The following is a 72,089-nucleotide window of genomic DNA, read 5'->3' on the forward strand; positions in this document are numbered from 1 at the left end:
TTACAGTCAGTTTGGAAGCTGTGGTTGCGAAATCATCCTAAAACTTTATTAATGTAAAAACTCACTGATAATGTTTCTGCTGATCTTGTACTTCTGGAATATCAAAGCAAACCTGTAGCCACGTACGTGTTTTGCATATTCATGCTGTTACTTTGGACATTTCATTGGATCATGTTCTGAGAGAATTCTCACTCTCTCGAGTTCACAGACAAGACTCACTGTTTGCCAATGCCTATTATATCGCTCTGACCGCACCATTCAACACAAAAATCCAGTGAGAGCATCACGCCTCCTTATAGTGCCTCCATCTACTCTTTATGCATTTGTTCTATTCCTGAATAAAAAAATAAAAAAGTAACCTTCATGACCCAACAAATCTTATGTAATATAAACATTTCAGAGGGAAAAATGGTGTACTTATGCCTGGAGTTCAGACTGTTCAATACACACTTCATATTGAACTGAATCCATTATTCACTACATCTACATCCTTCAAAAAATCACAAGCAAGGCCATTTGGTCTGGTTTGGAAGTGTTTCACAATCACTATTCCAGTTTTATGATCTACAGCAGCAAAATAAAGACAGCTTGAGAAAGAGAGAGATGTTTCGTAGCTGTGAATAATTCCATTTCCAAAAGTCAGTCAGAAAGCAACAAACACGTGTGTAAAGCAAACGCAGACCCGTTAATCTATAAACCGAAATTCTGGCTTTGCCTCTGGCAACCTACACATCCTCATTGTCAAAAAATCTGTTACCTAGGCAACAGGATCACGACAATAAGGCCATGCTAGGGAAGAAACAAACGTAGCGATAGCAGAGAGTGGAGGTTGGATCGGTGAGACACATTTACGTAATCACAAACGCTTCTACTGTACTGATCCTCAGTGCCATCTCCACGGAAACACTCTGAAAAGCACAGCTGCAGCTCCTTCTGTCCACGGCAAGAAATCACATATGGAACATTTGGAATTTTCTATTGTCCCTGAACATGAAACCAGACAGATTTTGTAGTTCTCTAAATAGATGTTGTTATGAATCGTACGTCAACTGCTATTTCTGGAAATCATCGAGAGATCTAATGCAGTAAACAACATTTTTGCATGCTTTCAACTTGGGGTTATTGTCGTTAACTGAAACCATACATGACGTTTCATTACATTTTGTTACTTGAAACAAAATAAACATAAGAAAATACACTTATTTTATTTCAGCTAGTTGCCTAGGCAACATTTCTCATTTTGGAGTAAAATTACTCAAAGTATAATAAACTAAAACTAATAAATTATAATGAATACAAATTATACAGACATACAGTATTAAAAATGATAAAAAATGACAAAAACACTCAAACTTACTAAAGCTTTAAATAAAATTAAAGTATGAGAAAAAATATTTCAAAATATCAACATTAACTGAAATATCAATAATACTAAAATATCATTGCTATCATATTCGCCTCTAAACTGTAGGAAAATTAAATGAAAGCCATTAAAACTGCACAAATGCAATTTTAATCATATTCCTTCATTTATTTATTTGTTTACTCATACACAATTTAAGTATTTTTGGCATGATCTTTTATTATTATTATATCTTAGAAAAATTATAAATGATAAAGCTTTTTTCTGACTTTTGTCCACCAAATCAAAGTCAATATTTTTCTGTTATATATATTTTAATTTAAAAAAGATATTTTATCCTAGACATAAGTGAGATTTTGCACACACACACACACACACACACACAAAAGACTGCCATCAAAAGTCAGAAATCAGTCATTTCTCTTCAAATGATCAAATTATATGAGCTATGTTCAATATGATTACTTTATGTTAACAATATTATCTATTTTATTTCATCTAAAGGGATTTTAGGAGAATCATCTGAGACAAATTTGATACTTAAATGATGCGTAACTGAGAACTCCATTAAGTCTGCCGAGCTGTGAGCCTGTGAGTAATAAAAATCTTCCTCTGGGTATAACAATGTCATTCTAATGCAACTGTAGAACTGTGTAGAAGTGTTTGAGATATGTTTATGTAAGTAGTAATGGTCAGAGGGGTTTTATAATCTTGTCTCTTATTAGCTTTGCATTCTCAACACAGTCAAGCCAGAGAGAAGGTGTAAACAGAACCGGTTCAAATCCTGTCAGCACCCAGAATCGCTCCATTAGCTCACCTCTCCTCAACAGGGTGAGACTTTTATGCTCGACCTACATTTCTCATGCCTAGAGGACAGCTTCCATCCAAAATCCAATTACAAGCAAACACTCCGATCATCAAGAGAGGAAGGACACTGTGTCGCATACATAGATTTCCTGGATCTCAGTCTATCATGGATATCATATGTGGACTATCAGTTTAAACTCAAAATGTGGCAGGATTTGACTGAACTGGTCACGAACTGAATCTCTTTCAGGTAAGTCAGTTCACTCGGCGGCCATCTTGATAACGCCACATGGGCAGCTACACAATATAGATGATACCAAAGGTCAAGGTTTAGCTGGTTAGCATGATCCAAAAAAGCCAGATTTCTTATCAGTTGGGTGCGTCTCAATCAGCTCCCTAGGTTATTAATCAGTATATCATTAACATTTCATTTGTAAATTATGCCTAATTATAAATTTTAGCTAGATTATGTTCAATACCTGTCTAGCAATGCATTTTTATGCTGAAATATAATTAAATAACAGTTTGTATTTTTAAACATCTATCTCATGTCATGGTGTGTATTGAGTTGGCTTTTGCAACTTGTGTTTTGTGCTTCAGAACTTCAGTTAAGGAAACATTGTGAGCACTTGGTTTTTATGGTGCATTGTGGGACTTTTTAGGGAGCGAACGTTTCAGTGCACTGCAAGGATTTTGAAATTGAGACGGTGCTTAAAATGGCCGACTCCCTGATCAGTGCTCGTACTACTGAACAAGGGAGCTGATTGAGAGTGTATACTATGCTATGTATAAGCTACACTACACATAGGTACACATTCTAAGTTTCACAGCTATGATGCAGCATTTCATTTACACCAAAAATGTACGCCAAAAGCTAAGCTTACTCAACACTATAGGCTACATTTGTTCCACTGCTGTTTCCTTCTGGAAATGCAAATCTAACATAAATGAAAGTGTCAGAAATATCGAATATCGCAATTTGTGCAGAAATTGTTTTCTCAGAAGTAAACACCAGAACAACAACAAAACTTCCTCTAAAGTGCTTTGGGCTCTTGCTGTGGTGAGTGGGGTCAAGGCACAGTGTCAAGAGTAAGCACTTCGTTGGGTTATTTTGGTGTTTACAGTGTTTGTAATTATACTGTGGGCGGTCTGAGTTACACATTTAGCTGTTAGCTTCCAGGTGCCACTGTTGTTTTAGTGACCTTTTTTGTCTAACTTCACTCTGTCTTCCTCTAGCCCTTGTTCGCTTTCACTCGGCTCCTCTCCAGATCACTCATCGAGTAAAAACTTTTACATCACAAACTTTCCGTCTCAGAGCCAGCTGAAGTTTCCAGCATTAGACGGCTTCGCCACAGTGTGAAACTCAATATTGGATTGAACATTCAGCTCTGAGAAGCAGACCATATAGCTCAAAAGTAATGATCACCATTTCATTTTTAATAGTTCTTTGACGGGTGAGAAGACTCCATCATCGATTTAAACAAGCACTCTGTCTCTGTATGGGTGTGGATAGCTGTAGCTAAGTATAAAATGGCTGTCTGCACTGCAGGCTAATGGCTTTACAAGCCTCAAATTTTGGGCCATATTTCAAATGGAGAGAAATTTCTGATGTTATTCTGTGTAATTGGGAAAGGTGGTGGCAGCAATACATTTGTTCCATCAATAGAAGCATCATGTTGCTGACAGTGAAATCTTCACTTTTACAAAAGTTTCTAAACAAGAAACCAGACAAGACACTTTACCTTTATGTGTACAACAGCTTCTCACTATGGCACTGCTGTTAAAGGGACTAATTTATACTGTATTTACCCCTAAAAGGTCCATATTAGTACCTTCAAATAGTGGTAGTATGTAGCTGAACTGAACTTGTTTCATAATTGATGAACGTTGCAACATTAACAGTAATTTAACTCAGTTTAAACTACATTGAACTAAATTGAGCTGAGTAATGACACTATTATCTTCAGTAGAGCTTCTTTACATTATACTGAATTTGCATAATAACTGATCTTTTTACAACATGAAGTGTTATTTTTCTGTTTATTAAAGTGAAGCTGCTTTGAAACAAAAAATCAGTATTGTATAAAGCACTATATATATATATATATATATATATGGGCAGTACAATATATATATATATACACATTATACACATATACATGAGATATATACATATATATATCCTGAGAGTGTCTCTTAAATTCCAATGTAAAGTTCACTCTTGGAGGTCAAAAACTACAAGTTTGGTTTAATTTGTTGCACCATTTGTCCTAAGCTAGTAGATCAAGAAAGGAGTTTAACCCTTTCAGGTCCAATACAGCAGTTGTGTAATATTTTCAATTACCACAGAAAATAATTTGTAAACAGCAACAGCTGTGCATTTCAAATTTAACTGGTTACATCATCTTTGTGTCTTATCTGGTTATTGGTTTCTATGAAAATAACTGCACACTGATACATGATCAGATTCCTTCTTAGACATACAGTACAATTTCACTGACCATGTGTAAAACTGTAACAATGCTACAACCTCGAAATTACCGCATAATTCCAGTTCTGGGAGGTGTGCAATCAAATATATAGAGACAGAAAAGAAAGAGAAAAATACAGCATGATGGTGTCTATCTAGAAGACATGATGGGTTACAGCAGCTCTCCATGTGAATGTCACACTGGATTTCTTATGAGTCCATGACTGCCTCATGGATTTCGACAACAACACCCTCCATTCTGCATAAATTCCGATTCCTATCAGTCGCAGCAGGAGTATGGCTTCAGTTCATCATAAAATGTGAATAAGAAGTGTTTCATACATAATGCTCATGAACCTTGTGTGAAACTGGGTCAGATGTGATGAAGACAATGTATTCTGCTGTGTGGCCCTGTATGGCATGTGTTTGTGTCATTGTGTTGTATGAATCTACATACTGTGTTGGCACTTTGAGTGCCTCTGGGCTCGTTCTATCCGATTATGCGGATTACACAGGTAGCACACACATGAGTGTTGACGTCTGCTGGAGGTGCATCTCTTCAGTGGCACAGCATGATCACTGAGTTTTCAATATCTCTATGACAAGCTGCTGCAAAATACAACAAAATATATGACTTCAAATATAGTAGTCAACAATTAACCTTGGTGTGCAATTATTCTATTAAAAAATACTGAACAATAAACTATAATTATTGAATTATCAGGTTTTTTGGAATAAGCAACATATTGTAAAATATAACATAAGACATATCTTTATTATGTCTGATGTAAAAATGTAAACATCCATCTAATGGATAACCTTTAAAAAATCTTTGTATAATGAAATATAAAATGTATAAAACACAAAGAATAATATAAAAAGTTACTTGCAAAAATAAATTTAATTAAATTTAAAAATGTTATGAATAAAATTATAATTTTTCCAATGAAAAAAACTGCATTCCTTGGATATGTAATTTAAATATAATGTAAAAAGTAGATATAAAAATATATATATACTGTATATATATATATATATATATATATATATATATATTATTTTTTTTTTACCTGTACCTCTGTCCTTTGATATAACAGATAGCAAAAGCCTTCATGTACAGATTTTACGATGAATTATTCATTCTTTTAAAAAATGCCAGTGTAAACACAGTAGATCATAGCAACAACAATACATTTTAATAGAAGCTTTCCTTACTAAAAGTACTACCCAAAATGCATTTTCATAGACTGACTTTGTTTATAGAGGATTCCTTTTAGTAAGTGCCACATTCCCACAAGCCAGGCTCTGAACTGGCAGCATAACAAACCAAATAAATCAGAGGGGGGCGACCAAGGGCATTTTGTAATGACTTCAACCAAAGCAAGAGGACTGAAGACAGTTAGTCACATTTCAAGGGTTTATATACGGGGAGGGTGACAGACACTAGAGGGGATTTTCAGAAGGGCGAAGGAATATTCAAGCTCAGATGAGATCTGGTGTCTTAATCTGATATGACAGTTAGAGACAGTGTGACAGCCAAGATATATTTTCAACTCACATCAGTTTATTTTCAGTGATGAAATCTGGATTTTGAAACATCCTTTTCCAAAAAAAACAAAAAAACATTGCAGTCTTCGACTGACCTTTTAAATATTCCATAAACACACACACATAGCTGCAGTTTCTAAAAGATTATCATTTACAATTACTGATAACTTTAGCACTGCTTTTAAAATTTTTTGCTTCTATTTTAAACTTGGCAGAGGAAAACCTGTAGGATCTGCCCTGAGGTGAACCCTGAATTCAGGCCAAAACTCAACACTTCTACAACAATTTCCTCTGATAATTAGTTTCATAACAATGCTGATATGAAGAGAATAAGTGTTAAAGGGAATGGCTTACAAATATGCTCTCCGTTAGGCAATTAATAGTGTTGATTTAATGAGTTCACAATTTAAAAAAGGCCAATTACCATCACTCACAAAAATCAAAGGATAGCATTCTGCAAATTCAATTCAGTTGCTGTTTGGAGTTTCATTTATTATCAATGTTAAAAGACTATTAAAGAAAAACACGTCAAAACTTGCCTTAAATGTTTCCTGAGTCGACTGCATCCTACAAACTAGCACTCAAAACTGCCCTGCAAATTAAATTGCTGGGGTGTTTGCGCCACTACATAATTTGCATAATACCTTTAGTGAATCATTTGCTAAAATAACGCTGACAGCACGAACAATTAACAACGCTATCATCAGCATCATTCATTCTTGATGAATTCCCCACTTTGTGTCTTGCACATTTTAGTATTTCGCTTTGTTAACACATTATATAACATAATTTTCCTCATGTCAGCAAGACGTAGAGAGATTATGAGCTACATTTCCAAGTTATTGTTCAACAAACCTACAGGGATTTGGGTTCAAGGCTGCGATATGAATGCGAGTGATTTTTCAGAATATATCATTATATGCATGACTCAGACTTCTAATGAGCGACCAGAGTAACTAGCGGAACAACAAGACTCATACTCGCACTGACAGTACTTTATCCTCTTGGCATTACTGTTAAACGAATAGAAGGGGAAGGTAATGTCAAAGCACAGGATGGCATATGAGAAAGCAGCACTTTTGTTTGCATGACATACGGCTAATCAGAACACCATGACATTTTCCTGCTGTCTGCATTCGTTTTTGCAGTTTGCCGAAGGAATGGTAAACTGCTCGCTTTCAGGAAGTAGATTATCTGAGATCCTGCTAGTGGTGTGCAAATATGCATATTTTTTCAAAATCAACTACATGAATGACTCGGATTGTCTTAAAAATTGTCTGTGCCTCCATTGCCAATCTATGCAACTACCACTTTGACACTTCAAAAAGCTCATAAAGAGATCGTAAAACTGTTAAATAAACCACACAAATATGTTTTAGTAGAGCTCAGGGAATTTTACACAATGGTAACAAAACATTATTATCAACAGCATGGAACCTAACAGAAAAAAGAGCTAAAGTTAATCAGTAATGGTCTGTCAACTAAGTTAATTTCTATTTTCTAAAATGTCTTTTGACATTTAGATACCTTATTTGAGTGAGACAAATCAATTAATAAAACAAAACACCATATATTGCTTTAAATCCATTGCTCATACTTACATACAGTATGTTTGTGCTGTTGTTTTCCCTCCAAAGTGATGTCACTTCCTGGATGATGAGGTCATCAAGGTCTTTTGTTAAAGGGATACTGAAAAGAAAAAAAAAGATGGATAGTGATTTTGAGGACACTTATAAAATGATTAGCAATAAAAACAATAGCCCTGAGAAATATTGGTTTTATTTAAAATATCTTGATTAGAGAGAGGAACGAAACAAAACACCAAAATAGACATTTTTAATGGAATATTGCAGTATTTTCATAAATGATTAATCTGCATTTTTCTTTTTTTATTCATGCGCCCTTATAATCGTAAATCAAAATAACTTGCAGCATCATCTCTTCTCTTCTCATCTCTTCTCTTCTCTTCTCTTCTCTTCTCTTCTCTTCTCTTCTCTTCTCTTCTCTGATGATGTGTTTACTGGTGTGAGGGAGGGGCAACCTGTCACTCACATGACATCACATCAATAGCAAACCACAACCATCCAATCAATTCTCCAATCAAAGCGGTTTCATTCGGATATGTCACAGTATAGGGAAGAAAAGTCTATCAAAACTTCTTTTTTACGCTGACTCTAAATTTGTTATATTGTGATAAAATATAAAAGATACTAATTTAATCTTTAAATATTTTATCCAGTATATTACTGTCAGCAAGGGGTTGAAGCAAAAATGGCTGAATCTATTCGCAAGCAGTTCTTTTAATGAAAACAAACTCAAAGTAACACTCCTCAGGATAACAGGAAACAAAAATGCGATAAACAGAACAACCACTATTTTTAAATGAGATTTGAAAAAGAAAGGAACAAACACAGGGACACTATAAATACACAGGCACACACCAGGGACAAAGCGAGATCATTAACTAGACACAGGTGTGACACATGAGGGCAAATCAAAAACCATGGCAACTGATGAACTAATGGTCATTTAGACGATACCGCTTTCAACTAAAAACTGAAAACTTTTTATGCGTTTTGGCCGTTCATGTACACGGCAATGGCATTTTGGGGGCTTGAAAATGCGAACATTTGAAAACGGGTTTCAAAGTGCAAGTTTTTAACGATACTGTTATCATCTCTGGTATCGTGTACACAAATTCAGGCACTGGTTAGGATAGTGTGGACACTGACTCACTACACATTAGGACACTGAAGACTATTTCCGGTGACATGACAACGTCCTCATTGTTGGTATTTTGAACCGCAGAACTGATTTCTGACATTATTTTTATAGTACATTAAAATAAATACTTGTTACATATACGTGCAACATTTTAGCCATAAATAAATTATAAATGTTAGCTAGATTATGTTACCTGTATGTTTTTGCTGAAATATTATTAATGGTTTGTAGTTGGCTCATGTGATATAGACCTATGTTTCGCGTTTCGGAACGTCCACTAAGGGAACATAGTATGCATCAATACTACCTTGTTTTTTTACGGTGAATTGTGTGAATTGTGACTTTTGAAGGAGCGAACGTTTCAGTGCACTGGAAGGATTTTGCGATTGAGACAGCCCTTAAAATGGCCGACTCCCTGATCAGTGCTCCGACTACTGAACTAGGAAGCTGATTGAGACGTGCCAAACACAAATCAAACAAGATCACAATTCAAACTAAATTCAAACCCAGAACAGACGTCACAATTACGACATGTATTATCAGAACATGAAAATGTGCTGCATAGTAGGAATGACTATACAGTTTTACAGAGCCTCGTTGAAAAGAGACCCTGCAGTGATCTTCCAACATGCTAGTCAATAACCATTGATTTACAAAGTGCTGTGTCTCTGAAGTTACTACCCGTCGATGTTAGACAGCTTCAGGCATTCAAATGCAAAATGTGTTGGATTATCTTTAGATTTAACAACCATGTTCGAGCTTGAATAATTAACAATTTTATATAAATCAGCAGCAAGATAATTTGAAAGCTGATGGTACCATGCATCACCAATGGCAGCTTAAACACTTAATGATGAGTATGATGAGGCTAGCTAATGATGCCTCATGTGCCTGTTTATTCTCTCATTTTATTCTTCAAATAAAGTGCAGACTGTTTCAAAAATGAATAGTACATCATGCAAACGTACCCTTAGTTGAATCGTGGCCTACGCTGAACTCATTTGGGAATAACAAAACAAGGGAATGAATTATTACAATGTGGCCAAAGTTTAGTAAAACAAGAGAGTGAATTATTGTATCGTGCGCACAATTTACTTAAAATGAGGTAACGAATTAGTAAAAGGTGCTGACGTATATGTTACTAATTGTTAATTTGTGGCCACAATAAACTTATTTTTCCCTGCATGTGATGTGCGGGGCTCCATACAAAACATCCAGTTTTTTAAGTGTTTTAAAAATGTTTTCTTCTTGGTTATGTGAACGTTAGAGAAAACATTAAGGGAACTGTCCATTTTATCATTTTGCAAACATTTTGCAAACATTATGCAAATGTTACTTTTGTAATGTTCTCTGAATGGTCTCAAACAAGTAGTGACGTTTAAAAAAATTAGACAAAAAGTATAACTAAAGCATCTATGAAAGATGTACTGTATAAATAACTTTTTTGTGCTGATCTTTTGAGAACATTATTAAAGACCAGCTAACTTTGAATGAATAAGAAAATTTGTTCATAATGTTGAGAGAATCTTGCCAGAATGTTCTGAGAATGTTCCCTGTTAGCAGGGATGAGGTTCAGTGTGTTGCATTAAGTGTGCAAAAGACACAATGCAGCAAAATATTGGTAAACTAAAACTCGTAGAGTTTATATTCTCTCTCTTTCCTCCACTGCTCATAAGAGACCTCTTCAATCAAAACATTTTCTCTCTAGCATCTGATATGTAATTGAATTTCGGAGCTAAAAGATAAACTATGTGAGATTGTGCTTTTGAAGGGGAACAGTTTTTTTTTTACCTACGTTATTAGAAATAGAGTATATTATCAAAAAGCATTGACGTCATTATTGAACTTATGCATAGAAGTATTTGTGCTCGTGAGAAGCACAGGTTTATATAATATAATTCTTGACTGATCCAGAACCAATAGTACCCATGCAACTCTTCCAGCTTCAGTTTGATGCCCACAAGAGCCCTTATCTCCCTTTGCAAACCCACAGGGGTCAGGTGTATGTGTGTGTGCGTGTGTGAGGGGTACTTGACAGGTGGTAGTGCAGCCAGCTCCCCATATTAAATATGGATGTGAATGTGAAGAGCGAACTTGTTGGTGTGATATTGCAGCAAACCCATCACATAGGCAAGAGTAGCGCTGCTGTTTTCCCAGCAGTCATAGGCTGTCAGTGGGGTCGAGAGAGAACATTGGTTATAAGGGCTTAAAAACAGCATGGTCTGTTTGAGTGAGGGAACAACACTGACTTATTTCAGGATGATTGGAGCACACAGTAAACATCACTCTACACATAATCACATGCGTAATGTGTTTTTATGAGATTGTGTAGCTTGGGAGGGGGTTGTTTAGATCTGTATGAACCTTTTTGGAAGAAAAAGCATTTTTGGATTTGATTTAGGTGTGTTTATTAAGTAAATAGTTCAAACAAAAAAATAACTTGTGATTATATAGTGTACAAGCTTTATTGAATAATTTTAAGATATTTTTATGGAGCAGTTGCATCTATTTTTTCTTATCCCCTGTTCTGTTCATTGTAATTCCATATGGAGTTTTAAAATTTTGTTCTGTGGAAGAAAATAAGTCATATACAGTATGTGGAAAAACGATTATTTTCAACCTTCCTTTTGACTCTCTGACAGAAATGATCCTTTTTTTAAGGCGCGGCTCCTTTAAGGCTTGTCAGTAAACGGCCACTGTTATGATTGGCTGTCATTGCATAAGAAACAGTATCAACTCCCACTCACTATTGCACGTGAGTGTTTTATAAGCATTATCCATATAAAACCGTCATTTACAGACAAAGCATTATGTAATAATTTACCAGTTTGTGATGCAACTGCTGTCAGAATCAGATACAGCTGACTGCTTCATCTGTCAACAAAAGTTTCTTTGTGAACTCTCCATTACACTGTGCCTCCTGCCATCAAATTCTCCGAACAAACATATAATCCTCTGACACGATGCATGACGACATTAAAAATAAACCATCCACTTGTTCCATGATGCTGGTTATCCTTCTGAAGTATCCAAAGAAATGAGCAAATGGGCTGTTTAAAAAGGACGCGTAAATTGCAAATATGCATTTACATTTACATTTACATTTAGTCATTTAGCAGACGCTTTTATCCAAAGCGACTTACAAATTAGGACTAAATTAAGCGAGTCATCATGAGGAGGCAAAAACAACGCAAGAAGTGCTCAAAATACAAAGTTCAGGCATTATTCAGAGTAGCATAAGCCCAATAAGTGAGGTTTTAAAGGGAAGGGGAAGGGTTTTTATTTTATTTTATTTTTTTATGAGGTTAAGTACTCACGGAAGAGATGGGTTTTCAGCTGTCTTTTGAATGTTGTCAGGGATTCTGCATTCCGGATGAGGGTGGGGAAATCATTCCACCAGCATGGAACTGTGAATGAGAATGTTCTGGGGAGTGATTTTGTGGCTCTCTGTGATGGAACCACGAGACGTCGCTCTTTGACCGATCGTAGGCTTCTGGTAGGGATGTAGACACGTAGGAGTGAGTGAAAGTAGGAGGGAGCTGAGCCTGTGATAGATCTGTAAGTGAGTGTCAATGCCTTGAACTTGATGCGAGCAGCGAGTGGTAGCCAGTGTAGAGAGATGAACAGAGGAGTGATGTGGGCCCTCTTGGGCTCGTTGAAGACGAGACGAGCTGCAGCGTTCTGGATCATTTGCAGAGGTTTAGTTGCACATGATGGAAGTCCAGCCAGAAGAGCATTGCAGTAATCAAGCCTAGAAATGACCAGGGCCTGGACGAGAAGTTGTGTTGCATGCTCAGTTAGGAAAGGCCTGATCTTCCTGATGTTGTGCAGTGCAAACCTGCATGATCGAGCTGTCTTTGAAATGTGATCTGTGAAGGTCAGCTGGTCATCAAACGTTACTCCAAGATTTCTGACCGACCTTGATGGGGTGATTGATGATGAATCTAGCTGGATAGTGAAGTCGTGCTGTAGAGACGGATTGGCGGGGAGGCATAGAAGCTCAGTCTTTGCCAGGTTGAGCTGCAGGTGATGTTCCTTCATCCATGTCGAGATGTCCGCCAGACAGCTTGAGATCCGTGCAGCTACTGTGGGATCATCTGGTTGAAATGAGAGGAAGAGCTGTGTGTCATCAGCATAGCAGTGGTAGGAGAAGCCATGTGCATGTATGATGTGTTCCAGTGATGTGGTGTAGATGGAGAAGAGCAAGGGTCCAAGAACTGAACCCTGGGGAACCCCTGTGGTCAGTTGATGTGCTCTGGATACCTCGCCTCTCCATGCGACCCTGAAGGACCTACGTGTGAGATAGGACTCGAACCAGTGGAGAGGAGTACCTATGATGCCCAGTGATGAGAGGGTGGACCGAAGGATCTGATGATTCACAGTGTCGAAGGCAGCAGACAGATCCAGGAGAATGAGAACTGAAGATTTGGAAGCAGCTTTTGCGATCCGTAGGGCTTCTGTGACCGACAGTAATGCAGTCTCAGTAGAATGCCCTTTCTTGAAGCCAGATTGGTTGACATCCAGCTGGTTGTTTAGAGACAAGAAGGATGTTACTTGGTTGAAAACAGCTCTTTCAAGTGTTTTCGCAATGAATGGTAGGAGAGAGATAGGTCTGTAATTCTCTACAGATGATGTGTTTAGTGTTGGTTTTTTAAGCAGTGGAGTTACCCGAGCCTGCTTGAATGCTGTAGGGAAAGTGCCAGTATGGAGGGATGAGTTGATGATGTGTGTGATATGCTTCAATTACTCTACCATTTGTCCTGTTGTTGGCACACTCAAGCACGTGGAGTCAGCAAACTGTATCCAGTGTAGACAGCGTCAGTGATTATAATGGGTTCAATTTGCTTTTGACGTGAGCAACGAGTCAGCCTGAACGCCAGTGGTCGGGGCTTATGATGTATATACCTTATGTAGCCCCGCCCCTTTTCAGCGCGGTCTATATTTTCACAGCGATTTTGTGTTTATTAATGAACGGCTCGTTTTAAAATCTTCCCGGTCGACTGACATTTGTTAAGTCGTCTGCTTTAAACATTACAGCCCTCATGATAACTTTCGTTAACTTTACATTAAGTAAATCCACTTCAAAAGCTAATTACTCATGGACAGCAATGCCATAGAAATATACAGAGCGACCGCAAAAACGGAAGTTAAAAGACAATATTCTAAACATGGCGACGCCCTCGTTTCTCTGGCGCATAAGGTCTATTTGTCGACGTCTTGCTTTGGAGGCAGACATTTGCAAATATATTTGCTCGTTTAATGTCACAGAAACCCACCATATTCAAACGAGCTGTTTTTTTTTAGCTTGATTAAATGTTTTGTTTATAATGAGTACTGAGGAGGGCATTTTAAGCTATGAAACTTGCAGGACGTTTAATTGGTACAAAGTTATGTCTAATGGTATAGGCTATGTCAAAAGATCAAGGCAAATTTGATTTCTCATGTCATGACCTCTTTCATTTCTGTATAGCACGTCTGAACTGTGATATACCATAAAGTAACATGGAATGCTTCTCTGTGGTTCTGATATTTTTGGATACAAGTATTAGGTATTTGTCTCATGCAAGGGTATTAGCTAACACTATTAAAAATATGAAATGCCTTTAAGTTAGAGAACATTTGCTTGTCAAATGTCATTAGCTAAATGATGTGTGCAAACAATGTTTTTGTGCTGCAAACAAAACCTTTAAAACTCCAGAAGTGTTGACGTTTGAAAGTTTTGTAATGGTCAGAAGAAGTTTATCAGTTTGCAGTTGCTTCTGCTGTCATTTACAAAGGGTGAAAACCCAATGCTTTTAACCTTTCTAAGTTGTTAAATATTGGGCAGATTGCATAAATCTCAAGCCAGAAAACCACTTTTCCATCAAGTGACTGGAGCCAGGTGGTTATGCTGTATGCCCTTGGCTTATGTCCATGTTTTAAAGCAGTCTTATTTCATTTTTTCTTTCTTTTATTGTTATCTATATAGGCTATGTAAGCTCAACCATAATACTTGGTTAATAACGCTTATTCTATAGCAGTTTGTTTTATTATTACTGATATTTTGAATGAGCTTTTTTTTAGTTTTAGTAGTTTTAGTACTTCACCAATAATATTTATTTCAGCCGATATGGATATGGTGGCCGATATATCGTGCATCCCTATTTTATTTCAGCTTTATTTCAAGTACCAAAATAATTTTATTTTCCAATAACTACACTCACTGTTCTTTAGGAAGGACAAAAATAACAAACTGAATTGTATGATTGTATGAGTGGAAAACAGTGAGTGTAATTCAAAGACTTTGGTGTATTGTTCACTTGCTATATAGCATCACAAAACAATTCTTTCCTTTTTATATTTGTTGAAGCCAACTGATCCTAACAGGTCTGAACTGAACAGAACTAAACTGCACCGATGATAGCGACAACAACTACAGTACCTGTGATATTTCACATTTCTATGTTATCAACACCCACACAAACACACATATAAATGAATTCTCCTATTCCAACACAACCCTCAGTAACCTCGAGAGACTCCATCCACTGACTCTCAGATTGAGCAGACTGGCCAAGACAATGATTTCCTGTCTTCAGCACACGCTAAGAGAGGTGCTAATGCCCTTCTAGATACTGATTAATCTGAGACGGTGATGAGTTCTAATGTCTTATTTCATCTAGCAATGAGAGCCAGCCAAAAGCTTACAGACGCAGGATTTACCATATTTAAACTGATGGAAGCAAGTGCCAGATCTACATAATGCTCCAAAGATATTTTAGGTTTTTCTAATGCCTCTGCATTAAGAATAATATACGGTATAGTACCCTTGTGAATAAATAACTTCACCACTTGCAACTAAATATTCATTGAGATTGATTTTGCCGATTAGATTGTGTTCCATGAATGTGTTCATGTAATATTCAGTGGTCATGACAAGCTTCATTAGTCATATTGCTGGTTGGTGGTTATCACCAAATGTAGGCTACATGTAATGTCCACAATGTTTGCCAGTTGTCTTCTCTATTTGGTTTTGGATGGAAGAAAGGCATGGTAAAATGATTATTTTAGGCTTGAGAATAACAAGTTTATTTCTGCAATTCAAATGCATGTATTCACATGAGATTCTCTGTAGACGTGCTTTGGGAGGTGATGCCAATCAACCTCACACAACAGGGCTTAACAATCAGATCGTTCGTTTCTTCATGCATTGCAAATACAAAAACTGCTATCAGTCTGTTTCTGAATCATCACTATGAATCCTAATTTGAGGACGCCATCACAAATATCAGTTTTAGATATCATTCAAGTGAATTCAATTTAACTTCCTTTTTGTCAGGCGAAATAAGTGAAAGAGCATGTGATTGGTTGATGCATTTGAGATTGTAATTGGAGATTGTAACCATCCCAGCTAACAGGGAATGTTCTCAGTTAACCTTTAGTTTGTCGAGTCTTGTCTAATACGTTGTGTTAAATATATAAATAAACCTATCAGACGTCCTGATACATATATTTCCTTCCTATCTCCTATATACGAAAAATAAACTAAATTATGGAAAGCTTCCATTAAACATGCAGGATGCATCTACTAGAGTTTTTTTTTTTTTTTTAGGCGCTGACAGAAGCTCCAGCAGAGTGAGTCTGGGTTTTTTCAGCCTTTACTTCTCCCAGCACCTATATAACTTTTGTTTTGGAGCTCAGTAATGAGTGATTCAGAGCAACACTGCTGGAAAAGATCCCTACGGATGATAACCCAAACCTGGACGTGTTTTCAAACTCACTCATGCCGGAACGTATTTGGTTCTCTTCTCCTGCCTCTCTGTCTTTCAGAGTTTGCTCTAGAGCCGTCTCTGTCTTGGACATTTCTTTTTGACTCACCAGCCTCATTGATCTTTCTTTCTAATACCAGCAGCATAAATCTATCACGCCAGCTGATCAGATTTGATTTCAATGTATTGTGCATCATCAAAGCCATGTGACATTAATGACTCAAACTATGAGCTATGTGTGAGCTGCCTTCTTAGAAAGCATTTTATGGAGCTCAACACTGCAAAAAATGACTTAATCAGTATGTTTGTGTTGTTTTTCAGTAAAAACTATAAAAAATCCTTAAAACAAGATATAACCAGCAGGGACTTTGACTAACATTCAAGGTTTTCTCAAAGTTATGAACATTCCAGTAACAGATTGTTTTAATATATTGTTTGGTCAAAGTTATCTGGTCTTTAATAATGTTCTCAAAACATTAACACACAAAAAAATCATTTATGCATCACTCATGTTTTTTAAACATTTTAGTTGGGCTAAATGTTTGTCTAACATTTTTTAAATGGTACTTCTTGTTTCAGAATGTTAAGAGAACATTCTAAAGTAACGTTCCCACAATGTTTGCACAATGATGAAACGGAATGTTCACATGACAAAAAAAAAAAGTTTTCAAAACTGACCTTTTGAACTTAATGAACTTTCATAAATTAATGGGAATGTTAGTAAAGACTCTTAGGACCATATGTATATGTTAGTAAAACATATTAGCTGGGAATTTACTAGAAGTAAAATTCTGTAATCTTTTAAAATATATTTATCAGCATATTCAGCAAATTTATTTTCACATATTATTAGCAATTATTAGAATAGCTTTCTCAGGCAATTTAAAAATCTTTTGTTCCAAAAAATAGGCAGCAACAAGCATGTGATTTGTACTGTATGCATCTCATAACTGTTTGTGTGTGTGTGTGTGGTCCTGGTATTCCCTACGTTATGGGGGCCAAATGTCCCCCATACCAGTTATTTCTAACCTTGTGGGGACATTTTTGTGGTCCTCATGAGGAAAACAGCTCATAAATCATAAATTGTTTTTTTTAAACAAAAGTTCTGTCAGTGATGGGTAGCTTTAGAGTTAGGGGATAGAATATATAGTTTGTACTATAAAAATTATGTCTATGGAAAATCCCCATAAAACATGGAAACCATATGTATGTGTGTGTGTGTGTGTGAGTGAGAGAGAGTGTGTTTCAGGTAAACCCTACATTATGGGGACTTTCCATGTCCCTGTGGGGACATTTCTGGTCCCCATATGCAAAACAGCTTATAAACCATATTAAGTGATGTATTTTTTTTTTTTTTTTGCAAATGTAAAAATGCAGAAGGTTGTCTGTGGTGGGGTTTAGGTTTAGGAGATATACAGTTTGTACACTATAAAAATCATTGTCTATGGAATGTCCCCATAAAGCATAAAAACACAACATGTGTGTGTGTGTGTGTGAGAGTGAGTGAGTGAGTGTGTGTGTGCGTGTGTGTGTGTGTGTGTGAGAGAGAGAGAGAGAGAGAGAGAGAGAGAGAGAGTGAGTGTGTGCTGATCTAAATCCGAGCTGTTAGAACATGATGAAAGGGTTCAAGGCTGCAGGTTGTGACTATGCGGCGAGAGCAGCCTGTGTCTACAGCTCACTATTCATCTCACCCAGTAGGAAATTTTCTTTCTCTCTCTCTCTCTCTCTCTCCCTCACACACACACACACACTTTTGACACTGGTGCAGATATGAGCTCACAATCAAAGGCTGCATCTTCTGGGAATTTACTTTGGTTCTTTTATCTTATAACAGAGGAAGTGAGCGAGGGACATGGGAGGGAAAAACAACGTTATGATGTTTGTTTCCCTCTCTGTTATTTGTATTGGCTTCTGTTGTTGGAATGAGACTCTGAACCTTGAGTTCTTTGTGGCTTTTGTCGACTTGGATCTCTCTTTTTATTCTCTTCATGCTTCTGTCTGACACTGTCGACCAACAAGTTTTGCAATTGTACAGTCAATTCAGTGTTGCAGGTTTTATAGTCTGTGCATTAAAAGTGAATAAATGATATGCATAACAGAATATAACACACAGTGACAAGGAATCATAATAGTAAAACTACCATACAGTGATATTGAAAGACACACACTCTTCTCTCAAAAAAAAAAACATTTCTTTGAAAATGATTATTGGACTTTAAACTGCATAATTATATGAGGGAATCATAATTTGTTTTTTGTTTTGTTCATTTTGCTGCAAACTGAGAAAAGCACATCCCATTTAATATTTGCTCCATCACGAAAAGGCTTTTACTGACCCCTAGTGTTCTCTTCTAGCACAAGCTCAAAGGTACAGTGTGTTCCCTTTTATGATTTTAAAATACTTTTTTCTACCCCACTTTAAAATGCAAAGACACATATAATGCCGGCGTCATAGTTTACTCCAAAAAAAAATATCCTGGCCAAACAAAAACTGTACAATGTATAGACCCCTTGTCATTACATCAGAACAAAACCTTTTTTAATACAATGTATAAAGCATTTTGGTTTTTGTTCATCATTTCCAGATGCTAATGATGCCAATAATTATTTAATAAGTTCTTTTAAAAAAAATATATATAATTCAAGTATACACTAAACCCTGGCACCTTTGGCAAAATTGGATTTTATTTAGAGATGTGCATCGTAGATGTCAAATTCTCACTCGTTTCTACAGGCTCTATAACTGCAGCACGGTGATATATTCAGTTCAACACCTTTCAGTGCTGACTCATCCCAAACATTGTGCACTCAATCCCTTTTCTGTACAAGCATCTGATATAATCACAAACCAAACACCAAGTTAAGGCTCACTGATTACAACCTATCTTTAAAATTAAGTGGTGCAGATATAGGCCTATATATACATAGGAAAATACTGAAAATTATTCACATAAAAATGTAGTTGTTTCATAAATAAAATATACATCCTCTACAACTGAAATGAATTCTAACGAGGACAGTGCTTGAGTGTGAAACAAATGTGATAAGTGCTGTTACTGTCACTGCTGACTTGATTTCAAAGTTAATCACTTCAAATGCTTCATTAACAATACAGTACAAGGCCAGAAGTATACTAACATACAGGTTTCATACAGTATTTTGACTCTATGGTGAGCGTTTTGCCCTGTTACTACAAATACTTATTTGCAGCTGTATCATACAAATAAATAGTTAAAAAATCATACATTGTGATTTCTGGATTTTTTTTTTTAGATTATGTCTCTCACAGTGGACATGCACCTACGATGACAATTTCAGGACCCTCCATGATTTCTAAGTGGGAGAACTAGCAAAATAGCAGGGTGTTCAAATACTTATTTTCCTCACTGTATATGCAAAATATTACGTCATATTATATAAACTACACATAAATGTAACTTAGTTTGATTGCACTGGTATACTGCACATTTTTATAAATGTAGTTCTGTCATGACAACTCTCAGAGCGTTTGCCATGGTAATGGGTATGACAATGTTGATATATTTGGTATTGGCGTAATAGATCTGCTACGCTGCTGCTGCAGAGCAAGTACAGGACTTGCCACTGCCAATACATACATGACGCGCTGCTGTGAGTATATAAGACATACTGCTGCTGTACAATATAGTGTACATGAATTACTCGTAGCAGATCTAGACAGGTGGAGCTGTGGAAGATGGAGGGTTTCTGAAAGTGTGCTGCATTGCTATAGCAAATGCTAACCAAATATTTGAAGGTTGAGCACGCAAGCTCATTGGCTACAGATACAGCAGGAACCAATCAGCTGTGCCCTATAGAGAATGATATGATTGAAAGTCTGCACCATCTAGAGGTTCATTACAGAACTTTGTATTAGGTTATCCAACTCTTCCATGCATAGGCTACATTATAAAATGTTTAATTATAAAAGCCTAATAGGGGCTTTCGCACCGGAGGAACGTTTTCATAGTTCCTTATAACTTTTTGGCTTTTTGACTAAATTAGCTCCTACTTCAGACTAGGGTTGAATGCTGCCTTCAAGTGTTATCGGAAATGTACTACTTCCCACTTCTGAAGTCGTGATTACAAGCTCGTCGCATTCAAGTGCTTTGTTTGCGAAAAGAACAGGAATCATTGAGGATGGTTTATTCTTTATTCTATATTTTATTGGGAAAATCTTATAAAAGCCAAAATTATAATTTAGCGTCCAATATTCACAACCATACAAACATTCACCGCGCTATCCAGATAGTCAGCCTGCTGGCGATTCTGGAATTTCGCTAAAACACAGGGTATTTTCGCTGTACAATATGCTTCAAATGATTATTCATATATGTAAATATGCATTACTTTAAATGACAAGACAAGGCGATGTAGCTGTTGTGAAAAACGAATAAAGAATAGCAGTCACAGCAGCAATCGTTCTACCCTCAGCCATGTTTAAAGTTTATTGCCCGCCCAACTAGGGAACTTAGGTATCAAAATTATCCCCAAGATTCCCAGAGGTAAATATGACTTGAGAGGGCATTCATGTCTAATTTTTAACTAGGAAACCCATATTTATGATAATTCTGATAGCACATGAAGGCAGCATAACCTAGCACAAAAGGAACTACCAGTGACGTAAGTGTACGTTGACTGGTCGAACACATGTGAAACATCGGTACCCGCCATTTTTAAAAAGCTATGTAAACACACACAGTTTATAGCCTATATATTTACTACAATAATACGGAAATACCGCCGAAATCCAGGCACTTCTCCATCTTTAAGCTAAGGAGGAAATCCAACGCGACTTTGAAGGGAACAAGAGAAACATGATTATGTATTACTTTATCGTATACTGTTTACTTTCTTTCTACTGTTTACTTATCTAATATAAATTAAGGAAGACGTTCTCAGCATTGTCAAAATAAAAATCCCACACAACAACCAGAACGGCAGGACGCAAGTGACAGAGTTTCTCGGCAGTTCTCGGGGGACCACTATGGTGGCTAGTTCCTATAACCGAGTGCAAAAGCCCCTATTAAATCCATATACCGTGCACCAGTATGGCTACTGTTAAAATAGTACTGTTTAAGTAGTATTCTAGCATGCTATTTAAAGAGGCCACATTATTTGCTTTTACAAAGTCTTGATTTTGTTTTTGGGGTCTACTAGAATAGGTTTGCACTTAAATGTTTAAAAATAACATTATTTTTCACATATTTGACATTGTTGCAGCACCTCTCTTCCCAGTCTGTCAGTAATGCTCTGTTTAGTTCCTGTCTCTATGAAGCCCCTCCTTACTAAAAGAACAACGTGCTGATTGGTCGGCGGGACCAGTGCGATTGGTCAACTGCTTCGGACGTGTTTGAATGTCACAACCCTTACCATAACCGCAAGTTTCAACACACTACTAATGCAACTGCACTTTTTTTTGTGTATGCCTTTGGGCAGGAATTATGATTACAAATTAGGGATATTGTGATGTGTACGTTACCAGAAGAAAACTCAAGACTACAATCGAGGCGTTTCAGGGAGTTCAGAAACAGTGCTTACTGATATAGAGAAGAACTCCCTTTATAGTGGACTTTGTGCTTTGTAACTTTGCAGACCTTATTCATGCTCAAACAGCAACATTACACACTAAAGAAAAAAGCATAAAAAGTCCTCTTTAAAGCACAGTCATTAGGTGTGTAGTGTGTTTGTATGCTTTCGAATCGCTCTCGCGATACTTTTATGTCATACACCGATCAGTCTGCGCAGCACCACTTCAAGTCGAACACACCTACTGCCTTGTCAGCAAGGCCGTGAAAAAGACTCCCTTTTTAGTGAGTATCAAACCAGTTAGCCAATCAGCTAGAGACTGAGCCTGCATCATCTGCATCTGACGAATCATATTCATCGGCAGAGTCTGTTAGAGCGGGGTAGGGCCGGGGCTGGTCCAGATTTACGTATGTGACCTTCAGGCTGATGTAGTGTTCCCCCTCCAGGCTGGACAGGATACTCATTACAGCGGAAACCAGTGTGGAGAAGGTTGGTCTCTTCTCAGGGTCGGGGTCCCAACACTGTAGCATAATGGCAAACCTGCAGATAGAGAGGTGTGGGTCAGTCATCTCTCAACTGGCTCACCTCAATTGAAAAGTGACCGGCTTTGTCATACTATATTTGCAAATCAGGCATCTGACGTCATAGTAACCCCATATGATCTTGAGTCAAACACATTCACAGTTTCCATGGCTGAACTTCACCACCCATCATGTTTCCACATCCTGTTACAACACTCTGTCATAATTTAAGGAATGGTTAGTGACTCAGTGTTCCAGAGTTTCCAACTCTGCCCTTTAAAATGTAGTTCTGTTGTTCAATATAATTTATGACTGGAAAAGGCAATCTCAGTCAATCAGATTAGAGAACCAGAGCTAACTGTTGTGTGTGTATATGGGGCTTCTGTAACTATATCCAAGAAAAACAAAGGTAATACTTTTGTTTTGCTTTAAATATCTAAAAATTAAGAGAGAAAAAACGGGGGGAAAAAACTATTTTGTTATCATGGAACTCTTTTAGAATATTCCCAGACATATTTTTCACAGTTCAACTCTGGCTAAAAGCTAAAAGTTGGGTTAGTGATTGCTGGAAAATTACAAAGTTTTGCAGTGTCACTTGGGATCTTTAAATATTTCCCTCTGTCTGAAAGTGAATGATGATTAACTCTATGAGTGTAGTGCTTGAGGTGATGGATAATTGAAGGGACATTCACAATAACCTTTCGATTGACCTTTTCCACCGCTCTGAATATTGAGTAAGCTCTAAACCCTCTGAACCTCAAATGGTGGAAAAACACTAAACGGACTGACAGCTACTTAAAACCATTGAAATTCCAAAAGGCCATGTCACTCTTGTGGAGCAATGTCTAAAAACAAATGGAAGAATGGAAAACAACTGCAGAATAAAACCAGCCTGTGTAAGCCAAACTTTCTACTATAGACCAACATTATCGATCGACTAAGAAAAGTAAGCTGGCGTATAAGTGCATCCTGTAGAAAAATAGAGAAACTTACAAGGGACCTGGACAATACTGTGGCTGAGGTAGCCGTCGTCCCTTTAAGAGGTAATGTGTGACATCATATGGGTCAACTTCAGGGTACGGGCTGGCTCCTCGTGTGAGCATCTCCCACATCAGAACCCCAAAAGACCACTGCAGTCAAAGACAGAATAAAAAGTTAAGAAGAAACAGTGTATAATTAATACTTACTGTAATCTAGTAGTTAAACATAAGCATATTTCATTTTCATATCTCACCACATCTGACTTGGTCGTGAACTTCTGCGTCTGCAGGCTCTCAATGGCCATCCATTTAACAGGTAATTTGGCTTTCCTGTGATCCTGGACACTGTAGTACTCCTTCTCAAGCACATCTCGAGCCATTCCGAAGTCTGCAACCTTTACGGTGTAGGATTCATCAAGCCTTGAGAGAACATTGGATGAGTCAGTACCAAATTCACAGTTGGACTCTGAACTTCACTGTGCATTTACATACATAAGAATAGTTGGTATAGGCGAATTAAAATAAAGCAAAGATAAGAACAATGCAAAGCTAGTGCTTAAAGTTTATAAAGTTATAATTATGGATATTTTTCTTACAAAAAAACTTTATTAATCCCCTGGAGCCATATGGATTACTTTTATGATGGATGGATGCACTTTTTTGGGCTTCAAAAAATTGGTACCATTCACTCCCATTATAAAGCTTGGAAGAGCCAGGATATTTTTTTTATATAACTCCAATTGTGTTTGGCTGAAAGAAGAAAGTCATATACACCTAGGATGGCTTGAGGGTGAGTACATTTTTGGGTGAACTGACCCTTTAATAAGAATGGACCAAAAGTAGTTGCCAGTCGAAGTGAACTTTTTTTGAACATTTGTTTGGCAAGCTGTTTCAAACTCCCGAAAGCTCCAAACAAACTTTGTTTGGGCCTGATTTTGTTTGAAATGACGTCACATCAGTTTGTTCTTCAATTTCGCTTGAAGTATATCAGGGCCTTAATTCATAATCTTTGTGCGTGCAAAACTCACATGCAATTGCGTGCCGCTAGATCGCGGTGTACGAATTTCTTTTGTGCCAGATACTCCATTCCTTTAGCAACCTGGAGCCCGAAGCCAATCAAATCCTTAACTGTGGGACTCTAGGATAAGACAACAAGACTATATAAGACCCAAATAAATAAACAGACACAGTGAGTTTGTATAATTTTTGGCAACATCACTTCCTGGAACTTCTATAAAGGTTATGAGCAGTGCAGGAGGTCATGTTGTGAAATCCATTCCAAAATACAAACCTGTTGTGCAAGGCAACAGTGAAAGGCAAAATACATAACATATTTGATGTGTCTGAGTTCACGTTCTAGCAACTGACCCTCTTCTCACAGCGAATGAAGTGACGCAAGTCTCCGTGTTTCATGTAAGGTAAGACCACCAAGGGAAGTCCCTCTTCAGGAAGCAGGATACCCAGAAGAGAGAGAACATTACTGTGATGAAATCCCTTCATCAGAATGCCCTCTTTCAGAAACTGCTCCACTTCTTCCACATCTGTTATTCCTACCAGAGAAAAAAAAAAAAAAAACTGTTGTGATGCAAGCATTTATACGATATATTAAGTCAATTTACATTTAGAGATCGGTCTTCTAAAAATGATCTTAGACCCAGGATGTTGTTTGAAAACAAATGTTCTGAATATTTTGGAATGAAAATTATTTTTTCATGAAGTACTATTTATGCATTTGGCAGACTCTTTTATCCAAAGGAACTTGCATTGCGTTCAAGGTAGACGTTTACTAAGTTGTTGCATTTCCAGGGATTCAAACCCATGACCTTGGTTTAAGCAACAGGAACACGGCAAACAGCAAGCCAATTTTAAAGGCAGCTTATTGTGAGAAATAAATGTTTTTCATCAGGTAGGTCATCCCAAGAGTCCAGTTCAGATTTTCAGGAGTATCTTTATGAGCCATTGAGGAGTTTCTTACTGTTGAGAGATTTCACAGCACAATGGATTTCTCTGTTGTTGTGGTCAGTGAGGTAACCATGGTAAACTGTGCCAAAGTGTCCTACGGAAAAAAAACATGTTTATTAATCTTCAAGTTCAAAATATGACCTTATTCCTTTTTTCAGTAATTGCATTTTTTGAGAAATTAAGCAATATCATGCTCTAAACCCTGGAGTTTAGGGTCAGTTATATTTTTACATTTAAAAAAAAAGAAAAGAAATGAATACTTTTATCCAGAAAGGATGCATTAAATTAATTAAAAGTGATAGTAAAGACATTCACAACGTTTCAAAAGATTTCTATTTCAAATAAATGCTGTTCTTTTAAACTTTCTATTTATCAAAGCATCTTGAAAAATAATGTATAACGGTTTCCACAAAAATAAAATCAGCATAATAAGCATATTAGAATGCTTTCTGAAGGATCATGTGACACTGAAGACTGGAGTAATGATGCTGAAAATTCATTGTTGCATCACATGAATAAAGTACATTCTAAAATGCATTAAAATAGATAGATTTAAAATTATAAAAATATTTCACAATATTTCTGTTTTTACTGGATTTTTGATCAAATAAATACAGCCTTGAAGAGCATATAAGACTTTCAAAACATTTCAAAAATATTTTCGACCCCAAACTTTCTAACGCAAATATATTGAGCTTATTTGCAGCATTCAGCATATTTGATTTATAAGCATACCCTTTCCGATGATCTGGTGGTGGTGAACCTTGAGCATGGAAGCTGGGATCAGCACGTCCTTCACCTCCTCCAGAAGTTCAGGGCGGAAACTGGTGATGGAGATCTTCTCTGGGGGCATGAGAGGGGTCAGGGTTGTGTCCAGGGTGCCTGTGTAGGCCAGGCCGGGGAACGCCACGACCCCAGCGGGTGCAATGATGGTTGTGACGGGCAGTTCTACAAGGAGCAAAGAAAAATGGAAGTGCTTCTGAAATATTTTTAGCCTTCAAGTAAATGTGTAGACCTAATATTTCATGTGAACAGAAATTAGGTTTGTGCTCTTAGTAGGACACATACTTTATTTTAGTTATGTGTTATATTAAATCTTATATTATGATATACAATGTTTGGTTCCATTTATTGGAATTATATGGAATTAGAATCAGAACCAAACCAGAACTGTTCCCCCATCCCTAGTAGAAACCATTCAATTATATATCTAAAACTTATATTGAAAAATATTTCAATAAAAAAATATGAGAACGCTGATAATTCAGTGATCGATCATTATGATCTTTTTTTAATTGGTTGCTGATGTGAAGGTGTCGTCTCACCACGTCTGTAGTCTCCTAAGGGACATAAATCCACACTATTATTACGCGAACGACTGTGGGAAAAATAAGACAGACGACTTTCTGCCAGCGAAGCTGTGGATTTAAAAAAAAAAAAATATTGATAAAAAATTAAAAAAGTATTGATAAAATCGATAGTCTTAACTGTGCTTGCTAAGATGTGTAACTGAAAAATGACTGAAAAAGATTTGACCGCAAAATAAGAGTTGGCATTTCTTAAATGAACGGAAAATGTGAAATGTGCTCACCTTTTTTCTGCTTCCTCAGATGTTTCAGCACAATGAAGGCCATAACCGCACCCGTGACCAAAGCTGCCAGTATGCCAAGCACAATACCCACCATATAGTGGTTACTGACCAAAATTACAGTGCCAACATTATGTGTGTACCCATTAACTGTTACCTGGCATGAGAAAATACTGATGTCAGAGTAAGGTGGTATTATGCAACCAATGGCAATCAAGGTGATTTGGCTAAAGACAAGGTAAAATTACTGCATTTATAGATCTACACATACTTTAAAGCACTCACCTTCACAGGTAAACCCTCACTGGGAATAGTGATATTATTAGGGATCCTGCATGTGATCTCATTATCTAGAACTTTAGCACCACAATCAGCGTCTCCAACCGTCATCGTGATTGACATGCAAGAACTCACAAGGTTCAACTTCTGATGCTGCGTCATAAGAAAAAAAAAAGTTGTATTGTCACAAACAGTGTCTTTATAGTGAAGGATATTACTAGTGAAATCTAATTTAAAATGTTCAAAATTCTAAAATCCTTTATTTCCAGGTTTTTAAATGTGTCTCAGACTTTTGGACCTTAAAACGTTATCAAGGCATACATTGAAAGATGATCGAGAGTGAAAAAAGTCAGAGCAGCAATGGAATAATGTGATTTAATACATACATGCAAGGACACTTCATCAAACCCAGGGTAGAGTCTCAGTATGTGACCTTCAGTCTCAAACGGGATGGGTCTGCCATAGGGGTGGTAGGAGAAGTCTTGTTTCCACAGGCCAAGCACTCCGTCCATGTCAAACGAGAGCTCGCCCTCTTCGGTCTCATCTCGATGGAAGACGGGGGTGATGCACTCCATTCGGGTGGGTTTTGCTTTACCCCTGCACTCCTTCAGAGAACAACAGTACGGAACAAATGTAAAACAAGGCGAATGTCAGGTTGTGCCATGTGCCCACAAATACATATCTGTTCGCTATGATGCTGCAATCTGAAAACACTAAGGCTGCACTGCAAATGTAAAGATTTAAAACACTTTAATCTTTCATTTATAATCGCAGCTCTCAGTGGAAGAACCAAGACAACATTATGAAAGTCTTGCATGCTCCGAAGACACCAAAAACTATGCATTGTTGTTGTGGTCACTAAGGGTGTGTTCACACTTGGCAGGTTTGGTTAGATTAAAACCAACTCTAGTGCGATTTTTTGTTGTTGTTGCCATCTTTAGGTTTGGTGTTAAAAATGACCGTGTGAACACAGAGTGAACCAGGACTAAATGTGTCATTTTCTTTTTTGGTCTGGACCAAAGGAACCAAGAGAACCGAACTACAAGTGTGAACACACCCTAAAGAGAGTAGGTAGATTCACCCAACTACATATATAATCTTTAAACAGAAAAATAAATAAAGAGAGCTGGACACTTATACTTGTAGCTTTATGTTATCCAATTTTTGTTAATTAAATTGGCTGCTATGCATTTAAGACGATTATCTGATTTGAAATGAGATACAGTGCTTTGAAAACATGCCACTGAAACAGATCCGACTGAAACGTAAAAATAAACTCCAGCTACTCTTTTCTAACATTTAGATTATATAAGATGTGCAGAGCTTTAGGTGCTACACAGCTAGGAACCACACAATGTTTGACTAGTTTTACTAGTGTGTAGTAATAAGATTATCTATCCTGCTACCTTCTTATTCCCTCACCATGACTGTGTGGACTAAATTTCAGTTTATTCATGACAACTCTCTGATTAGTTTTAGCATGTTATTAAATATGGGAATGTTGTATTTAGCCTTGGCGGACTAGATGTACCAGTACAGTGCTGCTGTTAATTATTGGTGCTGCGGTAGAGCAAGTACGGACTTGCTACTGCTAATAGATACACAGACACGCTGCTGTGAGCAAGTAAGATATGCTTAAATAAAATGCGTAAATAAACATACAGTAAATCCCACAGCAGATTTAGGCAGGTGGAGCTGGGAGAGGTGGAGGATTTCAGAGGAACTGTGATAGCGCGTTGCAGGACTAGCTTACAATAAACAATGAACCAGACTATTTAAATAGCAAGCGATCTTATTGGCTTCTGGAACAGCAGAGGAAAATCAGTCTGTGCCATGTGGTAATAATGTGATTGCTTGTAGACTGCATGCAAAGGACCTATAAGCCTGCATCCTCTAGTCTAGAGTTTCATGACTGTTCTTAAGGATTTTAGAATTGACCGTTTTTCCATCCTACAGTAGCTTCAATAAATCTTTTTGAACTTTTGAGTTCTGAAAGTTACAGAATAATACAATAAATTTTTATTTTAAACTATTAAGCAATATTCCTCATGATATATGACCCCTTTAAATAAACAAGGCAAAAGATCAGTAGTATAAAATATCTCAAGAGCAAAAGTTTACAGTTCATACAGTGGAAACCGGCTTGAGGTGGCTTTCTTTGGGTTTAAAGTAGACAATAGTTTTGTAGACAGAGTCCAGATTTCGGCCTTCAACGACGATTCTTGACCCACTGCAATTCAGCAAGGTAAAATGTTAGACAATCCATATTTTTTCTGAAAGCTCTTCTCAGTTGCCAATAAGTAAACAACTTATAACTTCCTGCATCTACAGTACCTGTCAAAGCTGCAATCGGGCAGCACCGCAAGAATCTCAGGGGTCTTTTTGTAGCGGAAGACGTTAGTGGTCACAACACGGGACTTATCGATGTAGACACGGAGCACCACGTCCTTCACCTCCGTCACAGGCTGAGAGACACATACGATGGAGGACAGGTTTCCTCTGGCCACAGACACACTGAAGCATGAACACCATTACATATTGTATGAAACTGTGCATTTTTAGACCTGGCCAACAATAACATGCATTTACATACTTTATGATATATTTCACACATTTTGCAAAACAATTAAATTAATCATTACTGTAATATATCATATACAAGTAATACCATTCAAAAGTTTAGGGTCATTAATTTCTATTCAGCAAGGACACATTAAATTGATCAAAAGTGACGTAAAAGTATAATAAATGCTGTTCTTTTGAACTTTCTACTCATCAAAGAATCCTGAAACACAAAAATATTTTTACAAAAATATTAAGCAGCACAACTGTTTTCAAGATTGATTATAATACTGTTATTTTATATTTGAATAATGTTTGACAATAATACTCTTTTTACTGTATTTTTTATTAAATAAATGCAGCCTTTGTGAGCAAATGAGACTTATTTTAAAGACATTAAAAAAAAAAATTAACCAACCTTAACATTTTTGAAAGTTAGTGTACATAATTATAATTATTAATAATTAGATTTTTAGGAATATTCACACAAAAATGTATTTGATATAATTGGCAGTGCCTCTTCAGGCCACCAGTTGAAGACTGATATAATGGATGCACACACACCTTCGGATTGGACATGTTTCTCCATCAAGCGTAACTTTCCTGTTCTTGCCAGAGTCCAGATAAGGACCTGTGATGGTGATGAGGGTTCCTCCGTCCACCGGCCCATAGTCAGGTTGAACCTCAGTGATGTTTGGAACCTGGTGAAAAAAGGATATTGATCAAAGGTAATCTATTGTCAACACACTTGCTAATGACTACTCTTAAAAAAATCAAGTTTTGCATGTGTAACAAATTAACTAATTACCACAAAGGTGAATCCAGGCATCTCTGCACTTCCTTCAATCGAGTAACGGCCCTCCACTCGGCCCTCGTGCACTTTTGCTGTGACATTCACTGGTTTAAAAAGTGGCTCTGACGCCCCAGAGCGGATCTTACACAATAAGCTGGGCAGAAAAATGACCAGTTACATGACTTAAACACTTACCTTCATTCAACCATGTAAAATTTAACCAAAAATCGTTCTACTTTCCATGAGCATACAAAATCTATTTGCAAATATTTATGTGAAAATGAAGCCTAACTGCCTAATGACTTTTTCAACACTATACTATTTATTTATTGTGCAGTTAAGATTGAGTTAATTTGACAAAGGTTTTATATAATTTATATATTAAGTTTGGGGTTAGTAAAACTGTTTAATGAATTTTTGAAAGAAGTGTCTTATGCTCACCTAGGCTACATTTATTTAATAAAAAAAATATAGAAAAACAGTGAAAATTATTCATTTTCAGTATCATAACAACAGTCTTCAGTGTCACAAGATTCTTCAGAAATCATTCTAAATGCAGAATTTAGCTCAAGAAACATTTATTATTATTATTATCAATGCTGAAAACAGTTGTTCTTCTTGATATTTTTGTGGAAACAAAACTACATTTTTCAGGATTCTTTGATTTATAGCAAGTTAGAAAGAACAGCATTTATTTGAAAATAATATCTTTCAACAAAGTGTAAATTTACACAAAAAACTGTGCACGTATTTAATGCATTCTTGCTGAATAAAGCATTAATTTCTTTAAAAAATAAATAAATATTGCCACCAAAGTTAGACCAAAAAAATCCACTTTTATTGTTATTCATCATCTGTAAGAAGAGGAAATCAGGAATACTTACTGTGTGTTGTTGCTTTTGTGAGGCTGGACCACACAGGCGGTCTCACCCAGCTTCACCTCATGGGTTCTGGTCGTGATGGCGGGTCGCAGGGGCGACTGGAACTCCCATCCGCACAGAGTCATCTCACTCTGACCATCAGGGGGCGCTGTCTTGGGGAAAAACTGAGCACAGAACATTTCCATTCATGTTTTATTTGCTAAATGCTTTCTATTACCCTGTGGGTAAACATATATAAACACATGTATACACTACTGGCCAAAAAAGCAAAACGTCACTATTTGGATTTAAATAGGCAAATACTTAAGAGTCCATGATTGGATCACTATTGCCGTTATTATGTTTCTAGCATGTTATATGTTTGGCAACTGTGTTCTTCTAATCCTAATTGATGGAGTGTGTAGCTTTCATTTCTTAAACAATCATGTAGGAAGAAATATCATGGCCAATTGGCCATATTCCAGGATGACAATGTCAAGATTCATCAGGCTCAAATTGTGAAAGAATGGTTGGGAGGGAACATGAAGAATCATTTTCACACATGAATCGGCACCTCTGAGTCCAGACATTAAATTCATTGAAAGTCTTTGGGATGTGCTGGAGGAAACTTTACAAAGTGCTTGACTCTTGCATTGACCAAAAAATTATGGAAATATGGAATATGGCCATGATGCGTCTTCCTAGTTCCTACATGGTTGTTTAAGAAATGAAAAGCTACACACTCCATCAATTAGGGTTAGAAGAACAGTTGCCAAACATGTAACATGCTAGAAACATTACAATCACAGCAATTATGATCCAATAATAAATCCAAAGAGCAACTTTTTTTTTGGCCAGGCTGTGCATGTATAAACATATATCTATATATATAAATGTACCCATTCTTTACATCTACAGTCTTGTTGTAGACCGTACGATTAATACTCAAATCATATCTCACCTCTGTGATGCCGGGCGGACATGACTCATTTCCCCAGTATCCCCTGCACTCAGAAGCCCAGGTGCACTGACCCGAGCACCATCCACACCCCATGAACTTTGGTGCGGTCAGGCACATGGCACATGTGAGGAAGTGCCGGCAACCTGGACCTCTCTGAGGCACCTGAATCATCTGCCAGTTATGAATATAGAACTTTTATTAGCCCAAAGGAGGAATAAAGCCTTCTGGAAACTTGGCCATGTCCACTTGGAATATTTCTTGCATGTGAAATCATGGTTGGAACTTTATCTGGATCATACCTTATCTCCAACAACAAACAGTAGATGGTCTGGGGAGAGAACCGCTGCGGTAGACGACACCTTCTGGTTCTCTACAAGGGAGTAATTTGCAAAGATGACAGGGCTGGACCTTCTCAAGACAAGCTGTGGTGTGAAAAGAAAAGAGGTTGATGTAATGATAACTCAAACCGGCATAGCTAGCAACGGTCTTCTTTCTGATCCACACCTGCAGGAGTCTCCCATCTGATGTGCCTATATGAGCCACTGTTTTGTTCTCAATGCTGGTGACCAGTATAGAAGTGAGCAGAACGCCTCTCATCTGTCTGTTGAAGAGGTCTACTCTGTAGTACGGCTGAGACACCAGGGTGGGCTGATCTCTGCAGGTCATATTGTGCTCCATGCTCTGATCAAACATATGCAAGAAAACAAACAGAGTTGCACTGCTGTATTATAATTACATTATAATAGATGCTCCATGGTACAACATCCAAAAGTTAGACATTTTCATAAACACTTTCATTCATTTTCTAAAGTCAGTCATTTACCCACACACAAAAGTTATTTGTATGTTTGTAAATAAATAACTAGAATGAACATAACATGAAAATAAGATTTGGGATGTTCAAAAAAGGAAGAAAAACTGAATAAATATTTTTTTAAAAAATAGGTCAATACAAAGCAAATAAATAAAAAGTTATATAGTTAAAAATATATAGTAAATACAAAATAAATTTGTATATAAAAAAAGACAGATAGACAAAACGATGAACGAACGATAAATAGAACAATTAACGAGAGAGGCATACAGATAGATAGAACAATGAACGACAGACAGACAGACAGACAGACAGACATACAGACAGACAGACAGACAGACAGACAGACAGACAGACAGATAGATAGACAGACATATAGACAGACAGACAGACAGACAGATAGATAGACAGACATATAGACAGACAGACAGACAGAGAGACAGACAGACAGACAGATAGATAGATAGACAGACAGACAGACAGACAGACAGAGAGACAGACAGACAGACAGACAGACAGACAGACATACAGACAGACAGACAGACAGACAGAGAGACAGACAGATAGATAGACAGACAGACAGACCTATTGTTGGTTTGATTGCTTCTAAATGATTAAATGTAAGTGTAATGTAAATGCTTTCACAGATAAAATGCCAGTTGTATGACAATGTTTTGCGAGGAATATTTAAAACAAAAAATTGGATATTCCAGTAAACTAGGCCACCAATAAATCTTACCACAATAATTCCAACCATAACACAAACAAACTCAGACTCAAAGTTCTCTGTGCCTCAGTACTGTAATGCTCTGGTGAATACGATCATGGTATTCTGCTCTGCTGTAAACTATGGTGAGCTCGTACATGTGGCTCTCTGAAGCCTTTCCTGTATTGTTTGGCATATACATTGTGTAGACATTAACCACACAATCACACAACCCCTGATCAACCAAAAAACTGTGTCCTACATAACTATGAAATAAGTGGCTGTGACTGACTTACTATTTAATTAAAGTGTGCAGTTTTTGGGGGGGTCACAAAGATAGCACAATTCTCACTAATGCATTCCCAGTGTGGAAACTAAATATTTTACTATGTAGACTGATTTACCACAAACTAAACTAGCTCTATGCAGATGATGTTTTTAAAAAAAAACATTTTTACCTGTTCAAAATGCTAAATCATCCTTTTTAACAAAATGAGTAATCTGTGTCTCTCATTAAAATCTCAAAAATTACACTGTAATTTTCGACTTTTTCCACTCATTTCCCATAAACATTGACCACAATGGATAAACTCTTCTTTTAACACACACTCATACACACATACCATCTGTAAACTGTGTTTTTATAGCACCAAACTCGCAATCACACCGTGAGATTTCTGAGACATTCTCCCACACATTACAGGGAAATTTGGATTGCGTAAAAGTAGGCAGTTCTCATCTGGACACTGAAAGAATGATCTGCACATATTTTAAAACACTTGCCACACATTTATGCTGCTTCTAACTCATTTCAAATGTACATTAGCATTATAGGCATATACAGAGAAATTTAAGTAACTTAGGAATGATACAAATAAGTTCTTGCAAATATGCAGTGCCCGCAAAAAGAATTCAGACATGAAAAAATGAATCCAGTGTCACTGCATTAGATATATCAAACCAAGAGGAAACCCTTGACTGACTTCATATATCCACTAAAAATCATCTGACACTTACTGGTTAAAAGTAAGTGCAAAAATGGCTTAGAAAAGAGTGTTTAACATACTTCGGTCACAACCTCATGCTAGTTTTAGAACACATACCATAATCATGAACTCAATGTCCTCCTCCCTAATTTCAAGTTTCTCTGATACCATCAGTGAAGCCTAAAAGTGTTCTATCTGCCGCATGCCCAAAAATGTTCCTCTAAAACACTTTGCCTTACAAGTGCATTTTTTCCATTCACATTGTTCCAAAATCTTCCACAAAACTAAAGAAAATCAGGCTAGCATCTCATGTAAGTAGCTGAGATTGTTTTCTAAGAATGCTGCTGTGATACAGAGCAGGGGAACATTAGATTTCAGTAAGTTATTTAACAGATGTTAGATAGTCTAGCAGAAGCAGAGCTATTGCAGGCCTGAATATGAAATATACATAACAGAAAAAGAAAAAAAATATGATTTAAACACACTCGCACACAAAGCAAAGCACAGTCTACTTAAGAATCTTGTCTTAAAAGGCATGATGAAACTCAAAATGATGGAAGCACCAAAAAATTTTAAACTGGGGTTTTTAAAGTGTTATTTTGCTAGCAGGCCAAGCAGGTCACTGTTTTGCAAGTCTGATTCAAGTTTTAAATCACTTCCAAGTCATGAGTAATGTCTCAGACGATCAGACTCACAAAAAGCACAGCCTCCAAAAAAAACAGTGACTATAATGCAATATCAACCTCATAAACCTTTTAACTATCTTTTACTATCTGTCTGAACCAACTGTCCAGCGGGTGCCAAATGGCTTTGCAACTGTGTTTTCCCCAATAATTCTATTGGACTACAATAGTTGCTTTTAATTCCTGCATTAACAAAAAAAAAATGTTTTTGCATTTTGTATAAGTGCAACACTTAATAAGTGCTTGAAAAAAAGATTGCATCTCTGAGCCTCAGTGTAAATAGTTAGAAAGAATTTTTACATGGTTTCTTCAATCAAACCACACAGTTCTTGTTTTATGAGTGTAGTGCATTCAGTGGCATTTTTACTCTCTATAGAAGTTGAAATCCTAACAAACACAAAGACATGAGACAGAATATACAAGCAAGTGACTTATGACCCAGACTGTGGTCACTCAAACCATTTTACAACAAAATAACAAAAAAGAAAGAAGCAAGCCAATTAAAATACCTTTAGGCTTTTCTTAAAGGGATAGTTCGCCCAAAAATGAAAATTCTGTCATCATTTACTCACCCTCAAGTTGTTTCAAACCTGTATGAATTTCTTTCTTCTGCTGAACACAAAAGAAGATATTTTGAAAAATGTCGGCAACCAAACAGTTGATGGACCCCATTGACTTCCATAGTATTTTTTTTTTCCTACTATGGAAGTTAATGGGGTCCATCAACTGTTTGGTTGCCGACATTTTTCAAAATATCTTCTTTTGTGTTCAGCAGAAGAAAGAAATTCATACAGGTTTGAAACAACTTGAGGGTGAGTAAATGATGATAGAATTTTCATTTTTGGGCGAACTATCCCTTTAAGGTGGCAAGGTACGACATTGCCCATTTAGAATGCTTCGCAGGTCTCAATGTAAAGCAATAACATGTGAAATGAGAGAGTGTTATGGGAACAGACTGAAGACGGAAACAATTAAAGCCAACATATGGAAAGTTATGATGGACAAGAAATGCAGTCCACCAGCCAATTCTTCAAAAGCAAATGTAATCGACAGTATGTTGTGGATGCTTTCCATAAAACTGGTTCAAAATCAGACAGAATTTACAGTAGATTGTTGTGAACAAAAACAAAGGGGTAAATAAATAAGCTGAAATGCACCAACCTCGTGTGGGCAGCTCTCACAGGGCTGAAAATGGCAAAGGCCTCTGGAAAGCTGCTCTGGTCCCGACTTGCAACAGTCCTCCACTCCGTCATCTATTGCTGTGTTTACCGTATCCATCGGAAATGCACAAAGTGCCGAGTCATCTTCAGGAACACCCGAGTCATCAGTTACAGCGAACACACCATATAAGATATCATCCTCTTCTTCAGCACCCAGCTCATCGGCGAGCTCCCGTCCAGCCTTCCCAAAGTGGGCCGCTTGAACCACGTTGTAGACCACGTCTTTGAAAGGTTCGCTGACGTTGCTTCTCCGTCGCCGTTTGGGTTCAAAGCGACATTCTAAAACAATTTCACGATACCGTCGCATCTCCCACTCGTGGCGTGGTAGACGGCCTAGTCTTGTTTGAAAGGGCGAAGTGTCCAAGTCGGTTCTCTCTCGTTGGACAGACAAGAAGTAGACAAAGTCCTGCGTGTAGAAACTGTAGATGTACTCAATGCTGTATGTCTGCCATAGAGCAGGCAAAACCGTCAACCCTCTGACGTCGGTGTAAAAACCATCCTCGGTTGCAACTGGTCGGCGTACGGAAATGGACATGCGACCGTATTTTTGAGTCACGCTGCTGTTCACTGTTGCCGCGACAAAGAAGTAAACCGTTTGACCCTCTTCCACCATGGAGACTTTAGTTCCCAACGGACTAGCGATGCAATCCGGACAGAACTGCGGAGAGTTGAACTTCTTCCGGAATAAACACTTTGAAGGCCCGGGAGGCTTTCCATTTTCATGGAGTTGATGGAAATAGCAAACTCCATACTGGGAGCTTCCACACGAGTACAAGTACATCAGGAACGTGTCTAGGAGCAACACCTCATTGTCTGTGTCCTCATGGAAGGGATCTCTTGCGATATCACACAAATTGCATATCTCACACTCCGGACTGGCCACCGGTCCCGTACGGAGTTCCCACAGTTTCCCTAGAGTGATGTTCACTGCCTCGATGACGTTCTGAGAGGCCACATAGACCTCTTGGAAAAGGGAGTTGGTAACTATGTTCTGGATGGGATTGCGGGTCTGAAAGTAAGTCATGGGGTACGGCACCGAGAAGTCCACAGCGATGGGGGCTGTTGGGGGACAAGTGTCTAATGCAGAAGACATTATAGCCTGTATCCAGACACATGTCACCAGATGAGTGGCCCAATGGACCATGTCCACTCCAGGGTGAAAAAAATGGCTGTAATGTGTTTCGGTTACCTCCAGCAGGCATCTGTCAGAGAAGACATCCTGAAAACAGGAAGCCCTGAGAACAGAACAAACGCAAAAGAAGCTTAATTTAAAATGGTTAATCAATAGCTCAGACAAAAATGATAATTCTGTCATCATTTAGTCATCTAACCCTAACCTCATGGATATTAGCAAGTAATACTAATTAGCCTACTAAGTAATCCTACTATCTTAAAATAAAGGTTTCAGAATCTAAATTGTACAAATAATTCTGACATCAGTAAGTCTATAAACACCAACCGAGGTTTTGCGCATTCATGTCATTCTGTGCCAGCATCTCTGCAAGAGAGAAAGTCATTAAAGGTAAAAATAGATATTTTGTACAACTCTGAGACAACAGAATGTTCTATGTAATATTTCTTGGTTTTCCTCTGAGTTATTTATTAACAGAGCTCATCACCATGTTCTACATTGAGGGCCTCTCTAATTGACATTCTTGTCACAACCTAGACGTGCTTTTTTGAGCAAAAGTTGCAAATGGACTGTTCCGCTTTTCAGTCAAGCGCCTTTTAAAGTAACAAATGAACTAATTACTTTTCAAAATCGTGCCAAAGCATTTGCACTGTGGCACAGAATGCATTACATGTATAGAATTTATTAATCTTTAGGGAAACAATGGAAAGTAGTATGCGTTTCTTTAAAACAGATCTTGATTAAAGAATAGGGACCTTAAAATGGATCACAGGTCTCTTTCGATTGCTAAATGAAAATAATAACCATATACTGATGCATAGTTAGGACAGAATCTGAATAGGCAGGCTTATCAACTTTTAAGATCCTAGTGAAAAACTACTTTAAAAAAAATAAATTCAAGAACTTGGACCCAGGCTTACATGACTGCCTTACCATGTACCATGTAAAACATACTTGTCTTTGTTATATTTGCACTGACAAAAAAAATAATAAAAAAAAAATATATATATAATAATCTCAGAGTCCCCAAACTTGTAGAATTTCTGAAATACAGGCTGCTCTATCAAAGATACGGCTGCTCCATCTGATTTCTTTGTACTTTGGATATGACGTTTAGGCAACGGTTGAGGTTACCGGTAACCTGAGATTGTTTAGTCCATGAAAAGATTTATGCAATTTGTGTCTGATATCGCCTGATCAATCATTGTAATGCTTATTCGGTTAAATGAACAAAACATATTTGTGATGCTCTGTACTTATGAATCTAATACTCTTCTTGCCATTTATAAACCTTAATAATTATTAGTGACAAAATTTCAACCGAGATAAAGTTGGCTTGACGTTATATATATATATATATTATAATATTTCAATACATTTTTTAGGATAAACAGACAATAAGAACACACTAACCTGTTAGTGATGATGATGATAATCCAGTGAAGAACAGATCTCAGGACAGATCAATAACTGCATTTCCAACTTTAAACGTATAGACACCTCCAGGAGTGAAAACAATGAAAGAAAGGAAACGACTTTCTAAATATTTTAACAGAATATATTGACCTTCGTTTATACATAAAACCAGATAAGAAACTTTAGCAATACATAATTAGAGAGCTGTCTTGGTGTTTGGGACGACTGCTTTGTTTCGTTTGATCCACGAGCGCCACTGAATGAAACGGATTGGCCCCGCCCACCAGCATACGGGACTGAACCTTTTTTAATGGTATGAACGCTAGGCTACTATGGTGACGGCATTTTTATTAATATTATTTACGCATGCAGACGTTCCTTGGTCACGTGATCTAATTAATATTCATTAGCCAATCTAGTAGGCATAGCATAGTAGGATTCAATATTATTCCTTTTGATGAATAGAATAAATAAATCTCACGCACACAACGTCCAATGTAAAGTGTCACTGTGGTTGTGAGAACACAACTGAGCTGTACAAACCTCAACGGCAAACCTTTTAATCTATTTCCATTTAATCTAATTCAAACTTTGCCAAAATCATTATTAATATATGACCATGAAGTCGTAGGCTACTTGTTGAGAGATTTTTCAGAGCAACCTCTAATTTTTTAACTTTATGATTGTAATCTACACACAGCCTAGTGGCTACTTGACAGCACCAAACTTGATCTGAAATCCTAAATCCAGAGTTAAATTGCTGGTGTGAATGTTACACTAGGTCACATTGTTAATAATTATCAAGAGAATAAAAAAAAATAAAAAAAACCATTTTGTCACACAGAGTGTGACTTCAACCATTATGACAGTGGAACTCTTAACCAAGCAATTATGCATAATTATATGGAATCATATGTGCAGAATTATGTATGCCAATGATTTTGGTTGTATTTAAATGCATATACATTTGTTTGTGATATGTCATTTATAGATAAACAGGCAGGGTATTTTAATTACAAATATTGTTTGTCACATAACCCTCAAAATGTTCCGTCTTTTCAAATTGTAAACTACATAATAGTTTGAAGGGGTCATCGGATGCAAAATTCTCTTTTATATGGTGTTTGCATATAAATGTGTCATTGCAGTGTGTGTACACAACCACCATACAATGAAAAAAATCCATTCACTCCTTTTTTTTTTATCCTCAAAAAGCCTAAAGACTCTTAGATTTTCTGAGCAATATGATGTCATATTGCTCATGTTCCGCCCAGGGGTGCATTTCCCGAAAGCATCGTTAGCCAACTATGGTCGCAAGTTCCGTCGTTACCAATAGAGTTCAATGGACATTTCGATGAACTTGCGACCATAGTTGGCCAACGATGCTTTTGGGAAACGCACCCCAGAGCATTGAAAAACAGAGTTAAGGGCTCTGGTGTCAACATAAAGAAAGGGGTGGTGGGGTGAGCAGTTGCTCATTATCATTTAAAGAGACATGCACCGAAACAGTCACTAAGAACAAAGCTGTTTTTGAGGAGGTAAAAAGGGTGTTGTTTTACACAACCAATGAGGAATTTTAACCAAAGTATATTACAAACTTTACACTAAGACCCTAAAGAATCATACCAACTTATGGAAAATGGGCATCTGAAGACCCCTTTAATATAGAACCAATGATGCAAATGGTCAACATTTATATTTCCTTGTTTGTACTAATTTAACATTAGTTTATGGTATCTGATTTAATAAAAAACATATTTCAACTTATTCATAGCAAACCTTTTTGTTCTCCTAATCATAATACCATATTTTCTTAAATTATAAAAAAAGTACTTTGACAGAATGTTAAATTGTCCAAATGTACTATTATTATTTTGTTTCACAGAAAAATATAGTAATGTATTATCCACAAGATTATATTATAATATATTATATTATAACATGTTATATTTATATAGTTATGAAGGAGCTTGAATACTTGACATTCATTACATTATCAACATTGAAGTACTGCTGGATGAATTATGTTAATTAATTCATAATTTCATCTTATTAAATCACAAACCTTATTTCATATGATCTCGTACTGTGCCCTCAAAATGCAATCTATTGGGAGAAGTGTATTTTTTATCTTAAAAATACTACTATAAATATACAAACTTACAAAGCACACCTAAAGTGTATGGGCTCATGTAACAGTGAAAATGTGCTGTAATTCAACTTTCGTCAATATGAAATTATTAATCCCTGTTACTTTTCTCTATTTCTAATTATTCTGCACATCGACAAGAATATAGCGAGGGATTTTGATAATTCAAATTTTAATGTTTAATAAGACTGCTAATAAAGTAAATGTTAATAAATGGTTATTTTACATGATTAAATTCATGATTAGAAATACAACAGCACACTTATTAGACAGGTGGTCATTTTCAACAAATACATTTCCCTCAATTTATCAGAAAAGCTTGAAACGTCTTTACATTGACAAAACTGAGCATCCAAATACAAAGAAAACCAAAAGAAAACCAGATTTCAGATGGAAAAAAGTTGGGAAAGTACTGGTTCCAGCAGAAACAAGTGTATTTGCCTCAATACATGAAAAATTAAATATGGTTTGTCCTGGGGGTAGTGCACTGTTCAGTATTGAACTGTAAGTACAGATGTTTCGGCTTGTGCATCCTTTGAGAGTAGAGTTCACGCCATTTGATCCAACTGAGAAAAAAAGAGAAGGGGAATACACATTAGGAAACAGCAATTCTGTCTCTGCATAGTAGATTAGATTTTAATAAGCAATTGTCCATGAATCACCTGCTGCAGTGACGCAGTGGTCCTCGTCACCTTTACATTTCAGTGTGTTTGTGCAGTTTGTGCCATTGCAGGTGTAGCAGCTCAATCCGTTCTCTGAGTCTGAAGATGTAAAGAAAATCAGAGACAGTTGAACTCAGACATACATTAAAAAGGCTTAGCAACTGTTGCCATATTGTCAGAGACTTTCAAAAAGGACACGAAACACCACAAGTATCAAACAAGTGATCCATAGGGCTTGTGCGTTATATTTACATCTTCTGAATCTATATACAATGGCTTTGTATGAAGAACATACTTATTTAAACAGTAACTCTCTGAAAAAAGAACATGATTCAGAAATAAATCATTCTTTTGAGTGAGATCTTTTCCCTGATTCAGTTGATCCAGTTCAGCAGTCAGAATGACCTGGTTCTTGATTTCAAATCAATGACGTTCTAGAAATAAAGATTATCAGTCAATAATGACATAAAATATGTATGGGCCATTTTTATGGTGATTCTGTGCCCTTTTTGAAGTTTGAAACTTCCATTCATTGCAAATACGTTGAAAAAAATGACTAGTATATTCTTTAAAATGTCTCATTTTGTATTACATGGAAGACAGGTTTGAACAAAATAAGAGTGAGTAAACAATGACATTGTTACGCATTGATTCAAATCATACTAGCAACTGAAAGATCACAGTACCATGGTATGTTGTAGAAATGTTAGGAATAAATGTAAAATTAATATAAAACAAACCTTTTCAAAAAATGTGATGTATGGAAAATCAGAATAATTGGAAACATCACAGTGTTGTTTCCTTTACATTCACAGTTTTATAGTACCTGTAGCATTGTTGCAGTAATCTGAAGAACAGCATTTGGAGGACATCCCGAACGATCCAACATTTATGCTGAAATTAACACACAGGGCAGCATCGCAACTCTTCACAACATCATCTACAATCAACAACATTAAAAATAATGAAGATTCAGCAAACCCAGTCAATAACATATTCCTTACCAAATGCACGTTTCATAATCATGTTATTCTTACCGTACGTGGTCATGGACGTGGCATTGTGCTTGGTCACAGAACTGCACTGTGATCTTGAAGAACAGTTAGCAGTTTGTGTGCATGTTCCAGGTATGTTAGTGTCAGTACAGTTGAAACACATCAGTGTCAGTGCTGAAAGACAATGAGAAGATAATGAGGGACATTTATAGCGTGCATATAAAACTTTTTAAAACATTTCTAAATGTGATTTTTTTTTTTTAAACAATAAAATAAATGTCTGCAAAAGACTCACAAAAATGCTATCAGCAAAGCTATAAAAGAAATGGATGGACACATGGAAATAAATCCTGTATGACGTACCTTCGGAGAAAAACACAGTGAAAAGAACCACGGAGATGATTTGCAGTGCCATGATCCAGATGAAGGGTGTCAGATGGACAGTGCGGGAATATTATATACTGGATTTACAGAGGTGGGGTTTGTGTTAGATTTACATCATGACATTCCTTTGCATAACCTAAACATGATTACGTGATACACAATGTAGGTTTCATTTATTAAGCAGAATACATGTCCTCATGACACTACTGAGTTATAGGATATTATAATGTAAATATAATAAAAGAAAGAATGTATTCTAACTAAATATACATGAAAACTGTTTTGCAAAATATACCATTCATCATTTGTAAATTTGAAGTACATAAAGTAAAAAAAAATTCATAAAAAGAAATAACACAAATACTGTACATGTTCATGTATTTCACGACTCTAATTTTACAGATGGAGAGGTCTATAAATGTTGTATTTATAAATGTTTTATCTCAGAATAACAACACACAAAAATATATCTAAAAAATAACAATTATGAACTATGAGACTAAGATATGTCTTTTCATTCTTTTGAGAGTGGATAAATGTCAATTCTCAAATAAATAAATAAAAACTGTAATTAAACTCTGTTAGCATATATTCAACTTATTGACAATGATTTAGTAACACTAACAAGTTATTACCATTTCAAAATAAATATATATTTCATATAAATAATTGAAATAATACATAAAATGATTTGCTTTTGTGTTTGTTAAAAAGTAAAGTCTAAAATCATAAATTCAACTTGATGATAATGATTCAGTAAGACCAACCAAAAATAAATGTGATTTTACTTTCTTGACATCAACTATTTCCCCTTTATTTTACATACTTTCCCTGAATCTGTAAAGTTCGTGTTTGTTTGTATGTTGTTTCCCCCCCAAATTCAAATCATTCAGGGTTTTTTTATTTGCATGCTGCATTTTTCTCTACAATCTACAGTTGAATGCAAATGTCATGTTTACATATGTGGACATAAAAAGTTATTCTTCACCTTTGAAAACAGACTGTCAGTTGTTAAAAGGAATAGTTCACTTCAAAATGAAAATGATATCATCATTTACTCACCCTCGAGTTGTTTCAAACCTGTATGAATTTCTTTCTTCTGCTGAACACAAAAGATATTTTGAAGAATGTCGGTAACCAAACAGTTGATGGACCCCATTGACTTCCATAGTTAGGGCCCAAGCCCTGAAAGGGCGAAGAGCCCTATTGTTTTCGGTAGGATTATTAGGGCCCAAGCCCTGAAAGGGCGGAGGCCCTATTGTTTTCGTAAGGATTATTATTTTTTTATTATTTTTTTTTTTTTTTTTTTCTTCATTATTTTTTTTTTTGCCTTTTTGCCACTTTTGGGGCCCTTAACATGCTCAAAAACTCTTGAAACTTTGCACACAGGTCAGAACCCGCGGCCATCAGGGCCGGACTGAAGCTGGTACCCGGGCGTGGCAGGGGGGCTCGACAGCGCCCCCTGGAATGGGGTCCGAAATCTTGGTCCATATATCAAACACGCTTGCATGTAATAATATGAAACTCAGTACACATATAGATCTCATCGGGCCGAACAACTTTCGTGCTCTAAGTTTTACAAAAGCCCAACAGGAAGTGGGTTATTATACGTTGTTTGGAAAACGCATACAATGGAATGTGAAATACTCCTCCTAGGGAATTCATCTGATCGCCGCCAAACTCGGTGTGAATGAAGTCAAGACATTGAGGATGAATTCTTGCGAACAGATTTTTGATATCTCGAACGGTTTGGCCGTGGCGAGGAAACGAATTTATGGCGAATAATGGGACACAGGAAGTGTGTTATAACTTCTGCATACATTATCTGATCTTGCTGAAACTTCAGCAGTGTATTCGTTGTAAGAGGCCGATCACATGGATGTGACCTTTGTGAGTCAAAGTTATAGCGCCACCAACTGGCAACAGGAAGTGTGTCACTTTCAAAATGCTTTGAAATCACTTTCTTATTTTTACCCGATTTGCTTAAAACTTTATGTGTATAATGTAGACACACGGCAGATGTAGACCTGTGAAAGGATTATTGATATCTTAGATACTGTTGCCGTGGCAACGCATCAAACTTTAATATTCTTTTCGGATGCTTTTGAGACTCTTCACATGCTTGAAAATGCATGAAACTCAACAGACACATCACATTTATTATACAGTAGACATGTGCAAAGTTTCAGAAACGGGCGTGGTGGAATGGCTCAGTAGCGCCACCTTTAGTCAAAAATGGGGGCTTAGTTTTTCCTAGAATCACAAAACTTGGTAGGTGTATTGTTCTCATCAAGCAGGACACCTTTCTAATTTACAGTCATAACCTCAGACCCACAGGAAGTCAGATATTTTGGTTTGAATGTGGATTTTCTGGAGAATTTTCTCTCTCTCTCTGTGTGTCTGTGTGTGGGGTGGGGGGGGGGGTCTGTCTATTCCATTTAATCTTTGTTTTTAAAGGTTTCAGGGGCTTTTGGGGCCCTTAACGTGCTCAAAAACTCTTGAAACTTTCCACACAGGTCAGAACCCACGGTCATCAGAGCCGGGCTGAAGCTGGTACCCGGGCGTGGCAGGGGGGCTCAACAGCGCCCCCTTGGACACGGTCTGAAAACTTGGTCCATATATCAAACACGCTTGCATGAATTAATATGAAACTCGGTACACATATAGATCTCATCGGGCCGAACAACTTCCGCACTCTAAGTTATTAGCTCCGCCCAACAGGAAGTCGGCTATTATGGGTTGTTTGAAAAACGCATGCTGTGGAATTTAATGTACTCATCCTAGAGAATTCATCCAATCGCCTCCAAACTCGGTCAGCATGAAGTCAAGACATTGAGGATGATAAATTCCGGATGGATTTTTGATATCTCGAACGGTTTGGCCGTGGCGAGGAAACAATGGCGAGAAAAGAGAAACACGAAGTAGTATAACTTCTGCATACGTTAACTGATCTTGATGAAACTTCAGCAGTGTGTTCGTGGTAAGAGGCCGATCAGATGGATGTAACTATTGGGAGTCAAAGTTATAGCGCCACCAACTGGCATATATATATATATATATATATATAAATATAAATATAGCTGCGAGCAGCGATGGAGGGCCCAAGCCGGTGACACCGCCACCCCGGTGGCTTTAGTGTAACTAAAGGCACCAGGGTGGCGGTGCCACCGGCTTGGGCCCGCAATCGCTGCTCGCAGCTATATTTTATTATTATTATTATTATTATTAGGGCCCAAGCCCTGAAAGGGCGAAGGCCCTATTGTTTTCGGTAGGATTATTTATTATTATTATTAGGGCCCAAGCCCTGAAAGGGCGGAGGCCCTATTGTTTTCGTAAGGATTATTTTTTTTTATTTTTATTTTTCTTCATTATTTTTTTTTTTGCCTTTTTGCCACTTTTGGGGCCCTTAACATGCTCAAAAACTCTTGAAACTTTGCACACAGGTCAGAACCCGCGGCCATCAGGGCCGGACTGAAGCTGGTACCCGGGCGTGGCAGGGGGGCTCGACAGCGCCCCCTGGAATGGGGTCCGAAATCTTGGTCCATATATCAAACACGCTTGCATGTAATAATATGAAACTCAGTACACATATAGATCTCATCAGGCCGCACAACTTTCGTGCTCTAAGTTTTACAAAAGCCCAACAGGAAGTCGGTTATTATACGTTGTTTGGAAAACGCATACAATGGAATGTGAAATACTCCTCCTAGGGAATTCATCCGATCGGCGCCAAACTCGGTGTGAATGAAGTCAAGACATTGAGGATGAATTCTTGCGAACAGATTTTTGATATCTCGAACGGTTTGGCCGTGGCGAGGAAACGAATTTATGGCGAATAATGGGACACAGGAAGTGTGTTATAACTTCTGCATACATTAACTGATCTTGCTGAAACTTCAGCAGTGTGTTCGTTGTAAGAGGCCGATCACATGGATCTGACCTTTGTGAGTCAAAGTTATAGCGCCACCAACTGGCAACAGGAAGTGTGTCACTTTCAAAATGCTTTGAAATCACTTTCTTATTTTTACCCGATTTGCTTAAAACTTTATGTGTATAATGTAGACACACGGCAGATGTAGACCTGTGAAAGGATTATTGATATCTTAGATACTGTTGCCGTGGCAACGCATCAAACTTTAATATTCTTTTCGGATGCTTTTGAGACTCTTCACATGCTTGAAAATGCATGAAACTCGACAGACACATCACATTTATTATACAGTAGACATGTGCAAAGTTTCAGAAATGGGCGTGGTGGAATGGCTCAGTAGCGCCACCTTTAGTCAAAAATGGGGGCTTAGTTTTTCCTAGAATCACAAAACTTGGTAGGTGTATTGTTCTCATCAAGCAGGACACCTTTCTAATTTACAGTCATTACCTCAGACCCACAGGAAGTCAGATATTTTGGTTTGAATGTGGATTTTCTGGAGAATTTTCTCTCTCTCTCTCTGTGTGTCTGTGTGTGTGTGTGGGGGGGGATTTGTCTATTCCATTTAACCTTTGTTCTTCAAGGTTTCAGGGGCTTTTGGGGCCCTTAACGTGCTCAAAAACTCTTGAAACTTTCCACACAGGTCAGAACCCACGGTCATCAGGGCCGGGCTGAAGCTGGTACCCGGGCGTGGCAGGGGGGCTCAACAGCGCCCCCTTGGACACGGTCTAAAAACTTGGTCCATATATCAAACACGCTTGCATGAATTAATATGAAACTCGGTACACATATAGATCTCATCGGGCCGAACAACTTCCGCACTCTAAGTTATTAGCTCCGCCCAACAGGAAGTCGGCTATTATGGGTTGTTTGAAAAACGCATGCTGTGGAATTTGATGTACTCCTCCTAGAGAATTAATCCACTCGCCTCCAAACTCGGTCAGCATGAAGTCAAGACATTGAGGATGATAAATTCCGGATGGATTTTTGATATCTCGAACGGTTTGGCCGTGGCGAGGAAACAAATTTATGGCGAGAAAAGAGAAACACGAAGTAATATAACTTCTGCATACGTTAACTGATCTTGATGAAACTTCAGCAGTGTGTTCGTGGTAAGAGGCCGGTCAGATGGATGTAACTATTGTGAGTCAAAGTTATAGCGCCACCAACTGGTAGCAGGAAGTGTGTCACTTTCAAAATGCTTTTGACAAAAGTGGGGGGGTTACTTTTACCCACAGTTACAAAAATCAGTACGCATATTGGTCTCATCGAACCGGACAACTTTCTAATTTACAGTCATTAGCTCCGAGCAACAGGAAGTCAGATATTTTGGGTTGAATGTGGGTTTTTTGGATATGTCAGACTCTGAGTTTTTAGTTACTCCTCCTAAGTGGTTTATTTTATTCACACCAAACTTTTTCAACATTATAAAAATACATTAAAGATATATATATATATATATATATATATATATATAAATATAGCTGCGAGCAGCGATGAAGGGCCAAAGCCGGCGGCACCGCCACCCCGGTGCCTTTAGGTAACTAAAGGCATCGGGGTTGCGGTGCCACTGGCTTGGGCCCGTAATCGCTGCTCGCAGCTATATTTATTCTTATTTTTCTGTCAACCTTTCGGGCACTTTTGAGACCCTTAACGTGCTCAAAAACTCTTGAAACTTTGCACACGGGTCAGAACCTGCGGCCATCAGGGCCGGGCTGAAGCTGGTACCCGGGCGTGGCAGGGGGGCTCGACAGCGCCCCCTTGAACGGGGTCCGAAAACTTGGTCCATAAATCAGACACGCTTGCATGTAATAATATGAAACTCGGTACACATATAGATCTCATCGGGCCGAACAACTTTCGTACTTTTACTTTTTATGCCAGCCCAACAGGAAGTCGGTTATTAAGGGTTGTTTGGAAACGCATGGTCTGGTATTTGAAACACTTCTCCTAGAGAATTCACCTGATCACCACCAAACTCAGTGTGCATGAAGTCAAGACATTGAGGATGAAAAATTGCCAGGGGATTTTTGATATCTCGAACGGTTTGGCCGTGGCGAGGAAACAAATTTATGGCGAAAAAATGAAACAGGAAGTGTGTTATAACTTCTGCATACATTAACTGATCTTGATGAAACTTCAGCAGTGTGTTCGTTGTAAGAGGCCGATCGTACAGATGTGACTATTGTGAGTCAAAGTTATAGCGCCACCAACAGGCAGCAGGAAGTACATCACTTTCAAAATTCTTTGAAATCACTGTCTTATTTTTACCCGATTTGCTTCAAACTTTATGTGTACAATGTAGACACACGGCAGATGTAGACCTGTGAAAGGATTATTGATATCTTAGATACTGTTGCCGTGGCAACACATCAAACTTTAATATTCTTTTTTGATGCTTTTGAGACTCTTAACATACTTGAAATTGCATGAAACTATTATAGGTTGTTTGGAAACGCATGCTGTGGAATTTAATGTACTCCTCCTAGGGAATTCATCCAATCGCCTCCAAACTCGGTCAGCATGAAGTCAAGACATTGAGGATGCTAAATTGCGGACGGATTTTTGATATCTCGAACGGTTTGGCCGTGGCGAGGAAACGAATTTATGGCGAATAATGGAAACAGGAAATGTGTTATAACTTCTGCATAAATTGACTGATCTTGATGAAACTTCAGCAGTGTGTTCGTTGTCAGAGGCCGATCACATTGATGTGACTATTGTGAGTCAAAGTTATAGCGCCACCAACTGGCAGCAGGAAGTGTGTTACTTTAAAAATTCTTTGAAATCACCCTCTTATTTTTACCCGATTTGCTTCAAACTTTATGTGTATAATGTAAACACACGGCAGATGTAGACCTGTGAAAGGATTTTTGATATCTTTAATACTGTTGCCATGGCAACGCTTCAAACTTTAATATTCTTTTTTGATGCTTTTGAGACTCTTAACATACTTGAAATTGGATGAAACTCGACAGACACATCACATTTATTAGCCCGTAGACATGTGCAAAGTTTCAGAAACGGGCGTGGTGAGGGGCTCAGTAGCGCCACCTTTAGTCATAAGTGGGGGGGTTAGTTTTATCAACAGCAACAAAACTTGGTATGTGTATTGTTCTCATCAAGACGGACAACTTTCTAATTGACATTAACTATGTCCGACCAACAGGAAGAGAGATATTTTGGTTTGAATGTGGATTTTCTGAAGAATTTTCTCTCCCTCTCTCTGTGTCTCTGTGTGTGTGAGGGGAGGGGGGGGATTTGACTATTGCTTTTATATTGTTAATCAAGGTTTCAGGGGCTTTTGGGGTCCTTAACGTGCTCAAAAACTCTTGAAACTTTGCACACAAGTCAGAACCCCCTGCCATCAGGGACGGGCAGAAGCTGGTACCCGGGCATGGCTGGGGGGCTCAACAGCGCCCCCTTGAACGGGGTTCTAAAACTTGGTCCATATATCAAACACGCTTGCATGAATTAATATGAAACTCGGTACACATATAGATCTCATCGTGCCGAACAACTTTCCCCTGGTCAAGTTTTACACCAGCCCAACAGGAAGTCGGCTATTATGGGTTGTTTGGAAAACGCTTGCTGTGGAATGTGAAATACTCCTCCTAGAAAATTCACCGTGTCCCCTCCAAACTCGGTGTGCATGTAGTCAAGACTTTGAGGATGCTAAATTGTGGACGGATTTTTGATATCTCGAATGGTTTGGCCGTGGCGAGGAATCGAATTTATGGCGAGTAAAGAGAAACACGAAGTGGAATAACTTCTGCATACATTAACTGATCTTGATGAAACTTCAGCAGTGTGTTCGTGGTAAGAGGCCGATCAGATGGATGTAACTATTGTGAGTCAAAGTTATAGCGCCACCAACTGGCAGCAGGAAGTATGTCACTTTCAACATGCTTTTGACAAAAGTGGGGGGGTTATTTTTAAGTACAGTAAAAAAAAAAAAAGTTTTTATATTGTTCTCATCAAGCCGGACAACTTTCTAATTTACATTCATTAGCTCTGGCCATCAGGAAGTCAGATATTTTGGTCTGAATGTGGATTTTTTTTGCAAAATCAGCCTCTGAATTTTTAGCCACTCCTCTTACACTATTTATTTTATTCCCACCAGACTTTTTCAACGTGATGAAAATACATTAAATATGCTAAATTGTGAAAGAATAATAAATATCTCAAACGGTTTTGCTATGGCGAGGGATTAAAATAATGTCCAAAAAGGAAACACTAAAAGCCTAAAATCTTCTAAAAATGTAATTATATACCATTTATTTCTATATAAAAGTATACAAATATCACAACTAAACCCATTTTATCCTGTTTTTAAAAAGAATTTTATTCTAATTTTATTCTAAAATTAAAAACAGTAAAGTAAAAAAAACAAAACAAGTCATACATAGGGCTATACTGCCCTCTTGTGTCCAAAAGCACATCAAAATAGTATATAAAACTTTTTACCAGGTAGGCCAATATTCTATTTAAAGATACATTTATTAGGTATGTGTCTGAGGATATTTTCCCACCGGTTATTCGACGTGTGACACAAGCGGGTGCTTTTAAATTGCTAATATAAAAGTAAAAGAAAAATACAGACTTCCACACTGACATTGATAATGTTGCACACACAAATCACACAAGTTGGAAAGAATGATGCTTTTAAACAACACTAAACCGCCATTAGGTGTCGCCAGGCATCCATCTTAATAAGCGAGTCATTGATTCATTCGTTCAAACGATTCGTTCGAATGAGTCGATCATGATTAAGACAGATGTTTATGGATTGATCATTCAAACTTTGAGTCAACCGATTCCTTAAAAATGCTGAATCGTTCAGTTATGAGAAAACACGTGATGCGTGATGGTTCTGCTGTGATCTTTAACTATTTTCGCTGCTGAAATAGAACAAAAACAATCAATACTGCATCTAAAATGTAAGTGACTTAATTGTAACTGTTTATTAACCTGTTGTATGAAATCTAGGGGTGGGAGAAAAAATTGATTCTTAGATGCATCGCGATGCAGACGTGGACGATTCTGAATCAATTCACAAATGTCAAAAAATCGATTCTCTAAAAAAATATTTTTCTAATAACGTAATATTGACGGAACGCAACGGAGTAATATTGAAATATTGACGGAGCATCAATCATCATATTAGAATGATTTCTGAAGGATCATGTGACACTGAAGACTGGAGTAATGATGCTGAAAACTCAACTTTGATCACAGAAATTAATTGCTATGTAAAATATTTTAAAATTGAAAACAGCTGTTTTAAATTGGAATAATATTTCACAATATTACAGTTTTTGTTTGTATTTTTAATCAAATAAATGCAGCCTTGGTGAGCAGAAGAGACTTCTCCTAAAAACATTAAAAATCTTACTGACCCCAAACTTTTGAACGGTAATATATAAGCGATTACGGGCCCCACCGGCTTGGGCCCGTAATCGCTGCTCGCAGCTATATTTCTATGTGAAATCAGACACTGAGCGCCCTCATATAGCCAAAGTGGCATGATCCTCCTTTCATAACACCTCTGCGAAGATTCGACCGTGAGATCGGTAGTCGAATCAGGCTCCTCCTATCGAAGCATCGAATCTTCGACTATTCGGGGTCACCCCTAGATTTGACTATTGCTTTTATATTGTTAATCAAGGTTTCAGGGGCTTTTGGGGTCCTTAACGTGCTCAAAAACTCTTGAAACTTTGCACACAAGTCAGAACCCCCTGCCATCAGGGACGGGCAGAAGCTGGTACCCGGGCGTGGCTGGGGGGCTCAACAGCGCCCCCTTGAACGGGGGTTCTAAAACTTGGTCCATATATCAAACACGCTTGCATGAATTAATATGAAACTCGGTACACATATAGATCTCATCGTGCCGAACAACTTTCCCCCGGTCAAGTTTTACGCCAGCCCAACAGGAAGTCGGCTATTATGGGTTGTTTGGAAAACGCTTGCTGTGGAATGTGAAATACTCCTCCTAGAAAATTCACCGTGTCCCCTCCAAACTCGGTGTGCATGTAGTCAAGACTTTGAGGATGCTAAATTGCGGACGGATTTTTGATATCTCGAATGGTTTGGCCGTGGCGAGGAATCTAATTTATGGCGAGTAAAGAGAAACACGAAGTGGAATAACTTCTGCATACATTAACTGATCTTGATGAAACTTCAGCAGTGTGTTCGTGGTAAAAGAGCCGATCAGATGGATGTAACTATTGTGAGTCAAAGTTATAGCGCCACCAACTGGCAGCAGGAAGTATGTCACTTTCAACATGCTTTTGACAAAAGTGGGGGGGTTAGTTTTAAGTACAGTAAAAAAAAATTAGTTTGTATATTGTTCTCATCAAGCCGGACAACTTTCTAATTTATATTCATTAGCTCCGGCCATTAGGAAGTCAGATATTTTGGTCTGAATGTGGATTTTTTTGCAAAATCAGCCTCTGAATTTTTAGCCACTCCTCTTACACTATTTATTTTATTCCCACCAGACTTTTTCAACGTGATGAAAATACATTAAATATGCTAAATTGTGAACGGATAATAAATATCTCAAACGGTTTTGCTATGGCGAGGGATTAAAATAATGTCCAAAAAGGAAACACTAAAAGCCTAAAATCTTCTAAAAATGTAATTATATACCATTTATTTCTATATAAAAGTATACAAATATCACAACTAAACCCATTTTATCCTGTTTTTAAAAAGAATTTTATTCTAATTTTATTCTAAAATTAAAAACAGTAAAGTAAAGTAAAAAAAAAAAAAAAAGTCATACATAGGGCTATACTGCCCTCTTGTGTCCAAATGCACATCAAAATAGTATATAAAACTTTTTACCAGGTAGGCTAATATTCTATTTAAAGATACATTTATTAGGTATGTGTCTGAGGATATTTTCCCACCGGTTATTCGACGTGTGACACAAACGGGTGCTTTTAAATTGCTAATATAAAAGTGAAAGAAAAATACAGACTTCCACACTGACATTGATAATGTTGCACACACAAATCACACACACGTTGGAAAGAATGATGCTTTTAAACAACACTAAACCGCCATTAGGTGTCGCCAGGCATCCATCTTAATAAGCGAGTCATTGATTCATTCGTTCAAACGATTCGTTCGAATGAGTCGATCATGATTAAGACAGATGTTTATGGATTGATCATTCAAACTTTGAGTCAACCGATTCCTTAAAAATGCTGAATCGTTCAGTTATGAGAAAACATGTGATGGGTGATGGTTCTGCTGTGATCTTTAACTATTTTCGCTGCTGAAACAGAACAAAAACAGTCAATACTGCATCTTTGTGACTTAATTGTAACTGTTTATTAACCTGTTGTATGAAATCTAGGGGTGGGAGAAAAAATTGATTCTTAGATGCATCGCGATGCGGACGTGGACGATTCTGAATCGATTCACAAATGTCAAAAAATCGATTCTCTAAAAAAATATTTTTCTAATAACGTAATATTGACGGAACGCAAAAGGCGGAACTCTAAGCGGACGTGCATGCGTGCAGTCTGTGGCGCGCACATAACAGAGAAGTTTCTTCTGCTCACCAAGGCTGCATTTATTTGATTAAAAATACAAACAAAAACAGTAATATTGTAAAATATTATTCCAATTTAAAACAGCTGCTTTCTATTTTAATATATTTTAAACTGTTATTTATTCCTGTGATCAAAGCGGAGTCACTGTCACATGATCCTTCAGAAATTATTCTAATATGATGATTGATGCTCAAGAAACATTCATTATTATTTTAAATGTCGAAAACAGTTGTGTACAGTCTTTGATGAATAGAAAGTTCAAAAGAACAGCATTTATCTGAAATCTAAAGCTTTTGTAACATAACACTACCGCTCAAAAGTTTGGGGTTAGTAATAATTTAAATTTTATTTTTGGGGGAAAGAAATAAAATAAATCAATACTTTTATTTATGAAGGATGAGTTAAACTGATCAACAGTTACAGTAAAGACATTTATAATGTTAAAAAAAATTATATTTGAAATTAATGCTGTTCTTTTGAACTTTACATTCATCAAAGCATTTTGGAAAAAAAAATCTGTACACAACTGTTTTCAACATTGAAAATAATAATGAATATTTATTGAGCATCAATCATCATATTAGAATGATTTCTGAAGGATCATGTGACACTGAAGACTGGAGTAATGATGCTGAAAACTCAACTTTGATCACAGAAATTAATTACTATGTAAAATATTTTAAAAATGAAAACAGCTGTTTTAAATTGGAATAATATTTCACAATATTACAGTTTTTGTTTGTATTTTTAATCAAATAAATGCAGCCTTGGTGAGCAGAAGAGACTTCTCCTAAAAACATTAAAAATCTTACTGACCCCAAACTTTTGAACGGTAATATATATATATATATATATATATATATATATATATATATATATATATATATATATATATAATATAAATATAGCTGCGAGCAGCGATGGAGGGCCAAAGCCGGCGGTACCGCCACCCCGGTGCCTTTAGGTAACTAAAGGCACCGGGGTTGCGGTGCCACCGGCTTGGGCCCGTAATCGCTGCTCGCAGCTATATTTAGGGCCCAAGCCCTGAAAGGGCGAAGGCCCTATTGTTTTCGGTAGGATTATTTATTAGGGCCCAAGCCCTGAAAGGGCGAAGGCCCTATTGTTTTCGGTAGGATTATTATTATTATTAGGGCCCAAGCCCTGAAAGGGCGAAGGCCCTATTGTTTTCGGTAGGATTATTATTATTATTATTATTATTATTATTATTATTTTGTCAACCTTTCAGGCACTTTTGGGGCCCTTAACATGCTCGAAAACTCTTGAAACTTTGCACACAGGTCAGAACCCGCGGCCATCAGGGCCGGGCTGAGGCTGGTACCCGGGCGTGGCAGGGGGGCTCGACAGCGCCCCCTGGAACGGGATCCGAACACGTGTCCATAAATCAAACATGCTTGCATGTAATAATATGAAACTCGGTACACATATAGATCTCATCGGGCCGAACAACTTCCGCGCTCTAAGTTATTAGCTCCGCCCAACAGGAAGTCGGCTATTTAGGGTTGTTTGGAAACGCATGCTGTGGAATTTAATGTACTCCTCCTAGAGAATTCATCCAATCTCCTCCAAACTCGGTCAGCATGAAGTCAAGACATTGAGGATGCTAAATTGCGGACGGATTTTTGATATCTCGAACGGTTTGGCCGTGGCGAGGAAACGAATTTATGGCGAAAAAATGAAACAGGAAGTGTGTTATAACTTCTGCATACATTAACTGATCTTGATGAAACTTCAGCAGTGTGTTCGTTGTAAGAGGCCGATCGCACAGATGTGACTATTGTGAGTCAAAGTTATAGCGCCACCAACAGGCAGCAGGAAGTACATCACTATTAAAATGCTTTGAAATCACTGTCTTATTTTTACCAGATTTGCTTCAAACTTTATGTGTACAATGTAGACACACGGCAGATGTAATCCTGTGAAAGGATTATTGATATCTTAGATACTGTTGCCGTGGCAACGCATCAAACTTTAATATTCTTTTTTATGCTTTTGAGACTCTTAACATACTTGAAATTGCATGAAACTCGACAGACACATCACATTTATTAGCCCGTAGACATGTGCAAAGTTTCAGAAACGGGCGTGGTGAGGGGCTCAGTAGCGCCACCTTTAGTCATAAGTGGGGGGGGTTAGTTTTATCAACAGCAACAAAACTTGGTATGTGTATTGTTCTCATCAAGACGGACAACTTTCTAATTTACATGATCTATCTCCGACCAACAGGAAGAGAGATATTTTGGTTTGAATGTGGATTTTCTGAAGAATTTTCTCTCCCTCTCTCTGTGTCTCTGTGTGTGTGAGGGGAGGGGGGATTTGACTATTGCTTTTATATTGTTAATCAAGGTTTCAGGGGCTTTTGGGGTCCTTAACATGCTCAAAAACTCTTGAAACTTTGCACACAAGTCAGAACCCCCTGCCATCAGGGACGGGCTGAAGCTGGTACCCGGGCGTGGCAGGGGGGCTCAACAGCGCCCCCTTGAAAGGGGTCCCAAAACTTGGTCCATAGATCAAACACGCTTGCATGAATTAATATGAAACTCGGTACACATATAGATCTCATCGGGCCGAACAACTTTCCCCCAGTCAAGTTTTACGCCAGCCCAACAGGAAGTCGGCTATTATGGGTTGTTTGGAAAACGCTTGCTGTGGAATGCGAAGTACTCCTCCTAGAGAATTCATCCAATCCCCACCAAACTCGGTGTGCATGAAGTCAAGACATTGAGGATTCTAAATTGCGGACGGATTTTTGATATCTCGAACGGTTTGGCCGTGGCGAGGAAACGAAATGATGGCGAGAAAAGAGAAACACGAAGTGGTATAACTTCTGCATACATTAACTGATCTTCATGAAACTTCACCAGTGTGTTCGTGGTAAGAGGCCGATCAGATGGATGTAACTATTGTGAGCCAAAGTTATAGCGCCACCAACTGGCAGCAGGAAGTGTGTCACTTTCAACATGCTTTTGAAAAAAGTGGGGGGGTTAGTTTTACCAACAGTTACAGAAATCAGAATATATATTGGTCTCACCGAGCCGGACAACTTTCTAATTTACAGTTATTAGCTCAGAGCAAAAGGAAGTCAGATATTTTGGTTTGAATGTGGATTTTTTGGATATTTCAGACTCTGAGTTTTTAGCTACTCTTCCTCCTTTTTATTAGGTTTATTTTATTCACACCAAACTTTTTCAAAATGATGAAAATACATTAAAGATGCTAAATTGTGAACGGATATTAAACATCTCAAACGTTTTGCTATAGTGAGGGACTAAAGTAATGTACAAAAAGGAAACTAAAAGCCTCATCTTCTAAAAATGTAATTAAAAACATTTATTTCTATATAAAAGTATACAAATATCACAACTAAACCCATTTTATTCTTTTTTTTTTCAATTTAATAATTATTTATAAGTTTAAAAATAGTAATTGTACTATTTAGTCCCATAAAAGTCAAGTCATACATAGGGCTATACTGCCCTCTTGTGTTCAAAATCAGGTAGGCCTATTGTATCTACATAAAAATATACTAGGTTTGTGACGTTGAGAATATTTTACCACTGGTTAATCTATGTGTGACACCGCTGGGGGCTTTTGAATCGCCAACTTAAAAACGAAAGTAAAATATGCTCGTCCGCACTGACATTGATAGTGGTTGAGCGAGCGTTTCAAATGAATTCCTATGGAAGCCATGAGCATTTTAGTTTCATTTTAAAATTAGCACCTTTCGGGGGGTGGATTGCTTGGAATTATTTTACAAAAGCACAATGTTGTGTTTTATTGTGACTGTACACAAATATAAGTTAACACTTTGCAGTTTGAATGTCGTCCTGTATAATGACGGAGTATGTTTTTATGTGTCCACTGTTCAATCGCGCCCACGCCACACACACACACACGGTTTACTATCTTTGTGGGGACTCTCCATAGACTTAATGGTTTTTATACTGTACAAACTGTATATTCTATCTCCTCACACTAACCCTACCCCTAAACCTACCTATCCCAGAAAACTTTCTGCATTTTTACATTTCCAAAAAAACTCATTCTGTATGATTTATAAACTTGTTTACCCATGGGGACATCTATTTAGGTCCCCACTGTGACATGAGTCCCCATGAGTCTGTGTGCATTCAGGTTGAAGTCCCCACCGGGATAGGAAAACATGAACACATACACACACACACACACACACATTCCAGCATTGCAATCTTGACATCGCAGCCTGTTCATTATAGCCTTAATAAAATATAATAATAAAATAGTTAACCTAACATATAAAAATTACACTGCTCTAAATAGTCAGTAGTACAATTCGTACATTCACAGTAAGCACCGCTCCACTGTGATGTTTCAAGCACATTTTTGCGCGTGTGAAGAGGATGATTTTTTTCGTCGATATTGGAACACGAGTGAAGAACAAAGCCTATAATAAAGAATAGTTTAGCATCCAAATACATCGCAAATGCTGAAACATTTTGATTCTAATGAGAGGGTTACGTGAGCCCAACAGTGCTTACTTTCGTTTTTATTTTTACATTAAATTTAAAAGATTTGTTGTGGAATATTTTGAGTGTATCATAAAATCAGAATAAGGTAATAAGGTTTCTGTCTTTTATATATATATATATATATATATATATATATATATATATATATATATAAATATATATATATTTATATATAAATATAGCTGCGAGCAGCGATGAAGGGCCAAAGCCGGTGGCACCGCCACCCCGGTGCCTTTAGGTAACTAAAGGCAACGGGGTTGCGGTGCCACCGGCTTGGGCCCGTAATCGCTGCTCGCAGCTATATTTATATTATTAGGGCCCAAGCCCTGAAAGGGCGAAGGCCCTATTGTTTTCGGTAGGATTATTTATTATTATTATTTTTTTGTCAACCTTTCGGGCACTTTTGGGGCCCTTAACATGCTCGAAAACTCTTGAAACTTTGCACACGGGTCAGAACCCGCGGCCATCAGGGCCGGGCTGAAGCTGGTACCCGGGCGTGGCAGGGGGGCTCAACAGCGCCCCCTTGAACGAAGTCCGAAAACTTGGTCCATGAATCAGACACGCTTGCATGTAATAATATGAAACTCAGTACACATATAGATCTCATCGGGCGGAACAACTTTCGTACTTTTACTTTTTACGCCAGCCCAACAGGAAGTCGGCTATTATGGGTTGTTTGGAAACGCATGCTGTGGATTTTGATGTACTCCTTCTAGGAAATTCATCCATTCGCCTCCAAACTCGGTCAGCATGAAGTCAAGACATTGAGGATGCTAAATTGCGAACGGATTTTTGATATCTCGAACGGTTTGGCCGTGGCGAGGAAACGAATTTATGGCGCATAATGGAAACAGGAAGTGTGTTATAACTTCTGCATACATTAACTGATCTTGATGAAACTTCAGCAGTGTGTTCGTTGTAAGAGGCCGATCACATGGATGTGACTATTGTGAGTCAAAGTTATAGCGCCACCAACTGGCAGCAGGAAGTTTGTCACTTTCAAAATGCTTTGAAATCACTCTCTTATTTTTACCCGATTTGCTTCAAACTTTATGTGTATAATGTAGACACACGGCAGATGTAGACCTGTGAAAGGATTATTGATATCTTAGATACTGTTGCCGTGGCAATGCTTCAAACTTTAATATTCTTTTTTTAAGCTTTTGAGACTCTTAACATACTTGAAATTGCATGAAACTCGACAGACACATCACATTTATTATCCAGTAGACATGTGCAAAGTTTCAGAAATGGGCGTGGTGGAATGGCTCAGTAGCGCCACCTTTAGCCAAAAATGGGGGCTTAGTTTTTCCTAGAATCGCAAAACTTGGTACGTATATTGTTCTCATCAGGCCGGACAACTTTCTAATTTATTGTCATTAGCTCAAACCAACAGGAAGTCAGATATTTTGGTTTGAATGTGGATTTTCTGGAGAATTTTCTCTCTCTCTCTCTCTGTGTGTGTGTGTGTGTGGAGAGGGTGGGGGGGATTTGTCTATTCCATTTAATCTTTGTTTTTCAAGGTTTCAGGGGCTTTTGGGGCCCTTAACGTGCTCAAAAACTCTTGAAACTTTTCACACAGGTCAGAACCTGCGGCCATCAGGGCCGGACTGAAGCTGGTACCTGGGCGTGGCAGGGGGGCTCGACAGCGCCCCCTTGAACGGGGTCCGAAAACTTGGTCCATATTTCAAACACGCTTGCATGAATTAATATGAAACTCGGTACACATATAGATCTCATCAGGCCGAACAACTTCCGCACTCTAAGTTATTAGCTCCGCCCAACAGGAAGTCGGCTATTATGGGTTGTTTGAAAAACGCATGCTGTGGAATTTGATGTACTCCTCCTAGAGAATTCATCCAATCACCTCCAAACTCGGTCAGCATGAAGTCAAGACATTGAGGATGCTAAATTGCGGACGGATTTTTGATATCTCGAACGGTTTGGCCGTGGCGAGGACACGAATTTATGGCGAGAAAAGAGAAACACGAAGTGGTATAACTTCTGCACACATTAACTGATCTTGATGACACTTCAGCAGTGTGTTCGTGGTAAGAGGCTGATCAGATGGATGTAACTATTGTGAGTCAAAGTTATAGCGCCACCAACTGGCAGCAGGAAGTGTGTCACTTTCAAAATGTTTTTGACAAAAGTGGGGGGGTTACTTTTACCCACAGTTACAAAAATCAGTACCTATATTGTTCTCATCAAGCCGGACAACTTTCTAATTTACAGTCATTAGCTCCGAGCAACAGGAAGTCAGATATTTTGGTCTGAATGTGGATTTTTTGGATATTTCAGACTCTGAGTTTTTAGCTACTCCTCCTAAGTGGTTTATTTTATTCACACCAAACTTTTTCAACATGATAAAAATACTTTAAAGATATATATAAATATATATATATATATATATATAAATATATATATATATAAATATAGCTGCGAGCAGCGATGAAGGGCCTAAGCCGGGGGCACCGCTACCCCGGTGCCTTTAGGTAACTAAAGGCACCGGGGTTGCGGTGCCACCGGCTTGGGCCCGTAATCGCTGCTCGCAGCTATATTTATTATTATTATTATTATTATTTTGTCAACCTTTCGGCCACTTTTGGGGCCCTTAACATGCTCGAAAACTCTTGAAATTTTGCACACAGGTCAGAACCCGCGGCCATCAGGGCCGGACTGAAGCTGGTACCCGGGCGTGGCAGGGGGGCTCGACAGCGCCCCCTGGAACGGGATCCGAACACTTGTCCATAAATCAGACACGCTTGCATGTAATAATATGAAACTCGGTACACATATAGAACTCATCGGGCCGAACAACTTTCGTGCTCTAAGTTTTACGCCAGCCCAACAGGAAGTCGGCTATTTAGGGTTGTTTGGAAACGCATGCTGTGGAATTTAATGTACTCCTCCTAGGGAATTCATCGATTCGCCTCCAAACTCGGTGTGCATGAAGTCAAGACATTGAGGATGCTAAATTGCGGACGGATTTTTGATATCTCGAACGGTTTGGCCGTGGCGAGGAAACGAATTTATGGCGAAAAAATGAAACAGGAAGTGTGTTATAACTTCTGCATACATTAACTGATCTTGATGAAACTTCAGCAGTGTGTTCGTTGTAAGAGGCCGATCGCACAGATGTGACTATTGTGAGTCAAAGTTATAGCGCCACCAACAGGCAGCAGGAAGTACATCACTATTAAAATGCTTTGAAATCACTGTCTTATTTTTACCAGATTTGCTTCAAACTTTATGTGTACAATGTAGACACACGGCAGATGTAAACCTGTGAAAGGATTATTGATATCTTAGATACTGTTGCCGTGGCAACGCGTCAAACTTTAATATTCTTTTTTTATGCTTTTGAGACTCTTAACATACTTGAAATTGCATGAAACTCGACAGACACATCACATTTATTATCCAGTAGACATGTGCAAAGTTTCAGAAACGGGCGTGGTGAGGGGCTCAGTAGCGCCACCTTTAGTCATAAGTGGGGGTGTTAGTTTTATCAACAGCAACAAAACTTGGTATGTGTATTGTTCTCATCAAGACGGACAACTTTCTAATTTACATGAACCATCTCTGACCAACAGGAAGAGAGATATTTTGGTTTGAATGTGGATTTTCTGAAGAATTTTCTCTCCCTCTCTGTGTCTGTGTGTGTGTGAGGGGAGGGGGGGATTTGACTATTGCTTTTATATTGTTAATCAAGGTTTCAGGGGCTTTTGGGGTCCTTAACGTGCTCAAAAACTCTTGAAACTTTGCACACAGGTCAGAACCCACGGCCATCAGGGCCGGGCTGAAGCTGGGACCCGGGCGTGGCTGGGGGGCTCAACAGCGCCCCCTTGAACGGGGTTCTAAAACTTGATCCATATATCAAACACGCTCGCATGAATTAATATGAAACTCGGTACACATATAGATCTCATCGGGCCGAACAACTTTACCCCGGTCAAGTTTTACGCCAGCCCAACAGGAAGTCGGCTATTATGGGTTGTTTGGAAAACGCTTGCTGTGGAATGTGAAATACTCCTCCTAGAAAATTCACCGTGCCCCCTTCAAACTCGGTGTGGATGTAGTCAAGACATTGAGGATGCTAAATTGCGGACGGATTTTTGATATCTCGAACGGTTTGGCTGTGGCGAGGAATCGAATTTATGGCGAGAAAAGAGAAACACGGAAGTGGAATAACTTCTGCATACATTAACTGATCTTGATGAAACTTCAGCAGTGTGTTCGTGGTAAGAGGCTGATCAGATGGATGTAGCTATTGTGAGTCAAAGTTATAGCGCCACCAACTGGCAGCAGGAAGTGTGTCACTTTCAACATGCTTTTGACAAAAGTGGGGGGGTTAGTTTTAACTACAGTAAAGAAAAAATAGTTTGTATATTGTTCTCATCAAGCCGGACAACTTTCTAATTTACATTCAATAGCTCTGGCCATCAGGAAGTCAGATATTTTGGTCTGAATGTGGATTTTTTTGCAAAATCAGCCTCTGAATTTTTAGCCACTCCTCTTAAACTATTTATTTTATTCGTACCAAACTTTTTCAACATGATGAAACTACATTAAATATGCTAAATTGTGAATGGATAATAAATATCTCAAACGGTTTTGCTATGGCGAGGGATTAAATAATGTCCAAAAAGGAAACACTAAAAATCTTCTAAAAATGTAATTATATACCATTTATTTCTATATAAAAGTATACAAATATCACAACTAAACCCATTTTATTCTGTTTTTGCAATTCAAGAAGAATGAAAAAGTTAAAACAGGCTATTTAGTGCTATTTGGTTCAACAAAAAAGCAAACATAGGGCTATACTGCCCTCTTGTGTCCAAAAGGACATCAAAATAGTATATAAAACTTTTTACCAGGTAGGCCAATATTGTATTTAAATATACATGTATTAGGTATGTGTCTGAGGATATTTTCCCACCGGTTAATCGACGTGTGACACTAGTGGGTGCTTTTAAATCGCTAATATAATAGTGTAAGAAAAATAATGATAATGTTGCACACACAAATCACACACATGTGGGAAAGAATGATGCTTTTAAACAACACTAAACCGCCATTAGGTGTCGCCAGGCATCCATCTTAATAAGCGAGTCATTGATTCATTCGTTCAAACGATTCGTTCGAATGAGTCGATCATGATTAAGACAGATGTTTATGGATTGATCATTCAATCTTTGAGTCAACCGATTCGTTAAAAATGCTGAATCGTTCAGTTATGAGAAAACACGTGATGCGTGATGGTTCTGCCGTGATCTTTGTTTAACTATTTTCGCTGCTGAAACAGAACAAAAACAGTCAACATTGCATCTAAAATGTAAGTGACTTAATTGTAACTGTTTATTAACCTGTTGTATGAAATCTAGGGGTGGGAGAAAAAATTTATTCTTAGATGCATCGCGATGCGGACGTGGACGATTCTGAATCGATTCACAAATGTCAAAAAATCGATTCTCTAAAAAAATATTTTTCTAATAACGTAATATTGACGGAAGGCAAAAGGCGGAACTCTAAGCGGACGTGCGTGCAGTCTGTGGCGCGCACATAACAGAGAAGTTTCTTCTGCTCACCAAGGCTGCATTTATTTGATTAAAAATACAAACAAAAACAGTAATATTGTAAAATATTATTCCAATTTAAAACAGCTGCTTTCTATTTTAATATATTTTAAACTGTTATTTATTCCTGTGATCAAAGCTGAGTTTTCAGCATCATTACTCCAGTCGTCACTGTCACATGATCCTTCAGAAATTATTCTAATATGATGATTGATACTCAAGAAACATTCATTATTATTTTAAATGTCGAAAACAGTTGTGTACAGTCTTTGATGAATAGAAAGTTCAAAAGAACAGCATTTATCTGAAATCTAAAGCTTTTGTAACGTTAAACACTACCGCTCAAAAGTTTTGGGTTAGTAATAATTAAAATTTTATTTTTTGGGGAAATAAATAAAATAAATCAGTACTTTTATTTATGAAGGATGAGTTAAACTGATCAACAGTTACAGTAAAGACATTTATAATGTTAAAAATATATATATTTGAAATATATGCTGTTCTTTTGAACTTTACATTCATCAAAGCATTTTGAAAAAAAAAAAAAATCTGTACACAACTGTTTTCAACATTGAAAATAATAAAGAATATTTATTGAGCATCAATCATCATATTAGTATGATTTCTGAAGGATCATGTGACACTGAAGACTGGAGTAATGATGCTGAAAACTCAATTTTGATCACAGAAATGAATTACTATGTAAAATATTTAAAAATTGAAAACAGCTGTTTTAAATTGGAATAATATTTCACAATATTACTGTTTTTGTTTGTATTTTTAATCAATAAATGCAGCCTTGGTGAGCAGAAGAGACTTCTCCTAAAAACATTAAAAATCTTACTGACCCCAAACTTTTGAACAATAATATATATATATATATATATATATATATATATATATATATATATATATATATATATATATATATATACATATATATGTATGTGTGTGTATGTATGTATGTATATATATATATAAATATAGCTGCGAGCAGCGATGGAGGGCCAAAGCCGGCGGTACCGCCACCCCGGTGCCTTTAGGTAACTAAAGGCACCGGGGTTGCGGTGCCACCGGCTTGGGCCCGTAATCGCTGCTCGCAGCTATATTTATTATTATTATTATTATTATTTTGTCAACCTTTCGGCCACTTTTGGGGCCCTTAACATGCTCGAAAACTCTTGAAATTTTGCACACAGGTCAGAACCCGCGGCCATCAGGGCCGGACTGAAGCTGGTACCCGGGCGTGGCAGGGGGGCTCGACAGCGCCCCCTGGAACGGGATCCGAACACTTGTCCATAAATCAGACACGCTTGCATGTAATAATATGAAACTCGGTACACATATAGAACTCATCGGGCCGAACAACTTTCGTGCTCTAAGTTTTACGCCAGCCCAACAGGAAGTCGGCTATTTAGGGTTGTTTGGAAACGCATGCTGTGGAATTTAATGTACTCCTCCTAGGGAATTCATCGATTCGCCTCCAAACTCGGTGTGCATGAAGTCAAGACATTGAGGATGCTAAATTGCGGACGGATTTTTGATATCTCGAACGGTTTGGCCGTGGCGAGGAAACGAATTTATGGCGAAAAAATGAAACAGGAAGTGTGTTATAACTTCTGCATACATTAACTGATCTTGATGAAACTTCAGCAGTGTGTTCGTTGTAAGAGGCCGATCGCACAGATGTGACTATTGTGAGTCAAAGTTATAGCGCCACCAACAGGCAGCAGGAAGTACATCACTATTAAAATGCTTTGAAATCACTGTCTTATTTTTACCAGATTTGCTTCAAACTTTATGTGTACAATGTAGACACACGGCAGATGTAAACCTGTGAAAGGATTATTGATATCTTAGATACTGTTGCCGTGGCAACGCATCAAACTTTAATATTCTTTTTTTATGCTTTTGAGACTCTTAACATACTTGAAATTGCATGAAACTCGACAGACACATCACATTTATTATCCAGTAGACATGTGCAAAGTTTCAGAAACGGGCGTGGTGAGGGGCTCAGTAGCGCCACCTTTAGTCATAAGTGGGGGTGTTAGTTTTATCAACAGCAACAAAACTTGGTATGTGTATTGTTCTCATCAAGACGGACAACTTTCTAATTTACATGAACCATCTCTGACCAACAGGAAGAGAGATATTTTGGTTTGAATGTGGATTTTCTGAAGAATTTTCTCTCCCTCTCTGTGTCTGTGTGTGTGTGAGGGGAGGGGGGGATTTGACTATTGCTTTTATATTGTTAATCAAGGTTTCAGGGGCTTTTGGGGTCCTTAACGTGCTCAAAAACTCTTGAAACTTTGCACACAGGTCAGAACCCACGGCCATCAGGGCCGGGCTGAAGCTGGGACCCGGGCGTGGCTGGGGGGCTCAACAGCGCCCCCTTGAACGGGGTTCTAAAACTTGATCCATATATCAAACACGCTCGCATGAATTAATATGAAACTCGGTACACATATAGATCTCATCGGGCCGAACAACTTTACCCCAGTCAAGTTTTACGCCAGCCCAACAGGAAGTCGGCTATTATGGGTTGTTTGGAAAACGCTTGCTGTGGAATGTGAAATACTCCTCCTAGAAAATTCACCGTGCCCCCTTCAAACTCGGTGTGGATGTAGTCAAGACATTGAGGATGCTAAATTGCGGACGGATTTTTGATATCTCGAACGGTTTGGCTGTGGCGAGGAATCGAATTTATGGCGAGAAAAGAGAAACACGGAAGTGGAATAACTTCTGCATACATTAACTGATCTTGATGAAACTTCAGCAGTGTGTTCGTGGTAAGAGGCCGATCAGATGGATGTAGCTATTGTGAGTCAAAGTTATAGCGCCACCAACTGGCAGCAGGAAGTGTGTCACTTTCAACATGCTTTTGACAAAAGTGGGGGGGTTAGTTTTAACTACAGTAAAGAAAAAATAGTTTGTATATTGTTCTCATCAAGCCGGACAACTTTCTAATTTACATTCAATAGCTCTGGCCATCAGGAAGTCAGATATTTTGGTCTGAATGTGGATTTTTTTGCAAAATCAGCCTCTGAATTTTTAGCCACTCCTCTTAAACTATTTATTTTATTCGTACCAAACTTTTTCAACATGATGAAACTACATTAAATATGCTAAATTGTGAATGGATAATAAATATCTCAAACGGTTTTGCTATGGCGAGGGATTAAATAATGTCCAAAAAGGAAACACTAAAAATCTTCTAAAAATGTAATTATATACCATTTATTTCTATATAAAAGTATACAAATATCACAACTAAACCCATTTTATTCTGTTTTTGCAATTCAAGAAGAATGAAAAAGTTAAAACAGGCTATTTAGTGCTATTTGGTTCAACAAAAAAGCAAACATAGGGCTATACTGCCCTCTTGTGTCCAAAAGGACATCAAAATAGTATATAAAACTTTTTACCAGGTAGGCCAATATTGTATTTAAATATACATGTATTAGGTATGTGTCTGAGGATATTTTCCCACCGGTTAATCGACGTGTGACACGAGTGGGTGCTTTTAAATCGCTAATATAATAGTGTAAGAAAAATAATGATAATGTTGCACACACAAATCACACACATGTGGGAAAGAATGATGCTTTTAAACAACACTAAACCGCCATTAGGTGTCGCCAGGCATCCATCTTAATAAGCGAGTCATTGATTCATTCGTTCAAACGATTCGTTCGAATGAGTCGATCATGATTAAGACAGATGTTTATGGATTGATCATTCAATCTTTGAGTCAACCGATTCGTTAAAAATGCTGAATCGTTCAGTTATGAGAAAACACGTGATGCGTGATGGTTCTGCCGTGATCTTTGTTTAACTATTTTCGCTGCTGAAACAGAACAAAAACAGTCAACATTGCATCTAAAATGTAAGTGACTTAATTGTAACTGTTTATTAACCTGTTGTATGAAATCTAGGGGTGGGAGAAAAAAATTATTCTTAGATGCATCGCGATGCGGACGTGGACGATTCTGAATCGATTCACAAATGTCAAAAAATCGATTCTCTAAAAAAATATTTTTCTAATAACGTAATATTGACGGACGGCAAAAGGCGGAACTCTAAGCGGACGTGCGTGCAGTCTGTGGCGCGCACATACCAGAGAAGTTTCTTCTGCTCACCAAGGCTGCATTTATTTGATTAAAAATACAAACAAAAACAGTAATATTGTAAAATATTATTCCAATTTAAAACAGCTGCTTTCTATTTTAATATATTTTAAACTGTTATTTATTCCTGTGATCAAAGCTGAGTTTTCAGCATCATTACTCCAGTCGTCACTGTCACATGATCCTTCAGAAATTATTCTAATATGATGATTGATACTCAAGAAACATTCATTATTATTTTAAATGTCGAAAACAGTTGTGTACAGTCTTTGATGAATAGAAAGTTCAAAAGAACAGCATTTATCTGAAATCTAAAGCTTTTGTAACGTTAAACACTACCGCTCAAAAGTTTTGGGTTAGTAATAATTAAAATTTTATTTTTTGGGGAAATAAATAAAATAAATCAGTACTTTTATTTATGAAGGATGAGTTAAACTGATCAACAGTTACAGTAAAGACATTTATAATGTTAAAAATATATATATTTGAAATATATGCTGTTCTTTTGAACTTTACATTCATCAAAGCATTTTGAAAAAAAAAAAAATCTGTACACAACTGTTTTCAACATTGAAAATAATAATGAATATTTATTCAGCATCAATCATCATATTAGTATGATTTCTGAAGGATCATGTGACACTGAAGAGTGGAGTAATGATGCTGAAAACTCAACTTTGATCACAGAAATGAATTACTATGTAAAATATTTAAAAATTGAAAACAGCTGTTTTAAATTGGAATAATATTTCACAATATTACTGTTTTTGTTTGTATTTTTAATCAATAAATGCAGCCTTGGTGAGCAGAAGAGACTTCTCCTAAAAACATTAAAAATCTTACTGACCCCAAACTTTTGAACAATAATATATATATATATATATATATATACATATATATGTATGTGTGTGTATGTATATATATATATATATATATATATATATATATATATATATATAAATATAGCTGCGAGCAGCGATGGAGGGCCAAAGCCGGCGGTACCGCCACCCCGGTGCCTTTAGGTAACTAAAGGCACCGGGGTTGCGGTGCCACCGGCTTGGGCCCGTAATCGCTGCTCGCAGCTATATTTATTATTTTTTTTTTGTCAACCTTTCGGGCACTTTTGGGGCCCTTAACATGCTCGAAAACTCTTGAAACTTTGCACACGGGTCAGAACCCGCGGCCATCAGGGCCGGGCTGAAGCTGGTACCCGGGCGTGGCAGGGGGGCTCAACAGCGCCCCCTTGAACGAAGTCCGAAAACTTGGTCCATGAATCAGACACGCTTGCATGTAATAATATGAAACTCAGTACACATATAGATCTCATCGGGCGGAACAACTTTCGTACTTTTACTTTTTACGCCAGCCCAACAGGAAGTCGGCTATTATGGGTTGTTTGGAAACGCATGCTGTGGATTTTGATGTACTCCTTCTAGGAAATTCATCCATTCGCCTCCAAACTCGGTCAGCATGAAGTCAAGACATTGAGGATGCTAAATTGCGAACGGATTTTTGATATCTCGAACGGTTTGGCCGTGGCGAGGAAACGAATTTATGGCGAATAATGGAAACAGGAAGTGTGTTATAACTTCTGCATACATTAACTGATCTTGATGAAACTTCAGCAGTGTGTTCGTTGTAAGAGGCCGATCACATGGATGTGACTATTGTGAGTCAAAGTTATAGCGCCACCAACTGGCAGCAGGAAGTTTGTCACTTTCAAAATGCTTTGAAATCACTCTCTTATTTTTACCCGATTTGCTTCAAACTTTATGTGTATAATGTAGACACACGGCAGATGTAGACCTGTGAAAGGATTATTGATATCTTAGATACTGTTGCCGTGGCAATGCTTCAAACTTTAATATTCTTTTTTTAAGCTTTTGAGACTCTTAACATACTTGAAATTGCATGAAACTCGACAGACACATCACATTTATTATCCAGTAGACATGTGCAAAGTTTCAGAAATGGGCGTGGTGAGGGGCTCAGTAGCGCCACCTTTAGTCATAAGTGGGGGGGTTAGTTTTATCAACAGCAACAAAACTTGGTATGTGTATTGATCTCATCAAGACGGACAACTTTCTAATTAACATTAACTATCTCCAACCAACAGGAAGAAAGATATTTTGGTTTGAATGTGGATTTTCTGAAGAATTTTCTCTCTCTGTGTCTCTGTGTGTGTGTGTGAGGGGAGGGGGGGATTTGACTATTGCTTTTATATTGTTAATCAAGGTTTCAGGGGCTTTTGGGGTCCTTAACGTACTCAAAAACTCTTGAAACTTTGCACACAAGTCAGAACCCCCTGCCATCAGGGACGGGCTGAAGCTGGTACCCGGGCGTGGCAGGGGGGCTCAACAGCGCCCCCTTGAACGGGGTCCCAAAACTTGGTCCATAGATCAAACACGCTTGCATGAATTAATATGAAACTCGGTACACATATAGATCTCATTGGGCCGAACAACTTTCACCCGGTCAAGTTTTACGCCAGCCCAACA

General features: G+C 37.7%; 2 protein-coding genes across 4 annotated transcripts; both read right to left on the minus strand.

The window, feature by feature from the left end:
* Window positions 1–17,395: 17,395 nt before the first annotated feature.
* Window positions 17,396–40,250, minus strand: mst1rb (macrophage stimulating 1 receptor b). 3 transcript variants are annotated; one of them, XM_084100662.1, is made up of 22 exons: window positions 39,668–40,250; window positions 38,582–38,620; window positions 37,064–38,357; window positions 33,218–33,394; window positions 33,013–33,135; window positions 32,714–32,884; window positions 31,777–31,937; window positions 30,908–31,046; window positions 30,664–30,800; window positions 29,872–30,051; window positions 29,668–29,767; window positions 27,924–28,142; window positions 27,544–27,690; window positions 27,262–27,415; window positions 26,996–27,088; window positions 26,406–26,618; window positions 25,684–25,764; window positions 25,077–25,258; window positions 24,737–24,846; window positions 23,963–24,128; window positions 23,722–23,858; window positions 17,396–22,747 (listed from the first exon to the last, which is right to left on the minus strand). In XM_084100662.1, the coding sequence occupies exons 3-22, from the start codon at window positions 38,264–38,266 to the stop codon at window positions 22,516–22,518; spliced, it is 4,125 nt and encodes a 1,374-aa protein (XP_083956788.1). In that variant the 5' UTR covers window positions 38,267–38,357; window positions 38,582–38,620; window positions 39,668–40,250; the 3' UTR covers window positions 17,396–22,515. The 3 variants fall into 3 exon arrangements, with proteins under 3 accessions (XP_083956788.1, XP_083956787.1, XP_083956789.1); XM_084100661.1 differs by lacking the exon at window positions 38,582–38,620; XM_084100663.1 differs by lacking the exons at window positions 26,996–27,088; window positions 38,582–38,620.
* Window positions 40,251–41,781: 1,531 nt separating this feature from the next.
* LOC311074807 (uncharacterized protein) lies at window positions 41,782–44,227 on the minus strand. The gene is made up of 5 exons (XM_084101704.1): window positions 43,840–44,227; window positions 43,519–43,650; window positions 43,308–43,421; window positions 42,482–42,580; window positions 41,782–42,385 (listed from the first exon to the last, which is right to left on the minus strand). Exons 1-5 carry the CDS (start codon window positions 43,889–43,891, stop codon window positions 42,150–42,152), a joined length of 633 nt encoding a protein of 210 aa, XP_083957830.1. The 5' UTR covers window positions 43,892–44,227; the 3' UTR covers window positions 41,782–42,149.
* Window positions 44,228–72,089: the final 27,862 nt, after the last annotated feature.

The sequence above is a fragment of the Abramis brama genome (assembly GCF_963993115.1).
Source record: "Abramis brama genome assembly, chromosome: 23".
Classification (NCBI taxonomy): Eukaryota; Metazoa; Chordata; class Actinopteri; order Cypriniformes; family Leuciscidae; genus Abramis; species Abramis brama.

Excerpts from the sequence above, each read along its gene's own strand:
- mst1rb (XM_084100661.1), bottom strand. The coding sequence starts at position 38,266 with ATGGTCCATTGGGCCACTCATCTGGTGACATGTGTCTGGATACAGGCT. Across the intron at positions 27,691-27,923 it reads TTGATGAAGTGTCCTTGCAT|CATCAGAAGTTGAACCTTGT; the intron begins GTATGTATTAAA and ends CTTATGACGCAG. Across the intron at positions 24,129-24,736 it reads CTAGCGGCACGCAATTGCAT|GCTTGATGAATCCTACACCG; the intron begins GTGAGTTTTGCA and ends TGTTCTCTCAAG.
- LOC311074807 (XM_084101704.1), bottom strand. The coding sequence starts at position 43,891 with ATGGCACTGCAAATCATCTCCGTGGTTCTTTTCACTGTGTTTTTCTCC. Across the intron at positions 43,422-43,518 it reads CACGTCCATGACCACGTACG|ATGATGTTGTGAAGAGTTGC; the intron begins GTAAGAATAACA and ends TGTTGATTGTAG. Across the intron at positions 42,581-43,307 it reads TTACTGCAACAATGCTACAG|ACTCAGAGAACGGATTGAGC; the intron begins GTACTATAAAAC and ends TTACATCTTCAG.